This window comes from Ovis aries, chromosome 3 (genome assembly GCF_016772045.2).
Source record: "Ovis aries strain OAR_USU_Benz2616 breed Rambouillet chromosome 3, ARS-UI_Ramb_v3.0, whole genome shotgun sequence".
Classification (NCBI taxonomy): Eukaryota; Metazoa; Chordata; class Mammalia; order Artiodactyla; family Bovidae; genus Ovis; species Ovis aries.
In genome coordinates this window covers 151,397,935-151,449,692 of record NC_056056.1, presented here as the reverse complement: position 1 = coordinate 151,449,692, position 51,758 = coordinate 151,397,935, and the positions used below count along the sequence as shown (strand labels likewise).

The following is a 51,758-nucleotide window of genomic DNA, read 5'->3' as shown; positions in this document are numbered from 1 at the left end:
TGATATGTATTATGGCAAATATTCTAAACAGCCTCAGAAATAAAGGAAAAGATTAGATGAATTATTAATAGAGCTGCACTACAGAAAACTACATAACCATTCAAAAAATGATTTCCTTTGGGTTTTCTTCCATTGAAGAAACAAATTTTTTTATGTTTTTAAAAATTCGTACGTACAATGACATAAGAATATGCTTTGGATAGTGCAAGATGAAAAAAATCAGGTTACAAAAACTAAGTATGGTTGATTCCAATTTAGATATAAAAGAGACTGGAAGAAAATACACCAAAATAGTTTTCTCTGGCTAGTGTGATTACAGATGGTCTTCACATTCTGGATATTCAAAATTTTCTACAATAAACTAAGTTCTATAGGGGGAAGGAGCTATTTTCTATAAATGTTTGCCCTGTACAATAAAAAGTCAATCCTTGTGATTGGCTCTGAGAAGGCCTATTTCCACCCACACTATTTCCAGAAAACAGGAAATGTTTATCGGTCTGGAGCATACTGAATGCTTCCATGGAAAGGATAAAAAAAGACATGCTTCACACATTACCTGAGAGATGTTCCATATTCATCTCTGGTCCCACCCAGATCTTACAACGTTCTCTATAAAGACCCATCACTTCTTACGGAAAACAACAAAAATAGAAAAATGCATTGAGTGTCCACAATATGCCAGGTAATTTTACATGCATTCTCTTATTTGATCCTCACAGAAACCTATAACATCGACTTTGAATATATCTAGGCAACTTACCCAAAGTTACAGATACATTAAGTATTAGAGCCAAGATATGAAATCTAGGCCACCGACTCCAAGTCAAGAGCTTATCACAACTGCCTCTTTTGCCTGCACCTGCATATCCGAAGTATTAATACATATAGTCCAAAACGTGTCCATGCTGCTTCAACTACTTGTCAGCTTAGAGAAATGAGACATTTGTATTTTTCACTAATCTGTTAAGTGTCTGATTATTTATATGTTATGCATAAATATTGGCTACTTGTGTTTTATTTAAGCTCTGGTCCCCATTATCATCAATACCAATTAACAAGTTCCAAACTTTTTCATGAAGAAAAGGTACATGGTTCTTCTCAAACAACAAACCTTCCCTAACATTTTTAAAAGATTTGTTTAAAAAGAAAAACTGAGTTACAGATTGTGTATTTAAATTTGTCTTTCCAGATTCACTTCTTTAAATCACTTTCCAAGTAACTAGAGATATGTGTTTATCTTTCTGGCAATCCCTTTGTACTTACCATCCCTCCCCAGTCCCCCATGCTTCCTGCCACACCAAAGAAATCAATCTCTCTCATCTCAATTAATCCTAGATTAAAACCAATTTGAAATTTTTGTTCAACATTCACCAAAATAGTTTTCTAAGACTGGTCCAGTTCTGCTTTAATCATCTACCATTTCTCTTATTAGTGATGTATATGTTCTAAATGATCTCACACTTCTTCATGTATCATCTTGTGTTTGTTCTCCTGCATTTTATTTCTACCTATTTACATTATACATTTCTCAGGAATCATGACTAAACTTCTTTTTTCTCTTAAATCACCCACACGCTTTATTAAGTGTTATGTACATTTCTTCTGTTGTTGTTGTTGTTTCATCTCCTGATTTATTAACTAGTCATAGGCCCCATCAGTGACAGAGGCAGTCTCACTCTTGTAACATTAGTTTTAAAAGTATGACTTTCACCCAGCTATAGAAGAAGGCTGAGCGCTGAAGACTTGATGCTTTTGAACTGTGGTGTTGGAGAAGACTCTTGAGAGTCCCTTGGACTGCAAGGAGGTCCAACCAGTCCATTCTGAAGGAGATCAGCCCTGGGATTTCTTTGGAAGGAATGATGCTAAAGCTGAAACTCCAGTACTTTGGCCACCTCATAGGAAGAGTTGACTCATTGGAAAAGACTCTGATGCTGGGAGGGATTGGGGGCAGGAGGAGAAGGGGATGACAGAGGATGAGGTGGCTGGATGGCATCACGGACTCGATGGACGTGAGTCTGAGTGAACTCCGGGAGTTGATGATGGACAGGGAGGCCTGGCGTGCTGCAATTCATGGGGTCGCAAAGAGTCGGACACGACTGAGCAACTGAACTGAACTGAACTGATAGCCATTAACATGCTGCTGCTGCTAAGTCGCGTCAGTCGTGTCCAACTCTGTGTGACCCCGTAGACGGCACCCAACAGGCTCCACTGTCCCTGGGATTCTCCAGGCAAGAAAACTTTATTTGATATGTACATAATGGTTTTCCAATAAATGCTTGTTAATCAAATGTTCCCAACTTACTCCTGTTCACCTACAAACACATATTCCCAAGAAAATCAACAAAATGGAAAATAAATAGGTGAAGAATAAAATACCACGTTTTGAATTAGCATATAAGCCTATGCTCTCTTTCACTTTACTAGGTTCTTTTAGGCTGGGGAAAAGAAGTTTGGTATGTCTCCTAGCTTTTTTAGGAATTTCAGAATTGATGGCCAATTTCAGGGTCTGTCATTGTGACTGAGTTATCAGTGCAAATATTATGAAAGTTCAACTATTTACATTAGTTTGGTCTTTTCTGTGAAAAAAATTAGTAATGTGCAAAAATATCACCATGTATTAATCTAGCCCTACAGCTGCTGAAGGTTTCATAATTAAAAAAGAACTTATCTGAGGTAAAAGCTTTTATATATAAGAATTTCTAATAACTAAACGTATGATCTTATTCAAATCATTTAACCACTTGAGTAGCAATTTCTTCTTCTACACAATAGGGATAATAATACATTCTATACCTTAAATGGATGGTTGTAAGGATCCTATGAGATAATGTATGTGAAAGCACATTATAAACTCAGCTGAAATATACAAACATGAACTTACTTTTTTAATGCAGAGTTCCCCATATGCTCTTTCAGTTATGATTTTAATATTTCTAATTATTTGTGAGGATGATGGATATGCTCCCCATTAATGAGTGACAACACTTTCTTGTCTTCATTAAGACCATTTCCATCTCCTTGCTTCCTGCTGGCTTTATTGAATGATAATCACCACAAACCACATGCTCTTTAAAAATAGACCTGTTTTAGCCACTGTTTCAGATCACAGTCTGATCCTTTTATTCTTCTAGTGCAGACTGTCCCTTCAGGCACAGTAAAAGAGCTGTATTCAATTAAAATCCTTGCACAATCCTAAGTGGACAGATAAATAAGTCCACTTTAACTATGCAAGATAAACTGTGCTCCTTAAACAAGTTTTCATTCATTTTTATCACATACTATCACTTTATCAAAATTTTGCTTTAAAAAAAACTTTTCTTTTTTAATTGGTTCTGGCAAAATTCCAAATATACACTCTTCCAAATGCTTAATTATTTGACATTACAATTCCCAAAATATCCCTAAGTAGTTAGAGGAAATGGAAGAGGAGAAAAGGTGTGAAAAACATTAGAAACATTAGAGGTAACATGGTGCCTTGAACACGTTTCCAGCTGTCTCTCTCCTATTATCTTATCGAAACAATCCAGGAAATAAAAACACATCTATGTGAGCAAACCTACATCAGCAGTGAGAACGGAACTGGGGCAAAGGTACAAACATTTACTAGCAACACTGAAGACAATCTGCTAGACATGGGACAGACTAATATGCGCTGAAGAAGAAATCCTTGTGTCCAGAGGGGCTTAAGAACAGGTGATCCCAGCAGGCACTTAATACTAATTCCTCACAAGGAGGGACAAAGACTGAAGGCAAGACTAGAAAAGTCAGGGGTATTCAAGAAAGCCACCACAGAGACTCTTAGGAAAGTACTGGTCTGAGAGAGTATCCAGATGGGCTTGCTCTTGACACAGACGTGTGCATTTTTTTAACCCAAATATATGCTCTGCTTTGGCTATTTTCCCATAATGTATAGATCTACTGCACTATTTCTAATTTTTCAGTCACACTACTGTATAGCTGTATCACATCTGGGTATACTGCTGAAAGAATAGTTAGCTAAATTCCAAAAAGTAAATTGCTAATCTAAAGGTGTGTGGATTTCATTTTGATTAATACTGCCAAACCGCCTTCCTTAAAAAGTCAAAGCCACCTATTTTGCACCACCAAAGTATGTGTCAATATCTACAAACCCTTACCAATTACCATACTTTAATTCTTTAGTTTTAATGTTATCTCCCTATTACAATCTTTAAAAAAAAAATTTCTTTTTAGCCACTCCAGAGGGCAAAAGGTGACATTTCATGTTCTTTTATTTTTCTTTTCTTGAATGACTCATGAGGTTGAGCATATTTTCTTTTTTTTTTTTTTTCAAAGAGCATATTTTCACACATTTGTAAACCACTGAATTTTTCCTCTGTGAAATTTCTTTTTTCTTTTGTTTATTGTTCTCTTGGGGTTTTGTTTTGGGTTTATAAGCAGGAGAGTAGTTTAGAGAACAGAAGCTGGAGCCAACCCAACTTGATTCAAATCCCATCTCTGACCCTTAGCAGATACATCACACTGGAGAAGTTAATTAACCTCTCTGTACTTGTTTCCTCACCTATAAAATGATGATGCTAGAACCTATCCCATAGGGCTACTGTGGGATTTTGAATGGCTTAAAATTAAAAAGCACTTAGAATAATGCCAGACACAGAGAGAAATGCCTGATAAATGTTAGTGATTTATAGTTTATTGACCAGGACTGACAGGAATCATTTATCTGCAGTGATTATTTTCTTCCACTCTACCTCTACGATTTTTCATTTTGTTTTGTTTTAATCTGTCTTAAAGTAAGGTCCATCTAGTCAAGGCTATGGTTTTTCCTGTGGTCATGTATGGATGTGAGAGTTGGACTGTGAAGAAGGCTGAGCACCGAAGAATTGATGCTTGTGAACTGTGGTGTTGGAGAAGACTCTTGAGAGTCCCTTGGACTGCAAGGAAATCCAACCAGTCCATTCTGAAGGAGATCAACCCTGGGATTTCTTTGGAAGGATGATGCTAAAGCTGAAGCTCCAGTACTTTGGCCACCTCATGTGAAGAGTTGACTCACTGGAAAAGACTCTGATGCTGGGAGGGATTGGGGGCAGGAGGAGAAGGGGACGACCCAGGATGAGATGGCTGGATGGCATCACGGACTCGATGGGCGTGAGTCTGAGTGAACTCTGGGAGTTGGTGATGGACAGGGAGGCCTGGCGTGCTGAGATTCATGGGGTTGCAAAGAGTCAGACACGACTGAGCGACTGAACTGAACTGAAAGTGTACTAAATTGTTTTCATTTTCATAGAGTTAAATCTGTCAGTCTTTTCCTTATAGAAAATGATTCTTTTTTTAATTGAAGTATATTTGATTTACAATGTTGTGTTAATTTCTGCTGTACAGCAAAGTGATTCATTTATACATACATGTACCTACTTTTCCATTTTCTTTTCCATTATGATTTATCACAGGATATTTAATATGTTACTGTACTCTACAATACTATATAGTCCTAATATATTATACAGTAGGACCTTGTTGTTTATCCAGTCTATATAGAATACTTTACATTTGTTAACTGCAACCTCCAAATCCATCTTGCCAGCCCCCCTTGGAAACCTAAGTCTGTTCTCTATCTCTGTGACTCTGTTAGACAAAGATTCTAGTATCATGCTCAGAAAAGTAATTCTTACTCCAGGATTTTATAAAGGCTTCTTCCACATGTCCTTCCAATGATTTTGTAATTTTTTTCTTTTTACATTGGGCTATTTAATCAATTAAAAACTTATTTTTATAAGCTGGGTAAGATAAGACAAACTTTACTCTTTTCTTCATGGATAGCCAATTGTCCTGCTCCCCTTCTACTTATTAACTTGAAATAGTGCATTGAAGTTCCCACTGGAACTGCATTATTTCCATATCACCTTGGAGAGGATTGGTAATTTTATAATATGAGTTGTCTTATCTTAGGACATAGTAGTTTCTCTGTTTATTCCAATCTTGCCTGGTGTCTTTGGTTAAAGTTTTGTGAGTTTCCTTTATGAATCTTACAATTTCTTGCTCATATATTCTTAAACACTTCTTTAATTTACCAGTTGAGTTTACTAATTAATGAATTACATTAATATATTTTCCAGTGTTGAATCATCCTAATTGACTATGGGGTTCCATTTGATGATTTCTTATGAAATATGCCAAACATACAAAAAAGTATTACATATATTTAATTTATATTATGCTGTGCTGTGCTTAGTTGCTCAGTCATATCTGATTCTTTGTGACCCCGTGGACTGTAGCCCACCAGTCTCCTCTGTGCGTGGGGATTCTCCAGGCAAGAATACTAGAATGGGTTGCCATGCCCTCCTCCAGTGGATCTTCCCAACCCAGGGATCAAACGCAGGTCACCCACATTACAGGCAGTTTCTTTACCATCTGAGCCACCAGGGAAGCCCATGAATACTAAAGTGCATAGCCTATTCTTTCTCCAGGGGAATCTTCCAGATCCAGGAATCGAACCAGGGTCTCCTGCATCGCAGGTGGATTCTTTACCAGCTGAGCTACCAGGGAAGCCCATGTTATACTTACATCTTATATTTAATTAATGGTTAATATAGTATAAATTAAAAACCTCTGTATTATTCACCATTAATCTTTATCAAATCTAACATTTTGCTACACTTAAGTAACTGGAGGGAGGATAGAAATTCATCAGTATAGGCCCTTTAGGCCCTTCCCTTGCTCCCTACTCAGATATAGCCATTATCCTGAGTTAAAGGTTTATCATTAGCATGGACATGTTTATAATATTAATTATGAAGAACTCACAAGCAATGCAGTATTTTTCAACCAACATACAAAATGTATGATACTATATTATCATTCTTCAGCTTGGTTTTGCTTTGCTTTTTGACTCAAAAAAAATTATAATTACTGATGTCTATAGTTCTAGTTTACTTATTTTGATAGGAGTATAGTATTCCAGTTTATGAATATATTACACTTTCATTTGTTCATTCTTATGCTGATAGACATTTAGGGTATTTCCAATGTTTTCCTATTATACACGGGGCTATGATGAAAACTCTGTACACATTCATAGATTTTCCTTAGAGCTATACTACCCACTACATTAGCCACGTCTCTAAATAGCTTGTTCATATCTTTGCTCATTTTTCTAGTAGATTTGCTGACATTTTAATTTTATACTTGTAGGAGTACTTTGTATAGTTAGAATATAAATCTTATATGAGTGGTATGTGATATAAACATTTTCTCCAATTCTGAGCTTTTCTATCAACTTCGATATGGTGTCTTTTGTTAAGCAAAGTCCTTTTAATTTTATCAGTCTTTGCCTTTATGCTCTAGGCTTTTGATTGTGTTATTCAACAAATCCTTTCTTATCCCAAGGTCAAAAACATATTTCATACATTTTCTCCGAAAATGTCCTGAAATATTAAAGGCTTTCATATTTAGGTCTTAAAGTCACCCCCTAGAATTAACACTTTAGTATATGGTATGATAATTTCCCCTTCTATGTGGATAGCCATCTGTTCCATGACAATATTTTGAGTAGTTCTGTTCCCAATTATCTGTAATGTCACATGCTATACCTCTATATGCATACGGCTCTTTTCTATGCTATTCTGTTACATATATGTATAGTGGGTCCTCTATATTCATAAATTCCATAGAAAGGTATTAAACCAACCATGAATTTAAAATATTTGGGAAAAAATTCCAGAATGTTCTAAAAAACAAAACTTGAATTTGTCATGCATCAGCAGCTATTTACATAGTATTTACTTTGTATGCAATATTATAAGTAATCTACAGTAATTTAAAATACACAGGAGGATGTGCATACATTATGCACGAATGCTATGCCATTTTATATAAATCACTTGCACATCTGTGAATTTTGGTATTGGGGACATTCTGGAACCAATATCCCATGAATATACTCAGGGATGACTCTATTTGTATATCTTTGCATAAATATGCTATTATTTTAGTTGCCTTAGGTTTATAGTAGCTCAGACGATCAAGAATCTGCCTGCAATGCAGGAGCCCTGGGTTCAATCCCTGGGTTGGGAAGATCCCCTGGAGAAGGGAATGGCTACCCACTCCAGTATTCTTGCCTGTTGAATCCCGTGGACAAACAGACCAGCGAGCTATCCAGTCCATGGGATCGCAGAGTTGGACACAATTGAATGACTAACATTTTCACTTTTCCAGGTTTATAGCAAGCTTTGATATGTGGTGGTATAAGTTCCCCAAATTATTCTTCGAAATTTGGCTTAGCTTTTGTTCTTTCTAATGAATTTTAGTATCAGTTTGGCAAGTTCCACAGACAGCACTGAATTTGTAGTTTGATTTGGAGAAAATGACAGAATTATAATATTCAATCTTCCTTCTCACAAAAATGGAATGTAGTTCTATTTATTCAGATCTTCTTTAATGTGATTCAGTGATGTTCTATCTTCTTTATAAAGCACCACGTTTATTTTGTTAGATTTATTCAAACATACCTTATTATTTTGTTGCTGTTATGTAATAGCAACAAAATTTCTAAATAATAATTTAGAAGCAACTGATTTTCTAAATAATAATTACCAATATAGGAATGCAATTCTGTCTTACAAACCTGCTGAATTTTTCAATGGTCTTTAAATTCTCTATAGACAATCACATCCTTTGCAAATAAATTTTTATCTTCCCTTTCAACATCTTAATTCTTTTCCTTTTCTTAATGCATTTGCTAGGACTACCAATATAACACTAAATAGAAGTGCCAGAGGCCTCTTAGTCTTGCTCTTAACTAGAACAAGAATGAATACCTCCAAATTTTCACCACTAAAATATGATGTAAACTATTGTCAGGATTTTAAACTTTTCCTTCTATTTGTAGTTTTCTAACAGTCTGGATATGTGAGTGGGTGAGTGTATAAATGAGCTCTGAATTTCATCAAATGCTCATTATGTACCTACTGAGATGATGATCAGAAAGACAGGAATAACAAGAAACTTATTACTGTATACCCTTTTGTACTTGTTGAATTTTTATCAGGACTTCCATTTCCAGTATTAAGGAGGGCTAAATAACTGGAACAATCCTTCACCTGAAAATACTAGATAAAATATTAGTAAAATCTCCCCCCTCAAAATTAGTAAAATCTTAAAAGCATCAAAGGAATGTTAAGAAGAAATTATTGAGATGGAAACCCAGAAGTGAATAGGACACTGAGGGCGCTTGCCAAACCTAGTCTATTTCAGCCTTGGTTTCCATTGCCTCAGGAAATGCGGAAGAACTGAAGACAAAGCCCTGAGCCTGCATGGGGAATCAAATAGCATACTCATTTCCCAGAGGACTGGTAAAAGGATGAACCTCTGGTGCAAGAAAAAATCAAAAATAAGTCCCACAATTCCTGGCCTAGAGAAAGCAAGAATAAAGGAAAGGAAGTCCCCTGATGAGTTGTAATGACAAGCCAGCCCTCATGAGGATTTACAAATTCACACAATCTGGATGATCCAAGAAAAAGTAAAGAACTGATAGTGGTCCCAGGCACACAACCAAAGCAAACATAAATTCACACTGGAAAAGCTCACCATCACCCAGGACCTCAAAAAATGCTCACAAATAATTCTGTAAAGAAAATGAGCAGCTCACAGTCATGCAGGAGACAAAGAACTAAAGCAAAACCAGCAGAAATAACAGAAAACGGAAACAGAGAGGCAAAACCTCTGATATAAGAATTATCAGACACAGATTACAAAATGCCTACGAATTACACTATTAAAGTCAAGCGTGAAAATCAATCCAGATAATATGTAACAAACTATACAAAATAACCAAGCAAAAATTTTTTAAAAAATCAAATAGAACCTCAAAAGCTGGCAACTATAACCACTTAAACACTAAATGGATGGTTTTAACAGCATGTTAGGCACAGCTAAAGAAAGAACTGGTAAAAACTGAAGTAGAGGCATGGATGTAGAAAACAAACTTATGGCTACCAGGGAACAAGGGCGGGGAGAGGGGAGGGATAAACTGGGTGATTGGGACTGACATATATACACTATTATATACGAAATAGATAATTAATAAGAACCTGCTGTATAGCACAGGGAACTCCACTCAATACTCTATTAATGGCCTTTATGGGAAAATAATCTAAAAAAAAAGAGTGGATATTTGTATATGTATAACTGATTCACTTTGCAGTACACTTGAAATTAACACATTGTTGTGAATCAACTATGCTTCAATAAAAGTTTTTTTTAAAAAAGGCAGTTTTGAAATGGAGGATAGATCAGAATAACTTGTCTAGAAAGAAGCACAAAGAGGCAGAGATGTAACATATGACAAAAAGGTTAAAAGACATTGAAGATGAGAAAGCAACATGCCTCTAAATCAGAATTCCAGAAGGAGAAAAGAGTGAGAACGAGACAATATCTGAAGACATAACAAGATGAGAATTTTCCCAAGTGAAGGATCCTAACCACAAACTCAAGAAGTGAATTACAAACAGGGATGAATTTGGAACTTTGTGAATGTATTATATATTTGAAAAGCTTTGTAATTTAAACACCTTTTTGAAAAACAAACAACTTTGGGAAGAGAGGGGCAAGAAACTACAAAGAGTCTACAAAGCAGATTGCATGTTGTTATGAACTACTTTGATTAAATTTCCCTTTGTGAATTAACTTGTACATCAGAAAGTATACTGAAAATAAATGAAAAAAAAAATCCATCTAATTATTTAGCATTTTAATATATGAAAAATGCTTATCCAAATTTCCCTTAAATCTAGACGTTAAACATTATTGAAGTATGTATTCTGGAATGTTCTCATGATTTTTTTTTTTTAAAGTATTGGCTAAGGAATCTAGCCTACTGAGTACTTTTTTAACTGGAATTTTGGTTCAATCACAGAAACATAAATTGAATCAGAAACCTGAACTAAAATGAACCCTGAATCAAAAACTCAAAATGAACTACACTAATCTGCAGAAAATACACAAAGGGAACCAAAGCCAAATATGGTAATAATTCTTTACAGAACCAAAATTCTCTCAGAAAATCATTTTCTTGTGCCTGTTTTTTCTCTCTCTGATATATTTTTAATACTTTTAGATAAAATATTATCTAACAAGATAATGTGTCCGTAAGAATTACCAGTTGGAGATTTAACACATTGGCCATTCCTCTCTTCTCTTCAGACACCCTTAGCCAGCCCAGTCTGAGTGACAAGCTGAACATCAAGCATTAAAGCAAACCAAGCCTTAAAAGGAACTCCAGAGAAGCCAGGAAAAACACTGAGAAAAACTAAGAAAGAAGCTACAAATCCCTGGCTCTGTTCTGAGGTGGAAAAGGTTCTGAAAAAGGAAAAGAATAAGAAAGCTAATCTCTATTTTGCTTTTTTATTTAAAACTCTCTTTCTCTTCCTCCTGATCTTTTCCCTCTTTCTCCCTTTTTTTACAAAGCATCTTCTTTTCTACACTTCTTTGGTTTTTTATTTCCATATCTTTGTATTCTGTGTTTTCTGCTATTATCTCTCCCATTTGTCTTCTCTCATCCCTTTTATTCCCATTCCTTTCCCTTGCCTTTTTCTACTTTTTTCTTTCTTTGGGCCCTATTGTTCTATTCTCCAATAGTTCCCTTCTTCCATCTTTTTTTTTTTTTCAATTATCTGACCTTGCTGCTGCTAAGTCGCTTCAGTCGTGTCCAACTCTGTGCGACCCCATAGACAGCAGCCCACCAGGCTCCCCCATCCCTGGGATTCTCCAGGCAAGAGTACTGGAGTGGGGTGCCATTGCCTTCTCCCTATCTGACCTTATTCCCTATCAAAAATAAAGGATGTTTATAATCTTATGAAACAGATTTGACAATATTTACTTATTTGCTTTATGCAACATGATGATATATTTTGTTCAAATACATGGGGAGAAATGATATTTACACACTTATCAGGACTTTTTGTTAAATATTATTTCCAATTTTATACTACTCCATGATTTGTAAAACACTTTTTAGTGCACGTTGATAACCAATTCAAAATTGGTGGAGGATTTTAAGATAACGCTAGTAATTTTCACTGTTAGTTAGCCTTCAAGATTTTTCCCCAATGATTCCCCCTCCTGGTATTTATGCTCTTTTGTAGTCCCTTGACCTGTTGTATAAGGGTTGGTTTGTGTGACTTGTTGAACATGGTGGAAATGATGGTGTGTGACTTCTAGGGCTAGGTGATTTAGAAAAACATAGCAACTTCCACATTGCTTACTTGATCACTTGCTCTGCGGGAAGTCAACTACGTGTTGTACAGATACTCAAGCAGTCCTATGGAGCAGTACACAGCTTGAGGAACTGAGGTTTCCTATCAACAGCCAGCACATATTTGCCAACTATGTGACTGCACCATCTTGGAAGCAGAGCCTCCTGTCCCTGTTATGCCTTCAGATGACTGCAGCCCTGGTCAACATCTTGACTGAAACCTAATGAAAACACCCCTCCAGCAAAACATTCAACTAAGCTGCTCCTAATTCCTCACAGAAACTGTGAGAGATAAATGCTTATTATTATTTTAAACCACTAAATTTTGTGGTGATTTGTTATGCAGAAATAGATAACTAAAATGATTACAGTACTCTTTCAGACACAAACCCAAAGTAATTTGTGTGTAAATAAACACTTGAAAACAATTCTTTCTTTACTCCACCAGTAATAAATAGATACTCACCAATTCCAGAAAGGAAATTTTTAAAAGTTCCTGGAAATTTCTTTTATGCACTTAGCTTAATTTAGGAGGGCTTTGATAATCTTTTCATATGAAAATGGAAAAAATAGCACACATAGAAGAAAATTTAAACTTTGTCTAATGAGCCTAGTTACATTAAAAAAAGAAATCCCTGATACTACTGACGATGTATCACAAGTAAGATCATCCAAAAAATGTTCAACTCTTTCAAAACAATGCATCTGCATTCTGAAATACAATCAGCCTCTGTATCTATGGACTTTCAGAACTTGAACATCTTCAGATTTTGGTAATCACAGGAGTAGGGGATCCTGGAAACAATCCCTACAATCAAGGGCCAAGGGGCCACTGTATATTCTTTTAATTATCCGTAATATATAACCAAAGAATGTTTTTGGTATTTGCTGTCATTTCAAATAAATTTATACATTCCCTATTCACAATTATATTTTCTCTTTTACAATTATATTTTCAAATAAATTTTACATCAAAAGTAATATTAAATCTTACTCAATCTCATAGTCATTATTATCCAACTCCCACTATTGAACTTTTTTTAATTTAAAAAAAGTGAACCCAACCTTCTAATGACCCAAGGATATAATTTAACACTGCTATTAACTTAAAAGCAAAAACTGAACATCAAAACATCCCTCTATTTGAAAACTGAACTCTACAGTTATATCACTTAATTGTACCTCTAGATACTTTGAGTGCAGAGCAACCATAATTCTGATTTTTTTTCCTTGCAAAGTATCCTGATGGGTATAATGTGATGATCATTTACATGATCTAAGATTAGGATGATAATCAAAAAGAATTAGATCAAAATACCAGTCATTGAATCCTTCAGTATGTCTTTACAATAATAATCACATTGTATTTGTAGTGGCATATAAGGATTCTGATAATCTCTACAGATTAGATGCTGGGTGAAATTCATTAAGTGATTCAACAAATACTTTATTGAGCTCTGATTACATGACAGGCATTATCCTGGAGCTTGAGAAACAGAAATGAATAAAGAATGTCAGTTCCCTGCTTTCATGGTCTCCACATTACAATGGTTGGCAGACAGACCAAAAACAGATTAAAAATTAAATGAACAGGCTCACTCTAGGTGGTGATAAGTATCCTGAAGAAAATCCATAGAGTGATGTGCAGGGTAAAACTTTGTAAACGATGGTCAGAGAAGGCATTTCTCAAGAGATGATGCAATCTTAAAGTTTGAGTCCAGTCATTCCATTTGGAAGAAATAATGACACTGGATCATTTCTTTAGGTGATATACTACTATTATTTTTATATCCCCAAAGTGCTAAGACACACTAAGTGAGTGAGTGAAAGTTGCAGTCGTGTCTGACTCTTTGCAACCCCATGGGCTATACAATCCATGGAAATCTCCAAAGCAGAACACTGTTACGGGTTCCCTCCCTTCTCCGGAGGATCTTCCCAACCCAGGGATCGAACCCAGGTCTCCCACATTGCAGGTGGATTCTTTGCCACCTGAGCCACAAGGGAAGCCCAAGAATACTGGAGTGGTAGCCTATCCCTCCTCTAGCAGATCTTCCCTACACAGGAATTGAAACGGGGTCTCCTGCATTGCAGGCAGATTATTTACCAACTGAGCTATCAGGGAAGCCCTAAGACGCACTGCTGCTGAGTTGCTTCAGTCTGTCCGACTCTGTGCGACCCCATAAACGGCAGCCCACCAGGCTCTGCCATCCCTGGGATTCTCCAGGCAAGAACATTGGAGTGGGTTGCCGTTTCCTCCTCCATACTCCACACATTTCCTTCTTCATACTGAGCCAGGATCAAACATATTTTGTCCATTGGTTTATACTGTGGTCCTCTAGATCTGATCCTAGAACAGATATGATGATCTTGTACAAAGGTACCAATTTGTTGGTACATCTTCACCTGCATCTTAGCAACATGGGTAATAAAAAATTCCCTGGGACTATTAGATACCCAATTTATCCGGTTCTGAATTTATCTCTTATTCACCAGGATTTTGAATTGATTTTGAAAAACTGGTGGTGTTGGACATTTATGAAATGTAAGGCTGGGATCTTAAATTTCTTTGATATTCTACTAAAAGCATTATTTTCCTCTGCCAGCCTCTTAAATTAGCATTGTTTTGAAGTCTAGCCAGTTCAAAGACTGCAAAATCAACTATGATTTTTAGTGTTTACTGCATCACATTTCCACATACCTCTCCACGAAGTAGCTTAAGACAGTTGCTTCCCGTCAGTGAGGAGGGTATCACAAAGCAGTGATTCTGGCCATAAAGTAGCTGGTTTAACCAAGGTGCCATAAGGAGCTCTCTAATCCCTTCAGAGATTTCAAAAAACCATCTAAATCTGTGAGCATCCGAAAAAATTCTTAACACTTATTCTGGGAGGTTGTTCTTTGCCTCCACTCTTGGGTCCACACAAGTTAACTCGTGTTCTACTTGGTCTATCTAGACACAAGCCTAGCCCTTACTTTATACATGTTTCTATTTTTTAAAAAGACTTGCATCAAAAAAAAAAAAAAAGACTTGCATCAAATATTTAATCAGTTTAGTCATTTCAGCGAAGCTGTGTCCGGGAGGGAAGCAAGGAAGAGTCACGTGAGCAGAGGAGAACGACTCTCCGCCCTCTTGGTGGCTGCGGCCCCTCCCCTGTCTCTCCTGACGCAGCGCTGGGAAGTTATGCCAAATTGCTCCCTTTGTCTCAGAAACATTCCGCCCACACCCTAGCCCCTCAGGGGCTCTCTCCTACTCTCCCAGCTCTTATCAGGGTATTTTTCAAAGTAAATCCATTTCCCTTTCTAGGGGGAATTCTGGTGCCAACTATTAATAAAATAACCTTCCTCTGCTTTGTCAAACGTGATGCACCACTTTTCATCTTGGGGCCGCTTGGGATGGACAGCAGGAGGTTCCGTGTACTTTAGAGCTTGGTAAGCCTGACTTTTACCAAAAATAAGTTTAAAAACAAAGTGGAGCCACAGGGAGGGCTGCTTAGAGGGAAGGAACTAACAAGTGGTTTTCTACATTTGCTCAAAGCTTTGGGAGGCTGCTGATCTGTGAAGTTTGTCACCGCTGGCTTCCAAAACTAAGTCACATAAAAAGAGCAGAGCTTTTCACTTTCTATAGGGTTGTATTTTGGTGCAGACTGATCACGCATAATGAGCTTTTGATGCATTTCAAGTTGCTTGGTATAATCATAGGGTTTTGCGTTTTCTGATCCTCCCCTCTTAATTGAGGGATTGCCACACACCAGATGACATCACGAATTCCTTAGTTTCATTAGAAACAGCCCCTGCTCTGTCCACTTAGGTTGTGAGAATTGCTTTTCTAAAGGAAATACATTTATCTGAAAGCCACAGAAAGTTTCTAAATATAGGGTAGCTTTCAGAAACAGCAGTAGCTAGTGCCTTCAGGATACTTTATTTATATGGTTAATGAAATTTGATTCCTTTAAAATTGACAAGTAAATGTAAGTGAAGGAAAAACTCAGTTTTTATGGAAACATTTCATGGGGCTCTTCCTTTTCACATCATTACATGTTCCTTGGCTCAGTTGATAATGGACATGTAAACTGCTTCATGCAATTGAATGGAGTATGATTTTCAGTTAATTTGGGGGTGTGATTATTATCCAAATATTTATGCATAATTATTATAAACAAATGCCCATAGAATTAATTTATCTGGACGTATATATCCATGTTCAAGCCTCCCTCTTCTTTCTTGATCCCTGCTTGGTAATTTCTTTTTTGACTCACTTTAATCTTGTCTTACCATCACATTGCTTTTTAATAAGACAGTTCTTGCCATCTTTCTGTAATGAAATGCTGTTCATGGAGCTTGATCTGTGCAACCTAAATGATTTTTGCAGTCAGTACCACAGAATTATTTGTCTCAGACAGACCGTGAATGATTGTCCTGTTTCTTAAGCAGTTCTCCTTTGCAAATACCCAATTTACAAAGCTTTTCAAAGATATCAATAATAATAGCAATGAGCCTCCTAATCAATTTTCCTGTCTCTGACCATCTCATGGAAAAGCAGGTGACAAGAATGTAACCCAGAAGAAACAGAAATGACTGTTTTCTCAGCAAAGCTGTTTAGAACATCAATTGTCTGATTTCCACAACTGCAAATCTCTTCATATGCCCAGGACCCCTACCAGCTCCATAAAAATCAGGCTCCCAGGGAAGGCCACAAAACAGTAGGATCCAATCTATCTAAATGCATGTTCAAAAAAATAAGGTGACATTTAGATGTGAAAGATATGCTTTTGAGAAATGCACCATGAATTTAAGAGCATTCAAATCCTCTTTCTAACACTGGACAATACCTGCAAGGAGAACATGCAGATTATAACAAGAGTATTTTCAGGAAGCTGGAGGGCTAATTGCAACACACAATCTTATTAAATGTGGATTCCATTCACATTGTGGATGTGACAGTGTATGGATAATGTGAGGTGACAAGAGGAGTAAAACAGTTCTTTCCCTCAAGAAAGGAATATCCTCCCAGAGAAGGGAGAGGGTATTCGTAGTAAAAATAACCCTGACTAGTATTTACTGGATGCTTGCTATGTGTCAGATGCCCCACATGCTTACCTTATATAATCTTCATGACAACTATTTAAAAGATGATTAAGGAAGACAATTTAGGTGATACAAACAAACTTTATTTAACACTTCATGAAGTGGACAGTTTCTATCCCAAGAAGTGCAAAAAGGGGCAGAAGGCAGGAAGCTCTGATAGGACAAAGAATAAGGAACAAGGAAAGACAAATAGAAAATATCTGATTGGCTGGAGCCTTATAGTCTGCCTTGTTTGGACTGAAAGGCCCAGACTTGGGTTGGCGTTTGCGGATTGATAGACTGGATATCCTGCATTTCTGTTCAAGAGGAACGTTTACAAGGATGTTATCTCCATTTCTGTTTGCTGAGGTGACATCCAGTTAGAAGCAGCTGCATCTTGAGCCTAGAAATTTGTTTCATCACAACCTGGAAATACAAGGAATGTCATTATCCCCATTTGCAGATGAGAAAACTGAGACGGGTTAAAAACTGCACCAAGGCCAGCGGAAACTGCTGAGCCCACACGCCCTAACTACTGAAGCGGGAGTGCCCTAGAGCCTGTTCTCCACGAGAGAAGTCAGTGCGATGAGAAGCCTGCATACGGAAACTAGAGGGTAACCTCCGCACACCGCAACTAGTGGAAAGCTCGCGCTGCCAAAAATAAATAACTGCATCAAGGCCAGAAGAAAGTGCTGAAGTCGAGATGCAAACTCTGCGTCTGCTGCCAGGGATCCCACCCCTAGTCCTTCTGCTCATGATGACGGGGAGACAGAATATGCCTGGGGCCTTCCAGGGAGCGGGGAGTCGATGACATAAAGGAGAAAAGCTTTGCAGAGCTTGGAATGCTTGCTCTTTCTCTCCCCAACTCCCCCTCACCCGCGCCCCCAATACACATAGAATGTCCATTCACTTGAACTGAGAAAACTAAAAGCATTATTCAGAAAAAAAAAAGAAACCAAAAAATCAAAAGATGAGAGAAAAACATTTTCCTTTGCCCTATCTCACCTCTAAATATCAGCTCCCTGTTTATTTCAAGTGAGAAGTTTGGGGGCTGAATTATTCTGATCATTACTCAGATTTGCCCCTTTACTCATGTAATCAAATCATCCCTCCAGACTCAGTCTGACAACTTTCATAAGGAAAATGAGCTCCATGGAGTAGTGACTACATTAATCATACTCATTTTATTCCATGTTCTAAAAATGTTGAGAGTTGATTTCCAACCATGGTCCCCAATTTTATGGGCAAAGTTCCCAGCATCGGCAGTGGGGGCAAGTTTCAAACATCAAGTCCAACAGCTGGACTTGTAGGAAAACTTCATTGAATTTAATACCCAAATGCATTAAGGTTTTCAAAGATTTAAATCCTGATTAGGTAAACATTGGTAACACAGAGAAGAATATTAGATCTCATTCAGTCACTTCCATTCCCAGATTGTTACTGTAGTCATTTACGATTTTTAGATTGACTCAGATGGAGACACACAGATAACTAGTTAATGCAAACATTAATAACCCTACGTGATTAAAAAAAAAGAGAAATAAGATACGAGAAGAAATTAGCCCTAACAACAGAAAATAATACAAGTAAACAAAGCAAGCCTCAATCTCCACACACCCCAGCCTCACCATTTCCGCTGTCTGAACATATGCACATTTCCGCTAAAAACAAAGTCCAAACCAGTGCTACATCTTAACAACTTCCTACCTTCCTCTTTCACTCCCCTGCTCCCTTCAGCAGTGAGCCAACTCCACTGGGTTGTCTAGGTCTCAGCAGTATTTGTAGATTTGTAGCTCAATTTTTTTTTTCTAAGAGCTGAGGAAGAGACTAACAGATGTTCTCTGGTGCCCTTGCCCTGGCTCTTACAGGGACACCTCCAAACAGGGCAAGGAGCAGACTCTTTTAGACTCTGTGGGAGCCAAGACTGCACAGTCACATAGCCTCAGATCAGCATTTAGATCTGGACTCACACATCCTATATAACCCTGAGTACAGTAGTGAAATCCCTTTGACTTCAGTTACCTTATAAATAAAACACACTTACCCTACTAGGGCTTTCGTCTGAATTAAATAAACCTTGTTTGAAAAGCAAAGTATCAGAAGCAGAGCAGCATTCACCAGCCTCTATTTGTGCATCTTTCTGCCCACGCCCACCGCATAAATACCCACAGCTTCCTATGATTGATAGTGATATCAAGGAGTCTTTCCTCTCTAGGTCACATTACCTTTTCTGGGTTTTTCCTGCTCTCTCGCCTTCCATTCTGTCAAAATGACTTATCCTCATGCTCCCAGAAAATCTGATCACCACCATGGGGGTTTTTATTTTCTGTATTTTATCTTTGATAATAACAATCTTTATCTGCTTAGCCAGGATAGTCTGAATGTTTGTGTTTCCCTTAAAATTCATATGTTGAAACCCAATCCCCAGTGAAATTGTATTCGGAAGTGGGGTCTTGGGAAGGTGATTAGGTCATGAGGGTGGGGCCTTTATAAATGGAATTAGTGTACTTATAAAAGAAACTCCAGGAAAGTTCCCTCCCACTGTCTGCCCTGTGAGAACACAGGAAAAAAAGCCATCTATGAACAAGGAAGTAGGTTCTCACCAGACACCAGATCTGCCAACACTCTGGTCTTAGACTTCTCAGCCTCCAAAACTGTGGGGCCTCCCTGGTGGTCCAGTGGCTAAGACTCAAGCTCCCAATGCAGGGGGTCCAGGTTCCATCCCTGGTCAGGGAACTAGATCCCGTGTGCCACAACTAAGACCCAGTTTGGTCAAATATGTCTGTTTTTGGACTTCCCTCGTAACTCAATCGGTAAAGAATCTGCCTGCAATGCAGGGGACCCAGATTCAATTCCTGAGTCGGGACTATCTCCTGGAGAAGGAAATGGCAATCCACTCCAGTATTCTTGCCTGGAAAATCCCATGGACAGAAGAGCTTGGCGGGCTACAGTCCATGGGGTTGCAAGAATCAGACATGACTTAGCGACCACCACCACCGCCACCATATAAACCACTCCAGCTAGCTGTACTTTTGTTAGCAACCTGAACAAAGACAGTCCCAACACTTTACAGAGTACCATGATAGCCAAGCCCTCATTTGATCCTTCTGATGAAAGATACATGGGATGGGTGTTATTTTTTTCTCATTTTGTATAAAGAAATCAAGGGTCCAAGCAATGAAGGGATTTGCTCAAGGTCACATCAAGAAAGAAAGAAGTATAGCCAGGGTTTAATGACAGGCTTTCCGCTTGAGATAACTTGCCCTTTTCCACTCTTCATGGATTCATTCGACAAGTATTTGTTGTGATGTCACCTTTGCACTGAGCACCATTCCAGAGCTGAAGCTACCTCAGGCAAAGCAATGCCTCTGCCCTCATGGAGCTTAATTTAAACTACACTGAGGTGAGGTGAAGTCGCTCAGTCATGTCCCGACTCTTTGCGACCTCGTAGATTGTAGCCTACCAGGCTCCTCTGTCCATGGAATTTTCCAGGCAAGAGTACTGGAGTGGGTTGCCATTTCCTTCTCCAGAGGATCTTCCCAACCCAGGGATGGAACCCGGGTCTCCCACATTGTAGGCAGACGCTTTACTGTCTGAGCCAAACTGCATTAGATTTATCCAAATTAAATTAATTCTTGAAGTGAAGTGAAGTGAAATTGCTCAGTCGTGTCTGACTCTTTGCAATCCCATGGACTGTAGCCTACCAGGCTCCTCTGTCCATGGAATTCTCCAGGCAAGAATACTGGAGTGGGTTGCCATTTCCTTCTCCAGAGGATCTTCCCGACCCAGGGATCGAACCCAGGTCTCCTGTATTGCAGGCAGACGCTTTACCATCTGAGCTACCAGGGAAGCCATTCTTACATAAAAACAAATAAGTGACTTGCTGTGCTAAGACTTATAAGTGCTATGAAAAAAATAATGAAGCAGGGAAAGGGATTAATGAAAATGACTGGATAGGGGTGAAAGAGGAGGCTTTTTAAAATAGCATCATCCTGGAAGACCTCTCTTAAGCAGAGACCTCAATCTGGGGAGGGAGTTAGTGATGCAAATATCCAGAGAAACAGCATTCCAGGCAGAGGGAACAGTGAGGACAAAGGCCCTGAGGTGGGTGTGTGCTTGGGGGGTGAGAGAACATCGTGTTCATGGAACACTAATTTTACTGGTGGTTATTAGGTGTTAGCTGACAGAAGCTTTCTGTGGTTCAGTAACTTTCAGAACCTCTGGGTAAAGCAGAACTTCTAAGAGCCTCCAGCCTATGCAGGCACCCTGCAAATCTTCCCTGAGCCAGAGGCAGTGTGTGGCATTGCACAATATTGTTCAACCATGGAAACCTTTCTTCAAGGAGTATCTCAGGGGATTCTTCCTCCACAGAACACTCTGGAAAATGCTGCACCACACCCTGATTTTACTGGAAAGAGGAAGCTGGGCTCGGAGTTAGAGCTTCAGGCATGGCGTGAAGCCTTTAGAGTCCACCCGCAGAGGCACCAAGATCACAGCAGGCAGAGGCTAGCTCCTCTTATCCACAGGGGTGAATGTTCAGCTCATCCTGAGTTCTGTCAACTATCTGAAAACACTCTTGGTTCTTATTTCCTGTTTGAACCTCTGGTGTTTCTCATGCTTTAACCCTGGTTAGCTGATTCCCAGCCCTGCTGGCCTTCCTCGGGGCTCTCATTTGGGGAAATAGGAACAGGGCAGAAGAGGAACGGTGTAGAAATCTGCTGAGATGATGCTTCCCCTCGGGTCGGAGGTGGGAGGCAGGGCAGGGGGGATTTCCAGTGTCCTGCACCAAGTGTGCAGGAGGGTGGCCTCCCAACAGCCCATGGCAGGAATTCCTCTCAGCTCCATCATGGGCTCTGAGCTCTGACTGCCTGGGACACATCCAGCAGCCATGCAGGTGGGCAGCGCTGCAGCAGGAAGGCTCCGTATGGCAGGAAAACTGCCCACTGTGAAGAACACTGATCGCTGCCTCACTTGGGAAGTATTCCCAAGCCCTCTGCAAGCTGTGAAGCCAGGAAATGAATGGGAAGCAGCTGGAGTGGGCCAGGACAGCCTGGAGAGAGAGAAAGAGGGCCAAGCAGGGGCCAGACCCAGGGCGCCCAGCACAGGTCAGCTGGGCCTGCTGCACCAGAGGAGGAAGTGAAGGGGCAGAGGCTGGTCCCCGGGATATCACCCTGCAGGCTTAAATCAAGTCGCATCAGACAAGTGCCAGCAGGAGTCATCTGTTGGTTTAAAAAAAACAAAACTGTATAACTAGACCTTGATTCCAGATGTTGCTTACTCTTAAAAGGCATAAAGTGTAAGTGCTCAAGTGTAAATACCAAATGAATTCTTTCTTTGAGGACTTTCAAAGGAATCTTGCAAAAGATCTGACCACAGATTAACAAATACATTCCACGTAAACTTAGAATTTTTTTCATTATGATGGCTTGTCACAGGAGTTAAGAAGTTGACTCAGGGCTATGATCCATGCACAACTGAGAAATCCTACTGAAAACTGCAAATGCCAGATGCCCAGGTCAGAATTTGTGAGCATTTTCTCTTTATGTGATGTAACAGATAATGTTAAAAATAAAATCTGTTGTAGCTTTTATTGTGTTGAGAGCTTGTGAGGCAGCAGATGCCTCACACGCAGCGTTTAAAAATTTTTTGTTGAAGGACAGTCGATTTACAATGTTGCTAGTTTCAGGTGTAAAGCAAAGTGATTCAGGTATGTATATATATGCATATATATTCTTTTTCAGATTCTTTCCATTATAAATTATTACAAGATATTGAATATAGTTCCCTGTGCTATACAGAAAATCCTCATTTATCTATTTCTCTATGGTAGTGTGTATCTGTTAATCCCAAACTCTTAATTTATACCTCCCCACCTTTTCCTTTGGTAACCATAAGATTGTTTTCTATGTCTGTGAGTCTGTTTCTGTTTTGTGAATAAGTTCATTGTATCATTTTTAGATTTCACACGTAAGTAATGATATGATTTTAAAAAACGTGATATTTGTCTTTATCTGATTTACTTCACTTAGTATGATCATCTCTAGGTCCATCCATGTTTCTGCAAATGGTATTATTTCATTCTTTTTTACAGTGGAGTAATAGTTCACTGTATACACACACACACACACACACCCCCCTCATGTTCTTTATCCATTCATCTGTCAATGGACACTTAGGTTGCTTCCATGTCTTGGTTATTGTAAACAGTGCTGCTATGAACATAGGGGTGCATGTATCTTATTGAATTATAGTTCTGACTTTGTATATGCCCAGGAGTGGGATTGCTGGATCATTTGGTAACTGTATTTTTAGTTTTTCGAGGAACCTCCATACTGTTTTCCATGGTGGCTGAACCAACTAACATTCCTAACAGTGTAGGAAGTTTCCCTTTTCTCCATACTCTCTCCAGTGCTTATTATTTATGGTCTTTTTTTATGATGGCCATTCTGACCAGTCACACATAGCACTGTTAATGCTTACAATAAGCTAGCATTACTAAGCATGTTTTACAAATGAAGAAACTGAGGTTCAGAAAGGTTAAGTAACACATCCAATGCCACAAGTTTAATTAAGTGGTTCATCTAGAGTGCAGATCCCACTCTCTTGAATTGGAAAGTCTCTCTTCCTTGTATCACCTACTGTTTGTGTTATCACATCAGTAGCACCGTAAGGTAGTTAGAACTGAGGATGTGACGTCCAAGAGATGATTAAATTATTTCCTAGCACAACCATCCATCTACCAGCAATTTTCCACCAGGCTTCCCTGGTGGCTCAGAGGTTAAAGTGTCTGCCTGCAATGTGGAAGACCTGGGTTTGATCCCTGGGTTGGGAATATCCCCTGGAGAAGGAAATGGCACCCCACTCCAGTACTCTTGCCTGGAGAATCCCATGGACAGAGGAGCCTGGTAGGCTTCAGTCCATGGGGTTGCAAAGAGTCGGACAAGACTGAGTGACTTCACTTTCTTTCTTTGACAGAATTAGAAGAAAAGTGCTAGATTAAAAAATTATTGTACTACAAGATAAATCAGATCTAAATTGGACTGATTTGACTGCTCTGTCACCAACATGCCAGTAGTTTTAGGTCCTCACGGGAAGCTGCTGTCTTAGATTTCCCTGCAAGATATTAAAAGCAGTTCAGCCATGGTCGCTACCTTGCCAGCTTCTGGGAAACTTGGTGTTCTTCTCATTCTCCTCTACTCCTCAAACTGTTCTTTCTCTGAATACCCTTTCAGAAGCAGGTAAAAAAATGCAACCACATAACTTATCAAATTGGACTCTATGGAAATCTCATGGATTTTATGGAGATCTATGGAAATCTCATGGATTTTATGGAGATCATGTGAAAATCTCATGGATCCTCATATCCTTGATCGCTTAGGTAATCACTTTTTTTCTGTCCCTGTAATATATGCTTCCAGAGCTCACTCATGTTTTTAACTAAATCCTTTTTGTTTAATTTGCTATTATTTTAATAAAGTATTCAGTTATTCAATTCATAAGCCTACTACTGTGTGCCAGCTACATGTTCCCAGAGAAAAACAAGGAAAAGGGATTGGTTCCCATCAAACAATTAGCCATTGAAGTTGTCTTTACATTTTGTTCTTATTAAGAAGGCTGTGCATTTATACATTTTTTTCATCTACATATTATTGCAATACACAACCAGAGCCAGAAATAGTGCCTAAACTCTCAACCACAGTTATCATTTGGCTAGTATGTAATAGGTAACCCCAGGGTTACCTAGGTTGTCCAATTTCAGTTTGTCCAAGTGATATCTGTGTAAAAAAAGAGAAGAGAAAATATGCTCTATGTGAATATAATCTGCACACTGATATTCATGATCATGTCTTAGAAAGAGTACCATGTTATACAAAACACTTTTTCATAGTTTTTATTAACAGTCTCTATTCCCATGCTATGTCCATAGATTGAAAAGATCTACAGTTGAAAGAGAAATTGAGGGAAAATTTAATTCATTTACATAAAACTACCAAGAAAGTTAATAATAGTGTGCAGTGTGGAATCTACTTCAATTTAAGTTCAACATTAAAGTTACTGCATAAAAATTCTTTGTAGTAAAATAAGCTTTAATTTTAAGGGGCTTTGTAGCCATTCTTGTAATCATTCAAGGTCAAAAGCAAAAAGAGCAGAAAAAGAACAAAGCTTGCCCCTGTTTGCAAAAACAGTAGCAAATTTCCTTTCAATCTTTTCCCTACTTCAATTATCAGAGACCAAGTCTTTCCCAGCCTGGTGGTGGTTTAGTCACTAAGTCATGTCTGACTTTTATGACCCAATAGACTGTAGACTGCCAGGCCCCTCTGTCCATGGGGTTCACCAGGCAAGAATACTGCCATTTCCTTCTCCATTCCCAGCCCACTTTTAAGCAACTATATCTATTCTTATCTGCCTACCACCTGAATGACTGCAGCTTTAAATGATTTATTTTAGCATTTACACCCAAAGCAACATTCATTTTATGGATAGGTGGAGTTAGTGCTATAATCTGAAGACAGAAGAATAACTTCCTTTTGGCCTTAATAACCTGAACTGTGAAATTCTTCTATGAAAAAATTTGTTTCTTTGGGCAAAGATATTGCCTCCTATTAAAACATGAATATTCACTTTTGATCATGCATTGGAATAAACTTGAATCACTTTGGATAATTTATTCAAAGACGGATTTCTGAGCCCCATGTCTAGAATTTCCCGTTCTCTAGGGTCAGTTCAGTTCAGTCGCTCAGTCGTGTCTGACTCTGCGACCCCATGAATCGTAGCACGCCAGGCCTCCCTGTTCATCACCATCTCCTGGAGTTCACTCAGACTCACGTCCATTGAGTCCGTGATGCCATCCAGCCATCTCATCCTCGGTCATCCTTCTCTTCTTTAGGGTAGAGCGCCCAATTTTGCATTTCTCACAAGTCCTTGGTGATGCTGATGCTCTTTGTCTAGGGACCACACTTTGAGAACTTGGTATATCAGTTCTGAACATCTGGGGTGATACCACAGCTGTTGCCATCAGGGGGAAATAAGATATAAATCTGGGACCACAAGCTACATAGGCTATATGCCCAGCTCTAAGAAACAAAATGTCATGGACCGGGTAGATGTAAAAGAAACTAAGAAGCAGCAGCAAAAATAAAAAAAAAAAAAAGAATAAGAAACACTGCAGGCACAATGAGAGAAAGTACTTCTGAGAAGAATATCACCTCCTATAATTTACAATTTGGATGCTTGATTAAGCAGTTTATAAGAAGTAAATAGCATTCCTGGTATTAAACTTGAGAATACTATCACTGTTTAGGGTCCACACATTAATTGCATTTGTGTTTTGCTGAAAGAGGGCACTCCCAGGTTAAACAGGGGAGAGTAAACTGTGTAGGCGTGTGCTTGGCAGTGCTGGGATAATCAAAAGGTGAAGAATGCTTCTTGAAATCATGGCTAGCTAATGGTTATACTTTGATAGTTTTAGTCCTTTCTCTTTTTTTATTTTTATATATGTATGTATGTATGTATGTACATATGTATGTATGTACATATATATGTATATATATATTGGTTCCAACTTCTCCCTAATTGCCTTTCCTCAAATATCACTTCAGTCCTCTAAAAACATAGAACTATATTTTAGTTATATGAGAACTAAAAACATAACTATTTCTAGGGATATCATTTGGTCATCAATCTTTTCTTTGTATTTATTCTTGAAATTTCTCAGAGGTAAAAAAAAAAAAGACACATTCTTTTCTCTTTTAGAGTTCCTTGTCTCATTAAAATAGAAAAAAATACCTGAACAAGGTTACAAAAATTACATAAATGTTAACATTTGGCAATGTCATACTTTTAACACTCTTTGCACCTCACCCACCCACAGAACAATGTGATAGTCACAAGATAATTGCAAGATTTACTCTAAAGCAATAATTCATGGGAATGTAATCCAGTGATAAGATACACATTTAACACTGTAGAATGCATCTGGCAATGAGACTCTACATGTGACTACATTTGGCAGTGGTATAACAAAAATCCAAATTTAATATTATTTGTGAATATGACTGTCCCCAGCCATAATAAGACCTTATTCCTTATGAGGGAAAAAAAAGTATTTGACAATGTGCTTTCTTCTAGAACAAGGAAGAAAAGGGCATATTTGTATGTTGGATTTCCAATTTGACCATTCAAATCTCAGAAAAGGGGAGCTTAAATCTGAGTTCCTTTGAAAGCATCATCCTATCAAGAAGAATTCATTATGCAGCATGCAGTTATTTCTCCCACACTGTCCAGCCCAATGATTTAAACACTTAAAAACAAAAGAAGACTTTACCATGCCAGTTATGTCAATGGCAGAGTACAAGTGTATTCATATTATTCATTTATCAAATGTTACAATAATGGCAACACAAAAATTTAATAACCTAACTTTATCTTTCTTAAATTATTAAAATATTATAGAAATATGGCTTAAAATAAACTGCCTATGAGGCATTCTTCTAAGAGGAAAAAAATTGTACAAATATTTATGGCTCCAGATAATTTTCAGTATATTTGCCAGTTGAAACATATCATGATTCTACCTGATTATATAAATTTGAGCCTCACTCTTAAGCAATGGTTTCTTTAATTTTAACACATGGTGAACAAATGATTTTTCATCCTAGCTTTGATATTGTCAAAGTCAACCTATCACCACGTTTATCTGTCTGTTTATAAAATGTATGGTTCATTTTTCTTCAACCTTTCAGCTCCACTAGAAATGCTGGGCAACAGAAAAGAATGAGTTTATGACTCAACCAGCTTATTAGGCTACTCTTCGCAGTGACTATAAATGCTGCTGTCAGTCTCATTTTTATGGTGCTAATAAACGAAGGTAACCTGTACAAAGGAGTTAGCTAAATGATCCAAAATATCATTGCTCAACACTGGAGATGCATTAATTTGTAGTCCTATAATTGGAAAACAGGATATGAAGGCTTTAGGGACTGACTGGCCAGCTGGTCAACCAAATAGAGTACCATTATTACAGGAAAAGGAAATGTCATACAGCTCTTCCCTGAGTATATCACAGGATTTATTTTGCAAATCCTTTTCTTTTTTATTGGTTCATTTGCAGATTTTATTTGCTTTAGTTCAGTTCAGTTCAGTTCAGTAGCTCAGTCGTGTCTGACTCTTTGCGACCCCATGAATTGCAGCACGCCAGGCCTCCCTGTCTATCACCATCTCCCAGAGTTCACTCAGACTCACGTCCATCGAGTCCGTGATGCTATCCAGCCATCTCATCCTGGGTCGTCCCCTTCTCCTCCTGCCCCCATCTCTCCCAGCATCAGAGTCTTTTCCAATGAGTCAACTCTTCACATGAGGTGTCCAAAGTACTGGAGCTTCAGCTTTAGCATCATTCCTTCCAAAGAAATCCCAGGGTTGATCTCCGTCAGAATGGACTGGTTGGATTTCCTTGCAGTCCAAGGGACTCTCAAGAGTCTTCTCCAACACCACAGTTCAAAAGCATCAATTCTTCGGCGCTCAGCCTTCTTCACAGTCCAACCCTCACATCCATACATGACCACAGGAAAAACCATAGCCTTGACTAGACGGACCTTAGTCGGCAAAGTAATGTCTCTGCTCTTGAATATACTATCTAGGTTGGTCCTAACTTTTCTTCCAAGGAGTAAGCGTCTTTTAATTTCATGGCTGCAGTCACCATCTGCAGTGATTTTGGAGCCCAAAAAAATAAAGTCTGACACTGTTTCTACTGTTTCCCCATCTATTTCCCATGAAGTAATGGGACTAGATGCCATGATCTTCATTTTCTGAATGTTGAGCTTTAAGCCAACTTCATCACTCTCTTCTTTCACTTTCATCAAGAGGCTTTTAGCTCCTCTTCACTTTCTGCCATAAGGGTGATGTCATCTTATTTGCTTTAGCTTCTAATTAAAACGTGCTTTACAATGACTGTGTCTTTTCTGGAAATTATTTGTATTCATTTCTATAGGACAGTTTCTCTTCTTAGTAATATGAAGTGATGTTTGTGGTCACTTTGGAAAGTAGCACAGTCAATGAGATTGCCATTAATTCAATAACACAATGAAATATAGGGGGACTTTAGTTCTATGCATTTCCTTCTCGTAACATTATTTGATGTTCTATGAGCACATTGTTTCAAGTAGTTGTATAAACCATATCATAATGGCACCCCACTCCACTACTCTTGCCTGGAAAATCCCATGGATGGAGGAGCCTGGTGGGCTGCAGTCCATGGGATCACGAAGAGTTGGACACGACTGAGCGACTTTACTTTCACTTTTCACTTTCATGCATTGGAGAAGGAAATGGCAACCCACTCCAGAGTTCTTGCCTGTAGAATCTCAGGGACAGGGGAGCCTGGTGGGCTGCTGTCTATGGGGTCACACAGAGTCGGACATGACTGAAGCGACTTAGCAGCAGCAGCATACAAATTGAAATACAAAAACATAGAAAACATGAGATGTATGGAAAGAGTAACATGGAAACTTACATTACCATATGTAAAATAGATAATCAATGGGAACTAAGATCACGGCATCCGGTCCCATCACTTCTTGGGAAATAGATGGGGAAACAGTGGAAACAGTGTCAGACTTTATTTTTTGGGCTCCAAAATCACTGCAGATAGTGATTGCAGCCATGAAATTGAAAGATGCTTACTCCTTGAAAGGAAAGTTATGACCAATCTAGATAGCATATTGAAAAGCAGAGACATTACTTTGCCAACAAAAGTCCATCTAGTCAAGGCTATGGTTTTTCCTGTGGTCATGTATGAATGTGAGAGTTGGACTGTGAAGAAAGCTGAGCACCAAAGAATTGATGCTTTTGAACTGTGATGTTGGAGAAGACTCTTGAGAGTCCCTTGGACTGCAAGGAGATCCAACCAGTCCATTGTAAAGGAGATCAGTCCTGGGTGTTCATTGGAAGGGCTAATGCTAAAGCTGAAACTCCAATACTTTGGACACCTCATGTGAAGAGTTGACTCATTGGAAAAGACTCTGATGCTGGGAGGGATTGGGAGCAGGAGGAGAAGGGGACGACAGAGGATGAGATGGCTGGATGGCATCACCGACTTGATAGACATGAGTTTGAGTAAACTCCGGGAGTTGGTGATGGACAGGGAGGCCTTTAAATTAATAAATTTTTTTGAAAAAACAAAAAACAAAATGTGTTGGGGAATCAAAATCTATATTTAGGGGTTAAAGAAAAATTTCAGTAAAATTACAAAAATAATATTGAGACATGATTTAACAGAGTTACTGTCAGGTGAGGCATTATTCCACATTAAGTGATTATACCAAAACCAAAAATACCATCGAAAACACATTTGATAGATGGAAAACTCATTCAAGAGTTCCCCCCCACCACCAAAAAAAAACAGTAAAAAAATAAAATACAGATCCAGTGGCTAAGACTCCACACTCCCAATGCATGGGGCCTGGGTTCGATCCCCAGTCAGAAAACTATGATCCCACATGCCCACAGCTAAAGAGCCAACACATGGCAACAATGATCCCACATGTCACAACAAAGAACCCAGCACAGTCCAAAAAAAAAAAAATTGTACATGTAACCACATCTAGACCTCAACAAAAATGAACATATATTATTACATAGAAATCTGTAAGGTTAAAAAATAAATTTAGGCTAATTATTTTTGAAAGTGAGAGGAACCTTATTTTCAAAAATCCTGAATTAAAATTAAGTTTTTACTGTGGGAAAGATCTAGCTTTGTGTAAGAGAGTGTATTCAACTAAATAAAGGTATGGGAAAAACATATTTTCATCATCCTGTGACCAAAAGTATAAAGACGGAGGGACTGTCCTGAAGAAGACTTTTTTTTAACGGTGAGGACCAAAGAAAAAAATAGGTCAAAGAAAAGATCATGATAAGCTTTCTGAACTATCAGAAGATTTCCATAGTCAACCCAACCAGGACCCTCCCAGTGATAAATCAGAAACATTGCTTATTGACACAAAATTCTCTGCTTCACAAGAGAGGCTTTTTAATTTTGAGTAGGAATCTGCTGTGGCTAAATCAAACCAGATAAAGTAAATTCTAAACATCAGGCTATGAAATGTTGAAGACTCTTCACACTCTAGAAATAATTTCTGTGTGTTTCTAAGAATTCACAGGAGAAAACTTAAGACTATAAGATTTTCCTAATGATGCTGTTTCAGGATATCCATGCATACGTGTATGCTAAGTAGATTCAGAAATATTTGACTCTTTGCGACCCTACGGACTATAGCCTACCAGGCTCCTGTCTATGGGATTCTCCGGGCAAGAACACTGGAGTGGGCTGCCATGCCCTCCTCTGAACCCACATGTCCTGCGTCTACCTGCATTGGCAGGCGGGTTCTTTACCACTAACAGCACCTGGGAAGTCCCCATTTGGAACATCAGTTCAGTCGCTCAGTCGTGTCGAACTCTTCGTGACCCCATGAATCGCAGCCCGCCAGGCCTCCCTGTCCATCACCATCTCCCAGAGTTCACTCAGACTCACATCCATTGAGTCCGTGATGCCATCCAGCCATTATATCCTGGGTCGTCCCCTTCTCCTTCTGCCCCCAATCCCTCCCAGCATCAGAGTCTTTTCTAATGAGTCAACTCTTCGCATGAGGTGTCCAAAGTACTGGAGCTTCAGCTTCAGCATCATTCCTTCCAAAGAAATCCCAGGGTTGATCTCCTTCAGACATGCACTTTATTTCTGAGTCTCCAAGAAACTTTGCCAAACGTGGCTGTCACATTCCATCCCTGGTGGAATTCCTAATTCTGTCTCTCGTTTCTACTATGCAGCCATAATTGAGAACAAATAGAATGGAAAATAAACCTGAAGCCCATTCACAGTAATAATGAATGCCTTGATCTCCAGGAGAGCACTACCAACAAGCATTCCCAGACATGCAAGGGAAAAGGACCCCACCTTTTAGATTCTTTTCTGTCTAGGATTAAGCTTAATGATAAGATTTCCCTTACCCAAACGCTACACTACCCAGCCTACCTCAAGCAGTTGGAAACTATGACATAGGAGTACCTTGGCCATCCTTGTTGAAAAGGAAATTTTGTTTGAAGACATTTTCTTACTGGCCTCATCCCAGCTCTGCTGCTGCTGCTAAGTCACTTCAGTCATGTCTGACTTGGTGCAACCGCATAGACGGCAGCCCACCAGGCTCCCCCGTCCCTGGGATTCTCCAGGCAAGAACACTGGAGTGGGTTGCCATTTCCTTCTCCAGTGCATGAAAGGGAAAGGTGAAAGTGAAGTCGCTCAGTCATGTCCAACTTTTAGTGACCCCCTGGACTGCAGCCTACCAGGCTCCTCCGTCCATAGCATTTTCCAGGCAAGAGTACTGGAGTGGGGTGCCATTGCCTTCTCCGCATCCCAGCTCAAGGACCCTTGATTAGCCACTGTGTGATGCTGCTTCCACAAGGGAGGTAGGTAGATGAAACCAGTTGAAACCCAATCAAATCTAGAAAAGAATTGTACAATTGTAATGTATTAAATAAGGATTTCATGATCTGAGCCACAATCAGCTCCTGGTCTTGTTTTGGTTGACTGTATAAAGCTTCTCCATCTTTGGCTGCAGAGAATATAATCAATCTGATTTCAGTGTTGACCATCTGGTGATGTCCCTGTGTAGAGTCTTCTCTTGTGTTGTTGGAAGAGGGTGTTTGCTATGACCAGTGCATTCTCTTGGCAAAACTCTATTAGTCTTTGCCCTGCTTCATTCTGGATTCCAAGGCCCAATTTGCCTGTTACTCCAGGTGTTTCTTGACTTCCTACTTTTGCATTCCAGTCCCCTATAATGAAAAGGACATCTTCTTTGGGTGTTAGTTCTAAAAGGTCTTGTAGGTCTTCATAGAACCATTCAACTTCAGCTTCTTCAGCATTACTGGTTGGGAGATAGACTTGGATTACCATGTTATTGAATGGTTTGCCTTGGAGATGAACAGAGACCATTTTGTCATTTTTGAGATTGCATCCAAGTACTGCATTCCAGACTCTTTTGTTGACCATGATGGCTACTCCATTTCTTCTGAGGGATTCCTGCCCGCAGTAGTATATATAATGGTCATCTGAGTTAAATTCACCCATTCCAGTCCATTTTAGTTCGCTGATTCCTAGAATGTCGACGTTCACTCTTGCCATCTATTGTTTGATCACTTCCAATTTGCCTTGATTCATGGACCCCCATGGAAAAGAAACGCAAACAAGCAAAATGGCTGTCTGGGGAGGCCCTACAAATAGCTGTGAAAAGAAGAGAAGCGAAAAGCAAAGGAGAAAAGGAAAGATATAAGCATCTGAATGCAGAGTTCCAAAGAATAGCAAGAAGAGATAAAAAAGCCTTCTTCAGCAACCAATGCAAAGAAATAGAGGAAAAGAACAGAATGGGAAAGACTAGAGATCTCTTTAAGCAAATTAGAGATACCAAGGGAACATTTCATGCAAAGATGGGCTCAATAAAGGACAGAAATGGTATGGACCTAACAGAAGCAGGAGATATTAAGAAGAGGTGGCAAGAATACACAGAAGAACTGTACAAAAAAGATCTTCACGACCCAGATAATCACGATGGTGTGATCACTCACCTAGAGCCAGACATCCTGGAATGTGAAGTCAAATGGGCCTTAGAAAGCATCACTACGAACAAAGCTAGTGAAGGTGATGGAATTCCAGTTGAGCTATTTCAAATCCTGAAAGATGATGCTGTGAAAGTGCTGCTCTCAATATGCCAGCAAATTTGGAAAACTCAGCAGTGGCCACAGGACTGGAAAAGGTCAGTTTTCATTCCAATCCCAAAGAAAGGCAATGCCAAAGAATGCTCAAACTACCACACAATTGCACTCATCTCATATGCTAGTAAAGCAATGCTCAAAATTCTCCAAGCCAGGCTTCAGCAATACGTGAACCGTGAACTTCCAGATGTTCAAGCTGGTTTTAGAAAAGGCAGAGGAACCAGAGATCAAATTGCCAACATCCGCTGGATCATGGAAAAAGCAAGAGAGTTCCAGAAAAACATCTATTTCTGCTTTATTGAATATGCCAAAGCTTTTGACTGTGTGGATCACAGTAAACTGTGGAAAATTCTGAGAGAGATGGGAATACCAGACCACCTGACCTGCCTCTTGAGAAATCTGTATGCAGGCCAGGAAGCAACAGTTAGAACTGGACATGGAACAACAGACTGGTTCCAAATAGGAAAAGGAGTACGTCAAGGCTGTCTATTGTCACCCTGCTTATTTAACTTATATGCAGAGTACATCATGAGAAACGCTGGGCTGGAAGAAACACAAGATGGAATCAAGATTGCCAGGAGAAATATCAATAACCTCAGATATGCAGATGACACCACCCTTATGGCAGAAAGTGAAGAGGAAATAAAAAGCCTCTTGATGAAAGTGAAAGAGGAGAGTGAAAAAGTTGGCTTAAGGCTCAACATTCAGAAAACGAAGATCATGGTATCTGGTCCCATCACTTCATGGGAAATTGATGGGGAAACAGTGGAAACAGTGTCAGACTTTATTTTTTTGGGCTCCAAAGTCACTGCAGATGGTGACTGCAGCCATGAAATTAAAAGACGCTTACTCTTTGGAAGAAAATTATGACCAACCTAGATAGCATATTCAAAAGCAGAGACATTATTTTGCCAACTAAGGTCCGTCTAGTCAAGGTTATGGTTTTTCCAATAGTCATGTATGGATGTGAGAGTTGGACTGTGAAGAAGGCTGAGCACCGAAGAATTGATGCTTTTGAACTGTGGTGTTGCAGAAGACTCTTGAGAGTCGCTCAGACTGCAAGGAGATCCAACCAGTCCATTCTGAAGGAGATCAACCCTGGGATTTCTTTGGAAGGAATGATGCTAAAGCTGAAACTCCAATACTTTGGCCACCTCATGAGAAGAGTTGACTCATTGGAAAAGACTGTGATGCTGGGAGGGATTGGGGGCAGGAGAAGAAGGGGACGGCCGAGGATGAGATGGCTGGATGGCATCACTGACTCAATGGATGTGAGTGTGAGTGAACTCCAGGAGATGGTGATGGACAGAGAGGCCTGGCATGCTGTGACTCATGGGGTCGCAAAGAGTCAGACACGACTGAGCGACTGAACTGAACTGAATGTATTAAAATGTAGCATTACTTCCCCATAATTTGTTAATTATGCTGATCTAGATTGACATGATAAATATTACAAAAACAAAAACTGCAGAGGTCTCTATAATTTTTAAGACTTTAAAAGGAACTTGAGACTAAAGATGTTGAGAACCTTCTCTTAGGGTAAAACAAAGCAGGTTTTAGAGAGAAAGATCTCCTCACTGCCCCATTGCCCTCTAGTATTCCCTTCTCTCCTACCTTCACACAAAGCCCTGCCTAAGCAATCTGTAGAAATGTCAACCTAGTCCTTCCATCCCCTGGCCTTCTTTGTCTGCTTCTCCTATATATTACTCAGTGGAAGGTCATGGCTCTATTACAGAGGAAGTGCTGCATTATCAAACAGAGAACCTGCCCTTCTCAGAAGCTGCTCTGATCTGCAGCAACAAAAGTATTTTCTCTCTCTAATGAATACATTTTTCTCCCACAATATTTTTGGAATTATTAAGAACTGTGGCCATTTTTCTATGATTCTAGCCCATTCTTACTTTTGTGCATCTTTGTTGCGTTAGCATGGCTGTTCAAGCAGAAAGATATCTACCGGGACATCTCCTAGTCAATAACATTTCATTAGATCAATACCATGCACCTGTTGAACTTTAATCACTGTGATTTTGTCATATGCATAAATATGTTCAAATGAGTAAGTTGCTCTAGTCCTGATTAATGAGTAAAGAGAAATGTATACTTATGAGCAAATTATATCCTTAATGGAACATCCACATGCTTAACTTGCATTTAATGCTAATGCAAATGCTTTAAGTTACTTGCTACAAATATATGTGTTGATACATGAATGTTTCCTGTGCTTTCTTCCTATTCATTTAATTCATATTTGAGTAAAGTGAATTTCCTCTGGTCTAATTGTATTATGTTGCATTGAGATTGTTTCATTTCTAAGACTTGCAGCCAGTACTTTGGGACCTCACATAACAATTTTCATGTCACAGGTGCACATTCTGACAGACACTGGATTGACAGTTGGCCCATAATAGCAATATATTCCAACATTGCTTCTCTTCATATGTCGTCAAGGCAAAAGCTCTATTTCTTAGATTCTTGAAGCTAGATGTGTGTGTGTGTGTTTAGTCACATCCAGCTCTTTGCGACCCCAAGGACTGTAGCTTGCCAGGCCTCTCTAGAGAAATTTCCAGGCAAGAATACATGAGTAGGTTGTCATTTCCCACTCCAGGGAATCTTTTCCACCAGGGATTGAACCGGCCCCTCCTGCATTGCAGGCAGATTCCTCACCATTGCACCACCTAGGAAGCTACTTGAAACTAGGGTTCTGGGTTAACTGAGGCTCTACCAGTTAGATCCAATTGTGTGCGAATTGGTTTTGGAATGGAGTTAAGTGAGGCCAGAAAGAGCATGGGGCACCATTTAGGTGTGGATCATGCTGGATCTGATATAGGCGGCAGCTGTGTAATGCTGGAGTTAAGCCCTCAAGCAAGACTGCTGATTTTACAGATGGTTTCTTGATCATGGCAGGAACAGCAGTGCAATCCTCTGGGAGCTTTGATAGTTGTTGGTGGAAACTAGGCCCATGCTATTCTTCACCTTCTTATCCCCAGTGCTTTTGTAGGCCTTTTAAAATCCTTCTGCTGTTAGAGTTGACCCTGTCCTCTCAACAGTGACCAAGCCTTGCATTTAAGGCCTTGTTTATCATACATGATATTATCACTGAAAATCACTTTCTTTACCCTTGTCACAATTATAGGACATGTAGCTGGCATCATTTAATGGTTCCATGACACAACCATTTAATTTCCACCTGGACTTAGAAAATGCATTATCAGAAGTTGACAGGTCAATATAGAGATGGGATTGTTTCTTTGCTCAGGGTTTCAGGTATGGCTGGTTTGCTGGGGGATCTGCTACACTTACTCTTCTCTGATTATAGCTTCAGGCATCCTGCAGGTACAACATACCTTGCATGTATGCAATCCTTTTATAGTTAGTTGTAAAAATGCTTTCGCAAACATTGCCTCAGTTAAATTTCACAACAAACAGGAAGCACCAGGAAAAGAATGGTCACTGCTAAGTAGCTTCATTCGTGTCCGACTCTGTGCGACCCCATAGATGGCAGCCCACCAGGCTTCCCCGTCCCTGGGATTCTCCAGGCAAGAACACTGGAGTGGATTGCCATTTCCTTCTCCAATGCATGAAAGTAAAAAGTGAAAGTGAAGTCGCTCAGTCGTGTCCGACTCTTAGTGACCCCATGGACTGCAGCCTACCAGGCTCCTCTGTCCATGGATTTTCCAGGCAAGAGCACCGGAGTGGGGTGCCATTGCCTTCTCCAGAATGATCACATCCACATTTTAAAATAAAAGATTAAACCTTTCAGGAAGTTCAGTCATTTGTTGAAGGTGCTGCAGATACAAAGTGGATGCAGGGATAGGACCCAGGGCATTTGTCTGCTAGTTCGATGCTCTTTCTCTGAATATGGGTATACTCAAGTCCCCATGTATATAATGTCATCATAGCTGCCACCTAATATCCACTCTCTTTTCTCCCTTAGAAATGAAATTCCAGTTTAATTGGAGCCAACAAGACACCTTGTTATAAGATTGCATTTCTCATACTGCCTTAAACCTGCATGGGACCGTGTGACTAAGCTCTGGTCAATGAAATATAAGTAGAAATGTTGAATGGCTTACTTATTGAGAAGGCTGCTAAAAAGAAGCTAAGTTGGCTGAGAGAAGAACTTTTTATCTTTCTGTCTGAAAATTTTTTTTTAGATTTTATTAGTATTTCCAGGTTTCTCTCCTTGGCCCTCTCTTAGTGGTATTCACTCAACCAGGGCCATCTCACATACCCCTGGTTTTGGTGCCCATCACTTTACATAGAGTCAGCCCCTAGTCCTGTGCCTCTCACCAGGCAATTCCTCTGAGCTTTGAGCCTGCATTTCTAACCGCTTCCTTGGATATTTTCAGGTACCTCAATCCAAGATGTCCCAAATTGAACATCTTTCTCCTCAAACCCTTTTTGCTACTTGAATGCAAATGTGGTGGCAAGAACATCTGCATTGAATCATAAAACTAGACATTGCTTGGTAAGAATGGAGTAGTAAAAAGAGGGAGACTGGGACAGTAACTTTATAGAGATGTACTGCTCCTAGACTTCTTACCTCCGGACTTTTTTATACACAAGAGAAAATATGATAAATATCTATTTTGTTTAAGCTACTGTGATTTGGCATTTCCAGTTATATGCAGCAGATCTTAATCCTAATTGATACCTATAATTTTCCCAAATTGTTTCTATTTTAGGGTTATAGTCTTTTAAGTAGATGCTTTTTCCAATGAGTAATCAGAGAATGGGGTGATTTTCTCAAGATAATAGCCATTCCCAAGTTCAGAGACAACCTCTGGATATATTGTCAGATACATATTAAATTTGGAAAAGTAAAAGCTAGATTCTCCTGTAGGCATCTTGAAGAATAAGGACTTAAACTGCATAGCATATTATACATACTACGTATTCCCCTCAATCTTGGTACAGGAGGACTTCTGCAGAAATCCACAATCTACCTGAATCCATTACTTTACTAGCGTGTGAGATGAGTGCAATTGTATGGTAGTTTGAGCATTCTTTAGCATTGTTTTTCTTTGGGATTGGAATGAAAACTGACCTTTTCCAGTCCTGTGGCCACTGCTGAGTTTTCCAAATTTGCTGGCATATTGAGAGCAGCACTTTCACAGCATCATCTTTCAGGATTTGAAATAGCTCAACTGGAATTCCATAACCTCCACTAGCTTTGTTCGTAGTAATGCTTTCTAAGGCCCATTTGACTTCACATTCCAGGATGTCTGGCTCTAGGTGAGTGATCACACCATCGTGATTATCTGGGTCGTGAAGATCTTTTTTGTACAGTTCTTCTGTGTATTCTTGCCACCTCTTCTTAATATCTCCTGCTTCTGTTAGGTCCATACCATTTCTGTCCTTTATTGAGCCCATCTTTGCATGAAGTGTTCCCTTGGTATCTCTAATTTTCTTGAAGAGATCTCTAGTCTTTCCCATTCTATTGAACTGTGGTATTGGAGAAGACTCTTGAGAGTCCCTTGGACTGCAAGGAAGTCCAACCAGTCCATTCTAAAGGAGATCAGTCCTGGGTGTTCTTTGGAAGGAATGATGCTAAAGCTGAAACTCCAGTACTTTGGCCACCTCATGCAAAGAGTTGACTCATTGGAAAAGACTCTGATGCTGGGAGGGACTGGGGGCAGGAGGAGAAGGGGACAACAGAGGATGAGATGACTTGATGGCATCACTGACTCAATGGACGTGAGTTTGAATGAACTCCGGGAGTTGGTGATGGACAAGGAGGCCTGGTGTGCTGCAATTCATGGGGTCACAAAGAGTCGGACACGACTGAGCGACTGAACTGAACCTGAATTCATGCCTGATATACTGTAGATAGAAACACAGTATATCTTGTTTGGCTATTGACTACTGGGGCCTGTTCACATCCCTGGCCATGGGCTGGATGGTCTTACTTATGTTCAAGAGTTCTGACTCAGACCTGTTAGACTGAGGGTCAGTCATCCTTGTTGAAAGCTAGAAAGGTAAATGAGGCTCTCTGGATACCTCACAGGGAGTTTGGCTTATAGGCTACGTTTGACCAAAGCACCCTCAGGTATGACTCCCTGTGCTATTTAGTAAATCTTTGCTGCTTTTCTATTGGGTATATAATAGTTTGTATCTCTTAATTTCATACTCCTCATTTGTCCCTCCCCACCTTCCTGCTCCCCTTTGGTAACCATAAGTTTGTTTCTATGTCTGTGAGTCTGTGTCTGTTTTGTATATAGATGGATTTGTACTATTTTTTCGAGTCCACATATAAGTGATATCATATAGTATTTGTCTTTGTCTGACTTCTTTTACTAAGCATTATTTGCTCTAGGTCCATACATATTGCTACAAATGGCAATATTTCATTCATTTTTATGGCTGACTTAATATTCCATTGTATATATATGCTACATCTTCTTAAGTCAATCATCTTTTGCTAGGCATTTGGGTTGCCTCTGGTTTTGGCTATTATAAATAGTGATGCTATGAACACTGGGGTACATGTATCTTTTCTAATTAAAGTTTTTAATTTTCCTGGATATATACCCAGAAGTGGAATTGCTGGATCATATGATAGTTCTATTTTTAGATTTTTAAGTAACTTCCACAATATTTTCCCTAATGGTTGCAACAATTTATATCCCTACATTTATGAGGGTTCCCTTTCTCTAGTGGAGCCCTTTTAGGAAAATATTTCCAAATCTATGAAATTAAAGTAATAAGATTATAAGCCAATAACATCAAAGTACAATTATCAACAAATTTTTAAATATTATATTAAGATATGTGCTTCCTCATTAAAACATTCAATTTTAAAATGTATAATAATATCTGGCAATTACTGTGACTTTAGAGACAGGTATAAATGATATTTTGTGACATTGGTAATAGCAGTAATGTAATGACTGAAGCGACTTAGCAGCAGCAGCAGCAAAGGGAAAATACCTATGATTTCTAAGACAGAATCACAGGTATTATCAATGGGTAATATTAATACTACTGTAGTTTGTGGCCTGCCTTCATAAGGGAAGAAAATTCTAAATTTCAGCCAGAGATTAGTGAAAATAAATATATGTTTTGATTTTCTTTTTTATTCCAATCAAGTCTACTTAATTCTAAACAGATACCTTGGGGATCTATGATTCCCAGGTTAAGAACCCTACTTTAAATCATGAAAAAATCCTCATGACTTCTGCATTTCATTAGAGACCACATAGGAGTTCTGGTTTATAAGACAGTTTTGAACACTTGACAGGATTGGTCCTGGATTTTAGCTCCTTTCACAGTTCAAGAACCTTGTGAAAGCTGTCATATATGGATATCTGATTCCAGTCACTGTCATCCAGGGAAGCCTGCATTGTACCTTAATTCCATTGCAAATAACGAATGACATCAGATTGCAGTGATAGGGCAGTGCATGGTGGTAGTGGTTTATTCACTAAGTCATGTCTGACTCTAGCCTGCCAGGCTCCTCATCCATGGGATTATCCAGGCAAGAATACTGGAGCGGGCTCCCATTTCCTTCTCCAGGGGATCTTCCCGACCCAGTGTATGGATTAAAGGAAAAATGAACTACCAGCTAGCCCCTGAGGATCTCTCTGAGGGTGCATTGAGACTCAGGAAAATGGCTGTGTATTCAGTTTGGAAAGATTCTGTTTTGGCTGATCTGCAGATAAAAGACTTTCTTTGAGGTATCCTTCTGAACATTAAAATCAAATATGAAACTAAGAAAAATAGTAAAAATCACATTCTTTAAAAAATTCCCCATAAACATTAAGCTTGCACCAAAATCCAATTTAGTGAAAGAAAATCCTGCCATGAAGTGGTACTTCGTAAGAACAGTTCAAGAAGCAGTTGTAGTATCTTTGTCTACTGTTAAAGAGACACACCCAAGTAAAAGATGATGAAGTGCTCATCACACACACACATAAAAAAATACTTGAAGTTTTTTCAAAAATATAGGAAATTTAAAAAGATAGCCTTGGTGTTTATAAAAATGGACACTAACCCAGCCTTAACAAAATTTTGGAAGCCTAAATTTCAGTAAACTCAGTGAAATTACGAAAAACCAAGAGAAACTATTTCTCACTTAAAATATACTTTTAAGTGGAACAAAACTTGAGGATAAAATTGTCTTTTAGTAAAAGATGTATTTTGTTGAGATAATGTATCATTAATTGCATTAATAGAGGCAGAAACATACAGAAAATATATAAATGTGCCCTGACAATTCTAAACACAGAAATGTACCACACAAGGCCAGATTTAGAGTCAGTTTAGCTCAGTTCAGTTCAGTTCAGTTTCTCAGTCGTGTCTAACTCTTTGTGACCCCATTGACTGCAGCATGCCAGGCTTCCCTGTCTATCACAACTCCCAGAGTTTACTCAAACTCATGTCCATTGCATCAGTCATGCCATCTAACCATCTCATCCTGTGTCATCCCCTTCTCCTCCTGCCTTCAATCTTTCCCAGCATCAGGGTCTTTTCAAATCAGCCAGTTCTTCACATCAGGTGGCTAAAGTATTGGAGTTTCAGCTTTAGCATCAGTCCTTCCAGTGAATATTCAGGACTGATTTCTTTTATGATTGACTAGTTGGATCTCCTTGCAGTCCAAGGGACTCTCAAGAGTCTTCTCCAACACCACAGTTCACAAGCATCAATTCTTGGTGCTCAGCTTTCTTTATAGTCCAACTCTCACTTCCATACATGACTACTGGAAAAACCATAGCTTTGACTAGACAGACCTTTGCTGGCAAATTAATGTCTCTGCTTTTTAATATGCCATCTAGGTTGGTCATAACTTTTCTTCCAAGGAGCAAGTGTCTTTTAATTTCATAGCTTCAGTCACCATCTGCAGTGATTTTGGAGCCCTAAAAAATAAAGACTGTCACTGTTTCCACTGTTTCCCCATCTATCTGCCATGAAATGATGGGACCAGAGGCCATGATCTTAGTTTCTGAATGTTGAGTTTAAAGCCAACTTTGTCACTCTCCTCTTTTACCTTCATCAAGAGGCTCTTTAGTTCTTCTTCACTTTCTGCCATAAGGGTGGTGTCATCTGCATATCTGAGGGTATTGATATTTCTCCTGGCTATCTTGATTCCAGTTTGTGCTTCACCCAGCCCAGCATTTCTCATGATGTACTCTGCATATAAGTTAAATAAGTAGGGTGACAATATATACCCTTGATGCACTCCTTTATCTATTTGGAACCAGTCTGTTGTTCCATGTCCAGTTCTAACTGTTACCTCCTGACCTGCATACAGATTTCTCAAGAGGCAGGTCAGGTGGTCTGCTATTCCCATCTCTTGAAGAATTTTCCACAGTTTGTTATGGTCCACACAGTAAAAGGCTTTGGCATAATCAATAAAGCAGAAGTAGATATTTTTCGGGAATGCTCTTGCTTTTTTGATGATCCAATGGATGTTGGCAATTTGATCTCTGGTTCCTCTGCCTTTTCTAAATCCAACTTGAACATCTGGAAGTTCGCAGTTCACGTACTGTTGAAGCCTGGCTTGGTGAATTTTGAGCATTACTTTACTAGTGTGTGAGATGAGTGCAATTGTGTGATAGTTTGAGCATTGTTTGGCATTGCCTTTCTTTGGGATTGGAATGAAAACTGTCCTCTTCCAGTCCTGTGGCCACTGCTGAGTTTTCCAAATTTACTGGTATATTGAGTGCTTCACTTTCACAGCATCATCTTTTAGGATTTGAAATAGCTCAACTGGAATTCCATCACCTCCACTAGCTTTGTTCATAGTGATGCTTCCTAAGGCCCACTTGACTTCGCATTCCAAGATGTCTGACTCTAGGTGAGTGATCACACCATCATGATTATCTGGGTTGTGAAGATCTTTTTTGTATAGTTCTTCTGTGTATTCTTGCCGTCTCTTCTTAATATCTCCTGCTTCTGTCAGGTCCATACCATTTCTGTCCTTTATCATGCCCATCTTTGCTTGAAATTTTACCTTGGTATGTCTAATTTTCTTGAAGAGATCTCTAGTCTTTCCCATTCTATTGTTTTCCTTTATTTCTTTGCATTGATCACTGAGGAAGGCTTTCTTATCTCTCCTTGCTATTCTTTGGAACTCTGTATTCAAATGAGTATATCTTTCCTTTTCACATTTGCCTTTCACTTCTCTTCTTTTCTCAGCTACGTGTAAGGCCTCCTCATACAACCACTTTGCCTTTTTGCATTTCTTTTCCTTGGGGATGGTCTTGATTGCTGCCTCCTGTACAATGTCATGAACCTCCGTCCATAGTTCTTCAGGCACTCTATCAGATCTAATCCCTTGAGTCTATTTGTCACTTTCACTGTATAATCATAAGGGGTTTGATTTAGGTCATACTTGAATGGTCTAGTGGTTTTCCCTACTTTCTTCAATTTAAGTCTGAATTTGGCAATCAGGAGCTCATGGTTTGTGCCAGTCAGCTCCCAGTCTTGTTTTTGCTGACTGTATAGAACTTCTCCATCTTTGGCTGCAAAGACTATAATCAGTCTGATTTCAGTATTGACCATCTGGTGATGTCCATGTGTAGAGTCTTCTCTTGTGTTGTTGGAAGAGAGTGTTTGCTATGATCAGGTCATTAGAGTCAGAGAAACCTATTGTAAATCTTTCCTCTACCACATATTTAACTGTATGAGCTTGGGTAACTTTCTTAGCCAATCTGATCCTCAGTTTCCTGATCCTCAGGAACAACAATTGTACCTGTCTCTAGAGTTGTGTGGAGAATTAAGTAAGTAAATAACTTTAATGCCTAGAAGCATGCTTGGTATATTCTAAGCATTATATCTTTTATCATCAAAAAAGTCTTGTGAGTATTAAATGTAATAATAATTCTAAAGTTCTTGACATAGTGTCTGACATATACTTAGGGCTCAGTAAATGATAGTTTGTATTAGATAATTTGTGTCAAAAAAATAGTAGAAGCATTAATGTTGGCATTTAATAATTTTGGAATTAGTATTGGCACCAGCATTAACAAAATATTAGGATTAGTAAGGGCATTTGTATTGGTTTGGATTTCGGTATTGGTATCAGCATATGATGTTATCCCAGAACAAACACCTACCAGGTTGTGGAGCCCCTCCTTAAGATGCTGTTGTTCTGAGGAACTCCTTTCCTATCTTGCATCAAAGAAGATGAGGGCTGGGACCCACCATCTTTCTTTGGGCATATTTTAGAAATGGATTCCAAATCAACAATTCCATGGCTACATACAGCCATGGCCATAGACTCCATGCCATTGTTTTGGGGTTCAGACAATAGGGCCATGTAATACTAATAATACATCTCTCTCAATAAATCCTGCTGACAAGGAACTAAACATACCTGAGTCAGTCACTGCCTTTGGTCCCTACAGCCACAAGACCAGCTCTGAAAAGACTAGCTGTTTTTGTGCTCAAGCTGGGCTCATTAAGAAAGGGTTCAACAGTTCAATGATTTCTTAATTTGTTCATGGTGAAAATTTTTTTTCCATAAAGTCCTATTGTCTGGAATGCCTTAGAAATAAGATCTTAAAGTTAGCTATATTTCCTGGACACAGAGATGATCCTAGACTCCATCCGTAAATCATCAATCAACTGTAACAGGGTATTGAGGAGTGTCCTAGTTTCCATGCCCGCTTCAGGAACCCTGAGCTCTCTCTGTCATATTGGCCAAAAGAACCGTGCCCATTTAAACACCAATCTCAGTCACCATCAACTAAGTGTCTGCAACATCCAGGGATCTTCATGAAGCGCTCCTGCTTCTCAACAAGCCTGTGTAGAGACATTAATGCCTCCAACTTATGAGTAAAGAGAGTTCTAAATTTTGAATGACTTGCCCAAGGTCACAGGATTACCCAATGCTAAGATTCAAACCTAGGTCTTCCCAGTTCCAAAACCTACATTTATATCCCTCATTTAAAAGACTAGCCCAGGTCAACAAGACGAGCCATCGCCTTCTTGGGCAAATCTCTCTTCTGATTCCAGGGTCAGCCAAGCTGAGCCAATACCTTCACACTGACAGCATTCCTCGTGGTGGCAGGAAAAGGGCGAGTAAAGCAAGAACAGTAAAAATGACAGCCTGAGCAACAGGAGTCACAGCAAGGTGGCCAGGACAGTAGCATTAGCTGTGGGAAGCTAGAGTTGCCACCAGGCCCACGTCGTGAAGCTCAGAGGGGACCCAGAGTGCAGAGCTAAAGTGAATGCTCACCTCGGCTCTCCCAACTGCCCACTTAGTTACCCAAACACTGTCTGAGTGACCTGAATCAGGAAGATAGTTCGATGCCTATGAATGAACATAAGCGCCAATTCCACCCAAATAGCAAGGTGCTGGGAAAGTGTTGTTAGTGACAGAGTCAGCTGCACTGCACCCAGGCACAGACAGAGAACATCCTCATTCGCTTTTGTAAGACATAGACTCACCCACTGCCCAAGAGCCATCCTGGGCTTGTCTCTGCAAAGATCTTTGTACAAATCATCCTTGAGTGAGCAACTTGTATATACCCTTCCAGGAATGATGTGTGTCAGGAACTCAACCAGATTTAAATATCAGATTTTTAAATTTTTCCTTAGGAAGAGCAGGAAGAGACAGAAGGGAGGGAAAGGAAGGTCCTAGAAAGAATCTGGTCTTTAGACTCTCCCTTCCTTCTCTGCACGTCAGCACGTCCCTGTTTATCGGCACCCTTTCTCTTTCATCCCTGCTATCTGGTTGCCCAAATTTTCCCTCAAGGGCCCCCAGTAAAGGTTTCTTTTCCCCTGAAACTCCCAGTACTCAAAATGTACTTCTTGCTCATTCTCCCTCATTTCCCCCATTCTCCTCAGAAGTCCCTTCCCTTGGTTCAAGAATTCGAAAAGCATTTTAATTACACTCATTTATCCCAAGTGTAAATAATAGACATTCTGCTTCAGGGACTCCTCCAGATGAATGTCTGATAGGAAGCAGGGAAGCACTGTGGAGAAAAGAGCTTTGAGCTGAGGGCCTTTCCCTCGAGCGCAAATGTGAGTGAGTCCTGATGGAGAGTAGAGACAGGGCGGTCTCCACTCCTGGTGACAGTCAGGGAAGAAGGAATCGGAGCACCTAGGGTTTTCTTCAAGAACCACAGGGGTAGTTATGCAGCCAAGTCCCCCCATGTGGCTGAGGTGGGGGACTGCTCCGTGCCCCACGTGTTTTTGGAGGTCCTCAGTATATCAGGGCGATGACTATGAATTGTTGGGAGTCCAGACACAGCGATAATAGAAAACAGGTTTTGCTAAAACAAAGCTCGTCCTTCACTCCACGCTGGGTGTTGACTCTGACTCTACCAGGATTGGTTCTGGCAGCTGAACCTTTCAGATCCCAGCAAGAAACTGATGGGGAAAGAGGGGGAGAACACTGGCTGATTCCTCCATCAATACAGAAGTAGATGAGTGCTTATCCCTCCTCCCAAGAGAAGAAGAATTCAAGAGCGCTTCCTGTCCCTTCTCCTTCCAAAACCACCTCTCAGCCCCTCTACCTTTTGTCAGAAAACCACAGCTACCTAAGCCTCAGATTCACAGGTGTTCAAAAAGGCCCTCAGAGCAGTTTCCTGCTCTTCATTTTATTTTTCACTCTGTTGGCTTGGTGTGCAAAATAAATACGACACTCTAAAATGAACTACTTACCATTTATGCTGTGTTATCATGTAGCACAATAATAATTATAGCTATCATTAAATATATGCCTAAATTTATTATAAATGTCCTTTGATTGGAATCCTAAACTGTTCACAGATATTCATATTTGGTAATTTATTGCTCAAGTGGTATGATCATTCACTCAGAACTTTAAAAATATTAGGGCAACCATTAATTAAGAGGCCAGGTTCTAGTCCCAACTCTGATTATAATTAGCTGTGTGATTTGGGGCAATTCCCTTAGTCTCTTTGGGTCTTGATTTCCTCAAACATAAAACAATGTAATTGAACTATAAAGCTCTCTAATTTACCATCCATCTCTAGAATTTCACAAGGTTGTGATTTCACTAATATTGAGTATCCTTTAACACTGTTAAGACTTTTGAGACTCTTACACAATCTTGAAAAATTATTATAAAAGCTGCATGTACCATCATGAGCTTTCCTGGTGGCTCAGATGGTAAAGAATCCACCTGCAATGCAGGAGACTCAGGTTCGATCCCTGGGTCAGGAAGATTCCCTGGAGAAGGGAATGGCTACCCGCTCCAGTGTTCTTGCCTGGAGAATCCCATGGACAGAGGAGCCTGGTGGGCTACAGTCCATGCAGCTCCAAAGGTTTGGACATGACTGAGCAACAAGCATGCTATGATAGCCTGACATCCACTGAACATTATGTTTATCATAGACACTATCCCTGATATTTCACAAAACGGTCTCATTTAATCTTCTCAACAAACCTATGAAGTATGTACTATTGCCCTGATTTTAGAGATAAGGAAACAGAGGCTGATGCTCCTGAAGTCAACTAAGCTGGGATTCAGTTAACTATATGAATTCTATATGGTTCCAAAGTCTGTGTTCTTCAAGCCGCATTGTGATGCCTTCAAAATAATTTTGCAAAATGTAAATGAGGCAAGAGATTGGTTTGAATCTGTCCCGAGTTGGAAATATACCTTGGATTTTTCATGTCTGGTGTGTGTGTATGCTTATATGTGTTTCCTCCTCCTTCTCCTCCTCTCTTTTCTCCTTCTTCTTCAGATAAATTTCTCTATAAACTGACTTTTTCTATCATCTATTTCTTTCTTACAAAATAAAAGTTTAGAACAGCCACAAATATTCCTGTAACAGGAATTAATTAGTTGTTGGAATGCCTGATAAATTCAAATTTATTAATTTATCCTAAAATTAAAAAATCGTATAGAAAATATCCTGTAATGATTCACAGTCCATAAGCAGAGGGAGAAAGTGCAGTGAGATGCATAGGCTTTGGAACTAGATAGTTGAAGCACAAATAACTCAGCGCAAAGTTCTGAGACTTGGGGTCAGTTACTAGACTTCACTGGTTATGCATTTACTCATCTGTTAAATAGATGCATAAATAAATGCATAAATAAATACATAAATGTCTCACAGAGTAATTATAAAAACCGAGGCTGTTAATGTAAGTGGAGGTAGGTAGCTACAACAGTAAGAATGAAGGTCGATTAAGGACAGGTACTATGCTAAATATTGTACTGTATTATCTAATTAACACTCACAACTACAACTGAACTATGTCCTGTCATTATCTCCGTTTCACAGATAGCAAAATCAAGGTATGTAAGATTAAGTAATTTGCCCAAGTCATGCAGGTGAGGGTGGCGGCACTTGGATTTCAACCTACAAAGTCTATCTTCAGGGGCCAGACCAGAGTAAGGTGCCTGACATAGAAGAGAAATTTGATAAAGACATATTTCTTTCACGCCTATAAGAATTTTTAAAGATTTAGAGTGAAAAACTGATCAACACATTATTTGATGAAGTGAATTTAATTTCTAACCTTAAAAACCTTGGATTTTGTAGAGAATATTGTATCAGAATGTTGGAAAATATAGAATGACCTACTTCAAGTAAAGAAGCCTTAAATAAGGTCTGTTTTAAATAGCACGCCCTAGAGTATTCACCACAAAAATTGCCAACCATTTATCAAGTGAGCTACCAGTGTGTGTGTGTGAGAGAGAGAGAAAGGGCACCTCACCCACTCCTTTATCCTCCAGACATTTGGTAAATAGACTTGTGATATCATTTTTGTTTTTGACACCAAATAATTTAGCCTGAACTTGACCCTTGAGATTGAATGCAATGTGAAGCAAGGTTAGTCACATTTTAAGGGAAAGTATTTAAGCATCTGAGACCCTTATTAGATTTCTAAGTTTTTGTTAGCGGATTTTTATCAAATAATAGAAATCCCACAAAGGAAGGAAGGAAACGAGAGGAAGAAAGGAAGAAAGAAAGAGAAAGAGGGAAGGAGGGAGGGAGGAGCTTCAAGCTAAGGCAAAAGAATATAGCCACAGACCTCCAAATCAATAGGAGAGTATTTCAAAAATAAATTTGAAAGATGATGTCCATCAAATACTTCAAAAGCAAAATTAAATGAAACACACACACACAAATAAATAAATAAATAAATGAAACACTTTTAGTGAAACAAAAACATACTGTTTGTGTATTTATCATACACATTAAAATTCAGATTTACATTCTGTAGCTTTGATGACAAAGGAACCAGTCTAGTGCTGCAAATAAGAAGAGGAAGTAAAGGTTTCATTGGCAATCAAATGCAGCTACTCAGTAGGAACTGGGAAAGGAGTCTGCAGGCTGTGGCTGTGGACAGTTGGACAAGCACTGTGACATGACATCTTATACAGTAGGGCAGACGTGCCCTTTCTCATCAGAAATCACCAGTTCTGGGCTCTGTTTCAGCCTTGCTATTTAAGTTACTATGTGGTTTACAGTAAATTATTTAAACTCTTTGAATGCATTAGAAATGATGATACAACCACAATTAGGCTATGTAGTGTGTTTGAAACTCTTAATTTAGAAAAGTAGTTTGAATGAAATATCAGTGACATGATTTCTTCCATTTCTGTTTGTTTTCAATGTATTTCAGGTGAGATGAGACTAAGAATATATATTTTAAATATGGCAATTTGCTTCATGTTTAGGGCAAATAGGAAGAGGTGTACCTAGTGAATTCTTACTAATGGGTCTCTTCTCTTGGGGTTACTCTTCATGTGCCAGGGGAGGAAAAAAGTGTGTAAAACTGTAGAAATATGAAGTCCATTAGATGAGAGGTGTATTAATCAAGAATAAAAGTTCTAGCCTACATCCTCAATTTTGTTTTCTTGATTAAAGTTAGATTTTTTAAAATGCTAATTATAGTGAAATTCAATCGCAGGGAGAAGGAAAAAGTAACCAAACTGACCAAAATTTATTTTTCTTTAAGTCAGTTTGTTAATTGGGTTAGAATCCTACTGTCAAAAAAAAAAGGAGACTAGAGAAGATTATTTTTAGCTTGTTGCTCTAAAATTCCTTAGTGCTTCTTTCAGCTTCATGTCAAAAGAAGAATAAATGTCTAAATGTGATAAAAGGTTAAAGTTTCTTTCACACTGGCAGCCTGGTTCTAATGACCAGACAGATTGATTTAAAGGCGTCAGACCTGTATTCTGCTCGTTCTGTTCGTTACTAGTTCCCAACCTCTGGCTTATGTCGGTGGAAGTTTTACCATTCGCAGCATTAATGTATTGCGGTTGAGTGCTTTATCACTTTAAAACATACACCACAGCCTCATATGTATTCATTTCAAACTATTTACCAGCTCACTGTTTTTTTTTTTTTAATCCGTGAATAATGCATAAGAGAACAAGTGGAATCAGCCTTTTATTTCTCCACCATCAAAAATAAAAAAGAAGAAAATCCTGTGCCAACTCTTATAGAACACCTTTCCAACCTAAATTTTTGCCACTGAACCATTGGGAAGCCCTGCTTATTCCCTCTTGGATGACTCCCCAGGGCCAACCTCCATGTCTTACAGACAGTATATATTCAATGCATTTTGCTATTACTTTTCTTTTATGAAAGGTATCCTTTTTATAGAAAAGAAAATGAAGAAATAAAAAGATTTGCCCAGGGCTACAAACTGATTAAAAAAGAAAGTGCCAATTTGCAAGATAGCCTTAAGGTGTTTATCATTCTATTATTAAATGGGCCAAGAAAGTTATCCCCATCATTGAGTTACTTTATCAGAGGACTTTAAAGGGACATTCCCAGAT

At 39.2% G+C, this 51,758-nt stretch overlaps 2 long non-coding RNA genes across 2 annotated transcripts; one reads left to right on the top strand and one right to left on the bottom strand.

Moving 5' to 3' along the window:
• The first annotated feature begins 15,580 nt into the window (after positions 1–15,580).
• On the top strand, positions 15,581–18,120 carry LOC132659448 (uncharacterized). The gene is made up of 2 exons (XR_009599936.1): positions 15,581–15,655; positions 17,754–18,120. It is a non-coding gene; the product is annotated as an uncharacterized LOC132659448 (long non-coding RNA).
• On the bottom strand, positions 17,373–19,424 carry LOC114113633 (uncharacterized). The gene is made up of 2 exons (XR_003588521.3): positions 19,335–19,424; positions 17,373–17,716 (listed from the first exon to the last, which is right to left on the bottom strand). It is a non-coding gene; the product is annotated as an uncharacterized LOC114113633 (long non-coding RNA).
• Between the last annotated feature and the right edge of the window lie 32,334 nt (positions 19,425–51,758).